Source organism: Phaseolus vulgaris, chromosome 10 (genome assembly GCF_051622355.1).
Source record: "Phaseolus vulgaris cultivar YP4 chromosome 10, ASM5162235v1, whole genome shotgun sequence".
Lineage (NCBI taxonomy): Eukaryota > Viridiplantae > Streptophyta > Magnoliopsida > Fabales > Fabaceae > Phaseolus > Phaseolus vulgaris.
In genome coordinates, this window is record NC_143507.1 from 17,235,174 (window position 1) to 17,306,922 (window position 71,749).

General features: G+C 48.8%; 1 protein-coding gene across 1 annotated transcript; it reads right to left on the reverse strand.

Moving 5' to 3' along the window:
* Positions 1-16,908: 16,908 nt before the first annotated feature.
* LOC150024668 (uncharacterized) lies at positions 16,909-51,469 on the reverse strand. The gene is made up of 7 exons (XM_090296082.1): positions 51,394-51,469; positions 43,387-44,309; positions 42,798-43,327; positions 18,659-18,755; positions 17,867-18,521; positions 17,423-17,619; positions 16,909-17,304 (listed from the first exon to the last, which is right to left on the reverse strand). The coding sequence occupies exons 1-7, from the start codon at positions 51,467-51,469 to the stop codon at positions 16,909-16,911; spliced, it is 2,874 nt and encodes a 957-aa protein (XP_090152208.1).
* Positions 51,470-71,749: the final 20,280 nt, after the last annotated feature.

A 71,749-nucleotide genomic window follows, 5' to 3' on the forward strand; every position in this document is an offset into this window, starting at 1 on the left:
TCTTGCACCAATCTCATCTTGAGGCCTTGGAATCCTCAAATGAAAGATGTCAAAGCAAGCACACCAATCTCAAAAGCAACCACCACAAAACCAATGAAACAATAAAGACAAACAAGAAAAGGTATAAGCAAAGAAAGGTAATTGCAAAAGGAAAACTATATGTGAGACAAACTCAAAGAGTAAGAATGAAAGACAATCAAGAAAATAAAGAACTCAATGAGAAAAGTAGGCACACAAAAGAATACTTAAGGAAAAGTTCTAGAGTAGATGAAGAAAACAAAAAAATTAGCTACTGGAAATTTTTTTTTTAAAAGGCAAACTGTGCTTGATATTCACTGATTTAACTGGAATGATGTAGACCGAACTGGATTATGAAATTTAAACCACAGAAACTTCAAGATGTTAACTCAATAATGGCACTGGAATCAATTAAAAACAGTAAGCCAATTGAGAGAAATAAATTTTTCAAAATCGCTGCCAGATTACCGTATTTTTTTCGGCAGAATTGTACACTTTTTTTATTTTATTTATCATTTTTTGTGTACTTCGTATTTTTGAATGATTCTTTTTTATATTCTTTTCTAACACTTTGAATATCTCAAATCCAGAATTTCAGAATTTTCCAGTAAGTAAATCAATTGCAATAAGGAAAAACAGTAAGCACTTCTTTTCAGAAACAGAGGAATCCTAATAGGAATAAAAAAAACAGGATGATGAACTACCAAAGACATAATAGAAAATGATGTATTGGAACTTGTATAGGTCTAGAATACAAGTATGAACTCAATTCTAAAAAGAAAATGCACAAAGGATCAACATCAATTCAGAAAAATTATATGACACCAAAGCAAGAAACAATCAAAACAATAAAAGTACTACTAGAAGTAATGACAATTATGGAATAACATGACTAAGACAAAACTTGACATGATTACAAAATTAAAAGACACATCACAAATTTTAACAACAAGTGAAAGGAAGCTTAAGGTAAACTCTAGGAAGGATAATGCCATTCCAAAAGAGCAACCATACTCATAAGAATTATGAGTGCCATAAACCTTTTCACAAGCACTTGGTGTAAAAGAAAAACAGCAAGAATACTAAAGTAAAATTCTAAAACAGAAACTTAAATTGCAAGAAAAATAAAGAGCTCTTGAAATAAAGTGGACACAACTTCAACAATTAAACAAGAATGAACCTAAGACTCATGATACCACATGATGTGATTCCAATAGCCATATAGAGAAAGGTTCTTGACCTTCTTAGGAATCACCTTGAGCTGGAAAATATAGAGGCACTTTTCTTAGAGTTGGATCATTGTTCTTGCTGGAATGACCGAACAGAATTAAACAACAATTCATATGAACCGAACAGAATTAAGAACAAAACAGAACATAGTGCTGGAAAATAGAAAAACCGAAACTGAAAAACTCAAGAACACAAAGCAACATGAACAATTGAAGAAGAAGAAAGGAAGGAGAAGAGAATGCTCATGAAGATGGAAGGAGGATGGATGATCTCGCCACTAGAAGTGTGGAAAGCTCCTAGATGAGAGTGATGCCGCCACTTGAGGACTCCATTGATCCATCAAGATAAGACTAGAGAAGAAGGCTCCAAAAGCTCTCCAAAGGTCACTCAAAATTTGAGTAGAGTTTTCTTAGATTAATTCCAATCTGAATTTTACAAAGGAAGCACCTCTATTTATAGCCTAAGGTGCTGAAAAATAGGTGGGAAATTTCAAATAAACTCATTTGAAATTCCCACCAAAAACAAGTCACATGGGAGGTGTGACCTTTTTCTACTATGACACCTCCCAAAAACTACACCTACACCTATCTACTAATACACCCCCCCTCCTAAAGCTCCTAACTAAAGCCTAAAAGATGCTAAAACAAAAGAGGTTTCTAATGTTTCCCTCTAAGCACCTTCAACTAAAGAAATTACAAAAAGAGAAAATAAATGTCCTCTAGCTCCCAAAGCTTTGAACATGCTTCTTGTAATCCTTTGAGGTGGACTTTGACCTCCATGGGTGTCCTCCATTTGTGCCTCCACCTCTTCTTGATCTTGTTGATTGGCCTCCATGTCCTCTTGAGCTTGATCTCCATCAGCTTGTGTACCGCCCTAGTAGTCGGGAGTAATGACGTGGCGTCGAGCTATTATATAGGCGTGTCGGATGGGACACCTGACTGGCAGAAGGGGAGGAAGTCGGGGGGTTCGCGTAGTCGCCAGTTATTAAGTTGGCGTGCTCCGATCTCCATCATACCTAAATCGGCGGTCACCGAGTTGAAGATGAAGTCGCCAGATGTGAACCCAGGCGACCAAGTGATTAGAGATCGCCGAAACAAGGACATCGCCGAAGATGAAGGCAGATAGACACTTCCCAGCTGGCCAGAGGATGAGGTCGGGGGACAGCTTACTTGAACATATATGGTGAAACAGGTAGTGCAGATCATGAAGGCGGCCGGCAAGACCACAGGGAAGGTGTGTACGAAGGCACCCGAACTCGCCATCCATAAGAGATCACGCTCCAAGACATCTATGCACTGAGTATATCATGCATAAGTAACTTAGCCAAAGAAGAGTCAGAAGTAGCGCCCAAGTCAAGGATGCTCCAGATGAAGGCACGTGTACAACTGGATGCGAGCCACGTGTCCAGATGTGTAACTGCCAGGAGAGAGAAAGTGCCCAAGTATATAAGAGTTTCCAACGAACTTCTGAGGTACGCACGTTCAGATTGTTTTCTTTACGCTTGCGAGTCTTGAGTACACTGAGAGAGAACTGGTCACGGTTCCTTAGAGTTCTTGAGTTTTACTCTTAAGTAATTGGTGGTTCAGTCGCTGACTTGGGCGTCGGAGCGTGATCGGCCGCAGCGGCGCCGTTTCGTCTTTTGCAGGTTCTTGAGGTGGATCGCGGTGAAGGACGGAGGCAAACACGATGCATACGTCGATTCAAGTTTGACGAGGCAAAGCTCCAGCGTTTTGGTCAACAGGCAGGATCAAAATTCATTACTGTCAGGGTCATCAACAACAGTTTTAGATATGCTATGATCAGTTTCATCAAAAACAACATGCATTGATTCTTCTACAATAAGCAACCTTTTATTGAAGACTCTGTATGCATGACCATTCAAAGCATAACCAATGTGCATACCTTCATCAGATTTAGCATCAAACTTATCAAGATTTTCTTTGCCATTATTCAATACAAAGTGTACCGCCCTGGTAGTCGGAAGTGATGACGTGGCACTCCGCTACAGTATAGGCGTGTTGACGAGACGCCAGGTTGGCAGAAGGGAAGGAAGTCGGGGGGCTCCTGAGGTCGCCAGTTATTATGTTGGCGTGCTCCGACCTCCAGCACACCAGGACCGGCGATCATCAAGTTGAAGATGAAGTCGCCAGACGCAAGCTCAGGCGACCAAGTGATTGGAGATCGCCAGAGCAAGCACATCGCCGAAGATGAAGGAGGTGCAGATTATAAAGGCGGCCGGCGAGACCACAGGGAAGGTGTATGAAGGCACCCTAACTCGCCAATTCCAGTAGAGATCGCACTCCCAAGTTAGCTATGCACTGAGTAACACCATGCATAAGTAACTTAGCCAAATGAGAGATAGAAGCAGCGCCCAAGTAAAGGAGGCTCCAAATGGTGGCACGTGTACAGTTGGATGCGAGCCACGTGTCCAAGTCTGTAACTGCCAGGAGAGAGAAAGTCACCAGGTATATAAGAGTTCTCAACGAACTTTCGAGGTACGCGCGTTCAGATTATACTCTTTACGCTTGCGAGTTTCTAGAGCACACTGTGAGAGAGACATTGCACGGTTCCTTGAGATTTCTTCTTGCTCTTAGTATTTGGTGGTTCGGTCACCTGACTTGGGCGTTGGAGTACGATCGGCCGCAGCGGTGCCGCTCTGTTCTTTTGCAGGTTCTTGAGGTAGATCTTGAGGAAGGACGGAGGTTCGAAGCGGTGCGCACGTCGATCCTTTGACGAGGCAGTTTCCAGCGTTCTGGTCAACAGGCAGGATCATCAGGCGCCCACCGTCATCAGGCAACCAGCACGCCAGGAATACAATCGCCCACCTCAGCACAAGTTTGTCATGGGATTGGCGGATCTGATCGCCATTCCCAACATATCCGCTAGGTTGAAGGCGCCAGAAAAGGTCGGCGACAGGGTGCTGGGACCAAAGCCAGACGCCTGGTGTGAGTTTCACCAGGGCTTTGGCCATACGGTGGACTCGTGCTTAGCATTGGGATACCAGCTCGACGATCTGGTAAAGAGCGGCTTCCTAAATGACTATTTGCTGGACAGAAGGACGGGGGGTGCATCGAGCTCCCAGCCAGCAGGTGCTGAAGCTCAGCAGCACGAGATGCCTACGCACGGAGAAATCCATACCATTGCAGGGGGTTTCTCAGGAGGTGGATGCACCGCATCACAGAGGAAGAGGTACGCGAGGTTTGTGATGACGGTGGATATGTTTGAAGATCACTCGCCGGAGGTGGACATTACGTTCACCAAACAGGATCTTCGGGACGTTGTGCCCCATGACAACGATCCCATAGTGATTTCCTTGATAACAGCAGGAAGGAAGGTCGACAGAGTTCTGGTGGACCAGGGAAGCTCGGCAGACGTGATGTTCTGGCCGACTTTCACGCAGCTGGAGTTGGCCCTCGACCAGCTGAGGCCCTATGGAGGGTGCTTGTATGGGTTTACTGGTGACCAGGTGGAGGTCAGGGGGTACATTGAGTTGAGAACCACGTTTACGGGTGAGGCTGGTTCGAGAACGGAGAAAATCAAATACCTCGTTGTAAACGCTCCTTCAGCATACAACATCCTGTTGGGAAGGCCCACACTCAACAGGATAGGTGCGATACCGTCGACTCGGCACATGAAGGTGAAGTTGCCGTCCATGGAGGGGGTGGTTATCACCATCAGATCCGATCAGAAAGAAGCGAAGAAGTGCTATGAGAATAGCCTGAAAAACAAGAGATCGGTGAGTTACGTAACGACCACCCCGCCTCCTGGTGTGAAGCCTAGATCGAAGGTAACAGAAGAGACCGCCGGAAGGGACGTGGAGATGGTGGACGCTGAGCTGGGGGAGAAGAGCGCTGGTCTGGAGGAGGAAGAGGCAAGGAATCGCCCTGAGGAAGCGAGAGAGCTGGGAATCGCCAGGGCGGTGATCGCCAGTGAGACCAGGCCAAAACCCGTCAAGCAGTGGCTCGAGAGGGAGATCGGGGGGAAGATCTTCAAGCTGGGAAGATCCCTGGAGGTGGAGCTCCAGGACCAGATCGCCAAGGTGATTGAGCGGCATCTGGACGCGTTCGCATGGTCCGCTTCGGACATGCCCGGGATCGATCCCGACTTCTTATGCCATCATCTGGCGATGGATAACTTGGTGAGACCAGTGCGACAAAGAAGAAGAAAGTTCAACGAGGAGAGGAGGCAGGCGATCAGGGACGAAACACAGAAACTCCTCACTGCAGGCCACATCAGGGAAGTCCAGTACCCTGAATGGCTAGCAAATGTCGTACTGGTGAAGAAGAGTAACGGGAAATGGCGCATGTGCGTCGATTTCACCGACCTGAACAAAGCTTGTCCAAAGGATTCGTATCCTTTACCGAGCATAGACGCCCTGGTAAATAGTGCTGCAGGGTGTAAGTTGCTGGGCTTCCTGGATGCTTTCTCGGGGTACAATCAGATTAAGATGCATCCCATGGATGAAGAGAAGACAGCCTTCATGACGGAGAGATCGTGCTACTGCTACAAGGTGATGCCGTTTGGGCTGAAGAACGCGGGGGCCACGTACCAGAGGTTGATGGATCGAGTACTTGCACCGATGTTGGGAAGGAACGTGCAAGCCTACGTCGATGACATGGTCGTGACCTCGCCGGAGAAAAGCAAGCACGTGGCAGACTTGGAGGAATTGTTCACAACGATTGCCAAGTACAAGTTGAAGCTGAATCCAGAGAAATGCATCTTTGGCGTGGAGGCTGGGAAATTCCTGGGTTTTCTCTTAACTGAAAGGGGGATAGAAGCCAACCCAGATAAGTGTGCTGCCATCTTGGCGATGAGGAGCCCAGCTACGGTGAAGGAGGTTCAACAGTTAACAGGTCGGATGGCAGCCCTGTCTCGCTTCGTGTCAGCTAGCGGAGAAAAGGGCCATCCCTACTTTCAGTGCTTGAGGCGCAATAACAAGTTTGGTTGGACGAAGGAGTGCGAGGAAGCCTTCGTCAAGCTGAGAGAGTATCTGGCGAGCCCGCCGGTTTTGTGCAAACCGCTGGTGGGAGCCCCTCTCAGGCTGTATTTTGCTGTAACTGAGAGGGCGGTGAGTGCGGTGCTCGCCCAGGATCAAGGCCAGACTCAGAAGCCTATTTATTTTGTGAGTAAGGTGTTGCAGGGCCCCGAGATGAGATATCAGGCCCTAGAAAAGGCTGCGCGGGCTGTGGTGTTTTCGGCGAGGAGGTTGCACCACTATTTCCATAGCTTCACAATCCTGGTGATGACTGACCTGCCCATCCAGAAGGTCTTGAAGAAGCCTGACGTTGCGGGAAGGATGGTGAAGTGGGCAGTAGAGTTGTCAGAGTTTGATATCAAATACGAACCCCGAGGCCCGATCAAGGGGCAAATCTTTGCAGATTTCGTGGTCGAGCTCTCATCTGAGGCAACACGAGTAGAAGGGGACGATTTCCGTTGGGTACTTTCGGTGGATGGATCGTCGAACCAGCAGGGTAGCGGTGCTGGAATCATTTTGGAAGGACCCAACGGCGTGTTGATCGAACAATCTTTGAGGTTTGCCTTCAAAGCTAGTAATAATCAAGCAGAGTATGAGGCGCTGATCGCCGGGATTTTGCTGGCCAAAGAGATGGGAGCCAGGGTGCTAATGGCTAAGAGTGACTCGCTGCTAGTCACAGGGCAAGTAACAGGCGAGTTCCAGGCTAAGGATCCGCAAGTGGCGGCTTACTTGGAGTATGTGCAGGAATTGAAGAGTTCCTTTGCCTCCTTTGAAGTGGTGCATGTGCCCAGGGAGCAGAATGCCCGAGCTGACTTGCTAGCTAAGCTCGCCAGTTCAGGCAAGGGGGGTAGCCAGAGGACGGTGATTCAAGAAACTCTGAAGACGCCCAGAGCATTTGTGGCAGATCACCTGGTTCTTCAGATAAGCAAATCGACGGAGAAAGCAGCGAGAAGTCATAAGTCCCTGACGCAAGAAACTCTGAGATCGCCGAGAATTAGAGCATGTCGAGGGGAGAAGGTAAACATGGTGCAGGTGTGCGCTATCCATGAGCCAGACACCTGGATAACGCAGTACAAGCGATGCCTGGCAGATGGCCTTCTCCCACTGGATCCGACAGAGGCTAGGAAGGTAAAGAAAAATTCTAGCAAGTACACGTTGATTGATGGCGATCTGTACAGGTTTGGGTTCACTCACCCACTCCTGGAATGCATTCATGGCGATAAGTGCACGAGAATCATGGCAGAGCTCCACGAAGGTATATGCGGAAGCCACGTCGGGGGTCGAGCTCTGGCCGCGAGGACTCTCCGTGCAGGTTACTACTGGCCAACGATGAGAGAAGATTGCAAGAAGTATGCCCAGTGTTGCAAACAGTGCCAACAGCACGCCGATTGGCACAAGGCGCCTCCCGAGGAGTTGAAGTCGATTTACAGCCCTTGGCCGTTTCATACGTGGGGAATCGACATCCTGGGAAATTTTCCCGCTGGCGATCAAGCAGATGAAGTACCTGGTGGTGGCGATTGAGTATTTCACCAAGTGGATCGAAGCGGAGCCAGTGGCCCAGATCACCGCACACAAGATCGAAGGTTTCGTGTGGTAGAACATTGTGTGCCGGTTTGGAGTGCCACCATGCATAAGTAACTTAGCCAAATGAGAGATAGAAGCAGCGCCCAAGTCAAGGAGGCTCTAGATGGTGGCACGTGTACAGTTGGATGCGAGCCACGTGTCCAAGTCTGTAACTGCCAGGAGAGAGAAAGTCACCAGGTATATAAGAGTTCTCAACGAACTTTCGAGGTACGCGCGTTCAGATTATACTCTTTACGCTTGCGAGTTTCTAGAGCACACTGTGAGAGAGACATTGCACGGTTCCTTGAGATTTCTTCTTGCTCTTAGTATTTGGTGGTTCGGTCACTGACTTGGGCGTTGGAGTGCGATCGGCCGCAGCGGCGTCGCTCTGTTCTTTTGCAGGTTCTTGAGGTAGATCTTGAGGAAGGACGGAGGTTCGAAGCGGTGCGCACGTCGATCCTTTGACGAGGCAGTTTCCAGCGTTCTGGTCATCAGGCAGGATCACAAAGCATTTACACCCAAATACTCTAAGGTGGCTCACACTAGGTTTTCTGCCCTTATACAATTCATATGGGGTTTTCTTAAGAATTGGTCTTATTAAGGTCCTATTTAAGACATAACCTGTAGTATAAACAGCATCAGCCCAAAAATACTTAGGAAGCTTAGATTCATTTAACATGGTTCTAGCTAGTTCCTCTAGTGACCTATTTTTCCTTTCAACTACACCATTTTGTTGGGGTGTCCTAGGGGCTGAAAAGGTATGTGCTATCCCATGCTTCTCACAGAACCTCTCAAACTTAGCATTTTGAAACTCTCCCCCATGATCACTTCGAATTGATTTTATGCAGCAACCATTTTCATTTTGCAGAATTTTTGCTTATTTCTTAAAGGCAGTGTAAGCATCATGTTTATGTGCAAGAAATAAAGTCCATGTAAATCTAGAGTAATCATCCACAACAACTAAAGCATACAAATTTCCAGCCAAGCTAGCAACTCTAGATGGACCAAATAAGTCCATATGTAACACATCCAATGGATTTTTTGTAGAGACAATATCCTTTAACTTGAAAAAGGATTTGATTTATGTACCTTTCACACAAGCATCACAAAGCCTGTTGTCCTGAAATTTAATGTTAGGCAAACCAGAAACTAAATCTTTAGATTTCAATTTATTCAAGTGATTTGTGTGTATGTGAGCTAACCTCCTGTGCCACAACCAAGACTCATCACTTCTGGACAGCAAACACTCATTTGAAGAGTTAGTTTCTGATCCTGCCGACAACTTGCGCGTGGAGGAATCGCTTCGTTGCACTCTCTGCCCCGTCTACGCGACTGTGTTATCTACGAAATCACCCTCAGAACCTTCTCTAGGATCTCCAAACGCGACCTGCAAAACACACAGACGGCGCCTCTAGCGGCCGTTTGCACTCCGACGATCAAGTTAGATCACAAAACCACCAAATGAGAAAAACTAGTAGTGTGTGTGAAAAAACTCTTGCTCTTTTTTTTTTGTTTTTGAATCTCACCCTGATTCTCTTTTATGCCTCCCTCTGTATCTGGGCCTAACAGAATTCTGTTATGCCCTTCTGGCATGTGTCAGAACCCTGTTATGCTTTCTGAGACAACGTACCTCCAGAATCAGTAGAGTGTGAGTGTCTGTGCGTGTCCGCGCGTCTCTGCGCTTGGCTGCGCTTGTCTGTACCTTTAGCGGTACGGAGTGCACCTTTATCTGGACCGCGCCCTTCTCAGATGATGACACGTGGAGGCATGCGACTCACATCTGACCATACACGTGTCACTACTTGAAGGGCTCTAGCGCTTCTCTTTGTGCGCTAAGTTATTCCCTTGCGGAGTAACTTAGCATATTTCTTCCATCTGGGTAAATCGCATACTCTCAGGAGAACGCCAGGTGTGGCTGATCTAGGCACACTCACCAAGCGTTGCTCTCTGCGTAGACGGCTTGCCCTTCACGCACGTAATAGGTTGAGGGAGTCACCAATCACTAATCGGTTTACTAGCTCCCTCAGGCCACTCTCGTGCGTGATTCCCTGAGATGTGCTCATGCGAGATCCATGCGTAACGCTCTCGCTGGGAACCTCAGTCCCAGTTTAACTGCGTGTAACACGAAACGCCGATGACTGATCAGTGTTCTATTGCTTCTCGCGTTCTGCCCCCAGGCGTTCATCTGGGAACTGGTCTGTTGGTGACCACTTGGTTACTGACCATCGATCACCGTTCTTGGCGTTCGCCTCCCTGATCTCTCTGTCACCTGGTCCACGTGTCACCCTGCGAGTGGTCCACGTGGTTTTCTGCTGCTGACGTCATCGACTACCGATGACCGATCGGATCAGTTTCCATGATATTCAACAGATAAATGTTATTCACTCTCTTACCAGTAAACAGTACCTTACTAGATGAATTACTTGAGATTGTGCAGCCATTTGACTCAAAATTCACTTTGTATCCTTTGTCACAAAGCTGACTTATGCTGAGAAGACTATGCTTGAGTCCTTCTACATACAGCACGTTCTCAATGGTTGTTGAGTTCCCTGTTCCAACAGTGCCTCTGCCCAAAATCCTCCCTCGGTTATTATCACCATAGGTTACATGTCCTTCTGCTTTGAGCTTCAAGCTGGTAAACTTTGTAAGATCTCCAGTCATATGCTTGGAACAACCACTATCCAAGTACCACTGATTTTTCTTGCTGCCAATCTGCAAAACAGAATAAAAATGATACAAATGGTACCCTTTTCAGTATAGGGTCCAGCACAGATTAAAGCCTTCTCTTTGGTAGCCATTTTGCTAAGTTCTTAGGAACAAGATGCTTTCTAGCAATGCAAGACCTAGATGTATGACCAGATTTCATGCAGTAAAAACAGGTTACATGAGATGCCTTTTTGCCACTGTTAAAAGCTGAAAAAACTGATTTTGCTGGAACAAAAAAACTTGAAAGCTTTTTGACATTGGTTACATTTCCAGGGGTATAACCAAGTCCATTCTTATTGAAAACAGCATTCTGTGATCCAAGGAGAGACTCAAGGTTTTCTCTTCCCTTGGTGAAATTGGAAAGGGTTTTCAGCAAATACTCCACTTGTTTTTCCAATTTTCTGCAGTTTTCACAGGTTTTAATAGAGGCATGCAAGCAAGTTAGTTCAAGGCTTACCAAATCTGTTTTGGCCTTATGCAATTCTTCCTCAAGTGTTTTTACTTTAGGTGCCAACACATTATTTACCTTTTGCAGCTTATTGCATATTACAGCTAGCCTATTTGCTTCATCATGTGTTTCCTTGAAGGCAACAAGCAAATCATCATAGTTATCAGAATCAGCAGAAAAATTACTTACTGAATCAGAACTTGACTCCTCATCCTTCATGATGAAGCACATATTGCTTTCCTCATTCTCAGTTGAAGAGCTGCTGGTTGAAGACACTTCATTTTCCTCCCATGAGATATAAGCTCTTCTTCCCTTGTTCCTTTCAAATTTCTTGCTGGCAGATTTGTCCTTTGTTTGATTGCCTGGACAATCTGTTTTGATATGCCCTGTTTTGCCACAGCCAAAGCAAGTATATTTAGAGGAATTTGAATCATTGGGTTTGGGATACCTTCTTTTCTGCTGGTTCCTATTTTTGTTTTTCTTCCTCAGGAATTTGCTGAATCTTTTTGTAAGAAGGCTGATTGTATCATCATCTTCAGCATCTTCTTTTTCTTCCTTGATCTCATCCAGTTCAGTAGCTTTCAGTGCAAGACCTTTGGGTTTTCTCTCTGTTGTTTCCTGCTCTTTGAGTCTTTTGACAGATGAGGCAGTTCCCAATTTTGACAGATGACGGCTTTCAGATATGGCAGTCACCTTTGGTTGCCAGCTTCTGTCGAGGCACTTCAATATCTTTATGTTGAGTTCCTCTCTGTCAAATTCTTTTCCCAAGCCAGTGAGGTGATTCACAATATGGGTGAATCTTTTCTGCACATCAGCAATGCTCTCCTCGGGTTGCATTCTGAACAGTTCATATTCTTGGATGAGAGCATGTTTCCTTGACCTTTTCACATCTTTAGTACCCTCATGAGTCACTTCTAGGACTTCCCACATCTCCTTAGCTGACTTACATTGAGATATCCTGAAGAACTCATCCATTGTCAATGCAGAGGTTATGATGTTCTTGGCCACAAGATCATGTTGAGCCTTCCTCCTTTCGGTCTCATTCCATTCTGATCTTGGCTTTACCTTTTCTTCATCCTTGAAAACCTGCATTGGCACATAAGGTCCATTGACCACAGCTTCCCAAATTAATGCATCAATGGATTCCATGAAAATTCTCATTCTAACTTTCCAAAATGCATAATTCATTCCATTGAACATAGGTGGTCTATTAACAGCAGATCCTTCAGCAAAAAGCACATTAAACTCAGACATTATTACAAACAAACTTGATTAAAATACAAGTCCTAGCTCTTGATACCAATTGTTGGGTTTAATAGTGCCAAAGTTCAAGAGGGGGGGTGAATTGACCTTTTAAAACTTTCTCACAGAAACAGTGTTTAACACAGTTTAAAGAAAATAAATCGATTTATGTGAAAATGAACAGATTTATTTCAGCACTGTTTTTGATTGAAAAGCGTTTATACAGCAAGGTTAATCACAAGATTATGCAGATAGATTTTCCAGATGCACACACACTGATATTAGAACGAAAACCAGTGAACCACAAAACAGCAAACTTCAATTTCAAGCAAGTGATTAAGGTTCAATTGATAGCATGCCAATTAATTGAGTGACCTTTACAAACCTCCTGTTCTAGTGGCTTTTAACAAACTATGAGTGTTCTTCTTGATGTCAAGCAATTTTCCAGAAATTAAGAACAATGAATCACAAAACAGCAAGCTTCAACTTTAAGCAATTGTTTAAGGTTCAATTAATGGCTTTGACAATTTCTTGAGCAACCTATCACAGTCAATCTGTTCCAGTGGCTTTTAGCAGATTATATATGTTCTTATCAGATTCAAACAACTTTTTCAGAAATTAAGAACAGTATGCACAGTGCCCAGAAAGAATAGATTTATTTTCAATTGAACAGATTTATTTCTTTGTTGTTTTATCAATTATGCAGAAACGAAATTGCAGAGAGTGAGAGAGAATGAACACAAGCAGTTATACTGGTTCACTCAACTGAGCTACATCCAGTCTTCACCAAAACCAGGTGGAAATCACTAAAACACAGTACAACCAAGTACAATTCCCACTGTTCTTGAAACCTACAAGAACTTAGGTACTCTTGCTGAAAAAACCTATTTCAGCTCACACACACTCTCCAAGAAAACCTATCAAGAAGAGTGTTCAACCAAACAATTACAAGAAATGAGAAGTGAAACGATTACACCTGATTGAGGATACAAAGATCTGCCTTAAACCAGTAGGCAAGATTGCTAGAACAGTAGGAGCACCTCACACCAAGCTTTTGGAACCAAACCAAGAACAAGCACTTTGTGATTTTTGAAATCTTTGAAGAACAAATGCTAATCCTTTGTAAACTTTTGATTCTCTGCAGTAAAACTTGTTTTTGAAAATGTATGAACGATTGATAAACTCAGAAACAAGTTTTCATTTTATAGAAAACCAACTTATAACAGTTTTAAAAAAAAACAGTTAAAGCTGTTATAAAATGAACAGATTGAAAATAAAATGAACAGATTTATTTTCAAAAAGCAGTTAGAGAATTTGTTAAGTGAGGAGACTTAGTCAACCATTCTGGTGTAGAGATAAAACTGAAAACGTTTAAGCTTGACATGGCACCAGAGACAAAAAGAATCTATTCATTTACAGATGAACAGATTTATTTTTCAAAACGAAAACAGAGAAAGTTTAACTGTCTAAAACTCAGTCGTTTTGAAAGGTAGAAGACTTAGTCAAAATACCTGATGCACAAAATCTAATTTTCACAAGACTTATCCAAGGCATCAGTTTAAAAATGAATCTGTTTATTTAGAAAAGAACAGATTTATTTTTATACAGTAAACGTGTTTTTTGTAAAACATGTGAAAAACAGTTTAAGAAAACTTGTGCTTGTTCTTATCACATGGTCAGTGGTTATGAGGTGAGTTACTCAGCAAAAAGCCCTCTCTTAGACAACCTCTAAGCACTACCTAAGACATACTTAAAGCACAGCAAAATACACATGAAATGTACATAGAAGTCTTCATCAAACACAATCTTGAAGGAGCAGCAACCATCTTCAACATACTTCTCTCTGAATAGCCGCGAAAGTTGTGCGAAAGACGTGATGTGACCCTCTGGGAGGCTGATGAACCAATCCATGGCCATCCCTGTCAAAGTGCTCATAAAGAGCTTGCATCTTACGGCATAAGAACCGCCTACCAGCATCATCTGGGTGTGGAACGCAGTGAGGTGCGCCTCAGGATCCTCCATCCCTGTGAAGGTTACTTTGGGTCCCGTGAATGTGTTGGGGATTGCAGTCTCTAGGATTGCCTGTGAGAATGGTGTTGAGAATTCTCTGGGTGGGGTGGCAGTCTCAGGGTCATCTACGTCGCGCCATCCACGGCGTAACTCCTCGTTGGCGCGGTGGAGCTCATCGTTTCTCGCCTGAGATGCTGTGAGATCCGCCTGCATGCGCTTTTGCTCCGCTTTCGATGCTGCCATTGCTTCCTGCAGCTCTTGCATCATGCCCATGAGTTGTTGCATGGTCATCTCTTCACTCCTAGCGCGTGCAGGTCTCATGTTCGTGAATTTCTGGAAACCTTCTTAACTTATCTGGGTTTTGAGAACTGGAACATAAAACTTGTGTAGTGGGACTGATGTTTTATATCGGCCCCACGGTGGGTGCCAGATGTTCCCGCCGGTTGACCTGGGTTGTCTTTATGCGTGGCTTGTCCTCGCGAGCTAGGGCACCTTCGTTCTGCTCCGTCTGTGAATACCTGAAAATCAGTGAACAAAGGGGCGCCCTCGCGGTTGTTTGCACTCCGACGATCAAGTCAGCTAGCGAGAAACATCAAAGGTGACGCACCTCCGTATCGGAACACCGTAAAGAATGTTCTGAAGGTGGTCGAAAAATAGCTGAATGACTGAAACTGTGTAGACCTAATCGTCTTGTGCACACAGTGGGTGCGCAGCGAAAACAACTAGGGTTTGTGCTCGGTGTAAGGTTACGAGAATTAGGTCAAAACTCGGATCGCCCTTCAAACGTTCCCAGGTCCCTTTTTATACACCTCTCGTATTTAAAACGCGTTAAAGCGCATTGAAAGCGTATAAAAATATTCCTTGGAACATTCAAATCTTAACTGAATTAACGCGTACCTTAGCAAACTTTTAGGAAAGCCTTGATGTTTTCAGCGCTTATTGCCACGTGTTCTTCTGACTTGATCGCGACTCTTCGTGGAGGGCCCTACAACGCCGTAACCCAACCTAGGGTTAATCCATCGTGCAAACCCTCCTTTCTTGAAGTGCCTTTGGCGCAAAGGGGGTGACTTTCTGGGTGCCAGATCATGCGCCCCAACTTCTAGTCACTCACCTTTGGAGTGTATCTTCCTTTCTCTCGTTCCATGCACGTGGTTCTCCCCTGGGCGTGGCCCCTCATGGGTCGTATCTGTCCCAGGTTTTCCCAGCGGTGGCGTGGGTACTTCATGAGTTAGGTTACTCCCTACTGGTACTAGGACTGTGGCCTTGAAGCCACCTTTGTCTTCTCTTCATTGCTGTTCTGAGCTATCGGGGCCCGAGACTTCCTCACGGTGTTGCCCCCTCCATGGTCTTTCCTATCCATGGGTATCGGGGGGTAACACCGTCGATGTCTTAATTTGACTATTTCTTAACTTGGTGACGCCTTAACCTGGCGATGCCTTAGCCTGGTGACGCCTTTCTTGGGCGACGCCTCTGCGAGGCGTTGCTTTTGCGAGGCGACGCCCTAACCTGGTAATCCCCCAAGCAGTCAACCTGTTGACTTTCTTTCCCTTCTTTGGGGCCCTCCAGCGGTCCCACCATGTGTTGACTTTGACTTTGACTTTTGGTCAACCCGCGGGACGGTACAATAGTCTCTACTGATCATATGATCCCACTAGAGCAAACAATGCAGAAAGTCCATTTACCATTTCCTTCAAGAGTTGCAGTAGCACAAAAGAATCGAAAAGCTGATAGAGTTGTTGAAAATGTTTCGAAAGGTATAAATTAATATACCATTGCTAGATGTTATAAAATAGATTCCAAAGTATGCAATTTAAAAAAAAAAAACTCTGCATACATAAAAGGAATATGAAAAGGGTAAATGTTCAAACGGTCTCATCTTTATCGGAATCTAGAATACCCCATAAATGTGAAGATCCAGGTACTTTCACTATACCATGCACTATTGGACAATTAACCATTGCAAATGCTTTATTAGATGTTGGAGTGTGTATAATGTAATGCCATCAATAGTTGACAAAGAACTTAAACTAGGAGACTGAAAACACACGAATGTGATAGTGCATCTTGCAAATAAAAGCATTACTCAACCTTTGGGTGTGCTTGAAGATGTCTTAGTGAAGGTTAACTAGTTAATTTTTCCACCCAACTTTTACATTCTAGACATGCAAGAAGAAAGCTCCATACAAAGATCAACATTAATTTTGGAAAAACACTATTGATGACTGCGAAAATGAAGACCGAAGTTTATAAGGGAACATTGTTTCAAGAATTTGGGGATGATTTAATTCATTTTAAAATTTTATGCAATGAAACATCTAGTGAAAGATCTTTCCATGTTTAGAGAACAATCTATTTGTCTTTGTGGTATCTTTTATGCAGAAGTAGAAGTAGAAGATGACATTTTTAATTTTTTTGCTTGAAAACGATGTTAACTGTAACATAGATGGTTGCACCTGTTAATACGATATCCACTTTCAAAAGAGTGGTTGGAGCTGATACAATTACAGTGAAAAGCAAAGGCACAAGCGGTGACGATGTAAGATCCAGAAGCACACACATATGCAGAAGAACAAACTGCTATTATTATTGTGTAATTGTGTATTTACAAGCGTGTGAGAAAAATAGAAAAGGAACATTCAGATAATAGAATTGGGCCTTAGGCAGCGGTACAAAAAGAAAAGCCTAATACCTAACAAAAAACAAAAAGAAGAAAAACCTATATGACAGTAATATTAACACCCCCCTCAAGATGGGAATATATGTTCTTCATTCCCAACTTGAATACAAGAGCTTTGAAAGCAGAAGGATGTAGAGGTTTGGTAAGAATGTCAGCGGTTTGCATGGCAGATGAAATCAGAAGGAGTTTGAGAAGACCACCGTTGAGTTTTTTCCGGACTATGTGACAATCGATTTCAATGTGCTTGGTCCTCTCGTGGAAAACTTGATTAGAGGCAATCTGTATGGAAGATTGATTGTCACAATAAAGAGTTGCAGGAGTGATGAAAGGGACATGCAGATCCTGAAGCAGAAAGGCCAGCCACTGGAGTTCCCAAGTGGTGGCAGCAAGGGCTCTATATTCCGCCTCTGATGAGCTTTTGGAGATGGTTTGTTGCTTTTTGGATTTCCATGATATAAGAGATTCACCCAAAAAAAACAGAGAAACCAGTTATAGATTTTCGTGAATCAGGACAAGTTGCCCAATCTGAATCACTATAAGCTTTTAAGTGTACTGAACTATTGTTGTATAGGAAAATACCAGATCTAGGATTACCTTTAAGATATCTTAAGATACGAAGAGCAGCTTGTTGATGATTGTGGGTGGGTGCAGAGACAAATTGACTCAGATTATGAACATTGAATGCAATGTCAGGTCTTGTGTTGGTAAGGTATATCAAGCGTCCTATAAGACGACGAAAGGCAGAAGCGTCTTCATGATTGAGAGCAGTGCATCATTAGTGGAGAGCCGAGAATAATGGGCCATAGGAGTGGGCATGAGTGCGCAGCCCTGCATGCCCGTTTCATAAAAGAGATCAATGGTATATTTCCTTTGGCTGAGGTGTATACCGGAGCTGTTGCGGGCTACCTCGGGATCTATGAAGTTTGTAGACACTGTTGGAGTATGGAAGATGAAGGCCAGGGGGGTGGTTTCATGTAGACTTATTAAGTTAAGTCACCATGAAGGAAGGCATTGTTGACATCTATGTGGGTAAGAAGACATTTGTTAGTAGCAGCAAGAGCCAGGAGTAACCGAAGGGTGGTTAACTTTGCAACTGGGGCGAAGGCGTTCAGAAAATCAAGGCCTTCGACCTGAGTATAGCCTTTGGCTACTAGACGAGCCTTGTATCTATCTATGGTCCCATTAGATTTGTATTTAATCTTGTAAATCCAACGACAACCAATAGCAGTTTTATCAGGAGGCACGGAGGTGATAGTCCATGTGTTGTTGGTGGCTAAAGCATTTAGTTCATCCTGCATAGCTTGCTGCCAGCAGCTATGTTTGGAAGCCTCATTGTAATGTTGTGGTTCCATGTGAGACGAAATAGATGAAACAATATGCTTGAAAGTGGGTGATAAAGAATTATAGGAAATAAAATTAGATAGAGGATATTTAGTACTTACAGTGCTTGTGATAGGTAGCTCAGTGTGAAAATCATCCAGGTATATAGGGGGTCGTCGTGAACGTGATGAGCGTCTTGGTTGTGTCCGTGTATCCAGGGCAGTGGCAGGAGGTGGTGGAGTGTTCGGAATCTCCATAGAAGCCGGATCAAAGAAAAAATCACAATTCGAATCATAGTTAGGGGGAAGAGGAAGGGATAAATTGTTGGGATGCTATTGAGAATCATGATTCAAATTTTATGGAAAATGATTTTCATGAAAGACAATGTTTCTTGAGACCTCAATGGTATGATTAGTTAAATTTAAGGAAAGGTAACCTTTAGTATTAGGTTGAAAGCCAAGGAAAATACCATGAACAAAACGAGGATCAAGCTTTTTTCTGTGAGCAGTGAGGGTATTGGAGTAGCATAAGCATCCAAAAACACGTAAACCAGAAATGTCACAGAGCTTGCCATTCAGTTTTTCATAAGGTGAAATGTTATGTAAAAAAGGAGTGGGAATGCAGTTAATAAGAAAAGCAATGATCCTGCTGGTTGACTCGAGTGCAAGAGTCTTGCCACGTCAAAGGTATATTCTCTCGATCAGCTTCGCACCACGCTAGCCTTCGATCTCCACGTCTCAAATCCTCTCGAGAACCTGAAGAAAACAAAGACACAGAATGGCGCCGCTGCGGCCGATCGTGCTCTGACGCTCAAGTCAGTGACGGAATCACCAAATACTAAGAGAGAAAAGCTAAACTCAAGGAACCGTGCAAGTATTCTCTCAGCGTACTCAAGTGTTCTCAAAAGCGTAAAGAAGTGTTCTAAACGCGCGTACCTCAGAAGTTCGTTAGAGTTCCTTATATACCTGAGCACTTTCTCTCTCCTGACGGTTACACCTCTGGACACGTGGCTCGCATCCAGCTGTACACGTGTCACCATCTGGAGCCCCCTTCTACTTGAGCGTCACCTTTACTCTTCAAGTTATTCGGCTAAGTTACCCATGCAAGGAGTAACTCGATGCATAGCTTCCTTGGAGTGCGATCTCTTCTAAGTGGCGAGTACGGGGTGTCACCATGCACACCTTCTCTGTGGTCTCGCCTGCCGCTATCACGATCTGCTTCACTTGCACATCGTGCATGTTTTGGGAAACTGTTCCCTTGCCTCGACTTCTGGCTAGGGAATGATCATCTGATAACCTCATCCTTCGTGCTCGTACTTCATGAAAGCTTTAAGCAAGCCTTCTTGATCTTTCGGCGATGTGCCCCTTTCGGCGGTCTCTAACCCCTTGGTCGCCTAAAACTCACATACGGCGACTATGATGCGAGCCTGGTGACCGCCGGTTATACATACCAGAGATCGGAGAACGCCAAGCTAACAATTGGCGACTACACAAACTTCCCGATGTGCTTCCCTTCTGTCAGCCAGGTGTTCCGCTCAACACGTCTACATTATCGCTCGCTGCCACGTCATCACTTCCGACTACCTGATCGGTACACAAGCCCCCCAGTCTTAACCTGAGACTTGACCAGCGAAAACACTAAGAGGTCACGTCATCGTCGATCTACGTGGCACTGGTGCAGATTTCCGTACGTCTGTACCCTCTGCTTTTCTGACGCTCCACCAACCTCTTTTTCCATCACTCGACACGAGGCTTCATCAACGGTCGTCTTCAACTGCTGTTTGCGCTTCCGAAAACGTTCGAAAAACCCTTAAACCCTTCGCACTTCCACTGTTCCATCATCTTTCTTCACTCTCAAGCATTCCAAGCGTTTTCTCTGCGAACCACGAAGCTTCTCGTCTCTCTCAATCTCTAACTTTCTTCAACGCTCATCCGATCACAAAAAGGTAACCCTTTTACTCCTTCTATGGATATTTGCTGCATTTTAATCGGTTTGCATAATCCATTATCTGTTTGAAGCATACGTTGTGGGCTGTTCTTTCCTTTTCTCCTTTTCTTGTAACTTAGGGCTTCATCCTTTATAACGTTTATCCCAGCGAACCCTTATTCGTTCGCTCCGTCTTCTTCGTCCTCAATCGAGTCGTTCTCTGTTATCCTCATTACATCCCTTTCTCTTTCCTTTGCAGTTTATGCGATGGCTCACACGAAGTCCACCGCGAACCCTCCTCCTTCATCGCGAAACCCTCCACCCCAAGCGCGTAGGGTTGCCCCTGGGGCAAATCCTCCACCATCACGAGCCTCTGGTGCTCCTTCTAATCAGGCTGAGAGGCTTGCTTCTTCTCATGCCAATCCTACTCAGGCAACTTCGCCGGTTGCCGGAGGAGCCTCCCTACCTCCACAAGACTACAAGGAACTCTACCCTTGGGCCACCCCAACCTTGCTAAAAGAGACTTCTTCGATAAATACTGAGTTGGGCATGCACCGATTGAGGAAAGGAGACCAATCCGACCTCTCCTTCCACAAAGAGCACGATAGCAAAATGACCGTGTTGCCCTGCCTCCCCGGGGAACCGATCTGCGCGGATAATAAGGGGAACAACGGCGAGTTGTTCTGCTTTATCTACATGACATTCTTCAAGAAAGTGAAGCTTAGGCTTCCTTTTACCGGCTTCGAGAGAGAGCTACTGACCGAGCTCAACGTCGCCCCTGCCCTGCGTTCGTGAGGGCATTCCAAATCATCTGCGCTCACTTGGGGCTGCCAGCTTCAGTGGATGTCTTTCTTTTCCTGTTCGAGGCCAAGAATTCCGGAGATCGCCTCTGGATTAGCTTGAATTGGATTGCTGGGAGGTCAATCCTCTCGATCTTCCAGCAATCTTACAAAGACTGGAAGGGGAAGTTCGTCAAGGTGTGCCAAAACGACCAAGACCCTTCCCTGCTCGACGGCTTCCCCTTGTACTGGGTACACAAGGGGAACAAAGACTCTAAAGAAAGCTTCAGGAGGCCAAGGAGTCCTGACAATATGGGGGAGTTAGACAAAGATCTCTGCCTCTTCTGGAAGAGTGTGGCTGCTACCAACATCACCCTCCCCACCGCCTCAATAATCAGCTTCGAGTTCCTTAAGGACCAACTCGAAGCTCACATAGGTTAGCTCCTGCCCCAGCACCAAGTCTTTCACTTCGAGTTAACATTAACTTAGCGTCTTCACCACTATATTTGGCATTTCATTATTCTGTGTTGACTCCGATCATTCATCCATGTACTGCTTGTGTTATCTTATATGAATGCGCTTGAATGTTTGGCTTCTGCCTTGGTTGCTCATTTGTTCTTTATCTTGCGCAGATAATATGTTGGGCAAAGGGAAACTGGCAGAACTGAGGGCGATCGCCCGGTCTCATAAGCTCGCGGCGCGCTCCCAAACCATGCCCAACTCGGTGGTGGAGATCGCCGCTGCTCAAGGCAAGACTCCTCCCCGAGGTGCAACATCTTCCGGGGTACTACCCGCCCCTCAAAGGAAAAAGCTGATATTGAGGAAACCAAAAAGGAAAGTTCCTCAAGTGGTGCAAGAAGAAGAAGAGGATGAAGAAACCACCGAGGATGGCCTCGTTACCAAGAGCACAAGGGTGGCCCCCTCTTCACCACCTGCAATCCAAACACCAACACCGCCCTCACCTCCAGCTCTACTACCACCAGTCCAAGCGACGCCCTTAGCCGCCGCGGCCCCAGTGGTCGAGAGCAGCGACCCAAACTTCATAGAGAACCCTCCAAGCGCCTCCACGACATTCGTATATGCCGGAGAGGGTCCTCCCTCAACCACTTCTATTGTTGGGGCCGCACCAGGAGGAGATGAGGGCGCTCACAACTGGCCGATACTCATAACAGAATCTCCGACCTCACCACCACGCCAAGAAGCCCCCCTTGCCCTTCAAACTCAAGAGGGTGGTGGTGAAAGTCAGCACCAAACTCCTCCAGCACCTCCACCAGCAACAACCTCAAGCCTCCCAACCTCCCTCGAAGAGATCTTGGGGCCCTTCACAGCTAAACTGAAGATGATGGCGGAGGATCTCCCCTTGATTATATTGAAAGCCGTGAAGGACTCCCTTAAGAAGCTCCAAGGGAGAACTCAGCGCTCAAGGAGTCAAATCTGATTACAAGGGCTGAGGCTGAAAAGCTCTCGTGCAACCTGCTAATGACCGAGTTGGAGAACTTAAGGCTGGAGGACGCCATGGATGCTGAGCTAAGGAGCACGCGCAAAGAAGCCTCTGATCTGCGCAAAAAACTACACCTCCAAGTACAAGAGAAGATCGACTTGGAAAGCAAGTTGGTCCCTTATAGGCTTAAAGTGGCGAACTTGGAGGCTGCAAAGAAGGCGAATGCGACCAAGGTGGAAAACCTTGAGAAATGGTCAGCAGATTGGGAGGTTCTCCTCGGAAAGGTCGAAAAGAAAAGGGACGATGCTCTTGCTAAGCTCGCCAAAGCTCGAGAGGAGGCCCCAAAGATTGCTGCAGAGTTGGCCCAGGCTCGGGACGAAGGCAAAAAGGCTGCTGAAGACCTTGCTCGAGCTCGCGAGGAAACTGAAGAGCTGAAGAAACAAACACAAGAGCTCGAGCAAAGCACCACCCAAGTCCTCACCGCCGGGTTCGACGCCGCTCTGGAGCAGGTTGCATGCCAATACCCCGAGCTCGACCTTTCCATGGTGTCGATTTGCAACGAGGTGGTGGATGGGAAGATCGTACCCTCCGAAGACTAGCTGCCTTCCTCCATCACCTTTCCTTTTGTAAAAACTTTATATGTAATTCTTCTGCTTATGTACTTGATCACATTCGTGTTCAAACTTGAATAGCAACTTTTGTATAACTTTCAATGCTGAAAAGTTGTTTTCTAATACTTCTCTTTAAATGCTTCTTACTTTTACTTGCTTTCACGCACTGCTTCAAACTTGAATAAAATGTTAACTTCATAACAATTTATCAAACGGTTAACTCAAAGTAGAACTTGAGCAACTATTAACTTTCAAGCGATGACATTTAATATAACTTGTGAACTTAAGGCAACAAACTTTAACATAAGTTACTTACTAGGCAACAGGTTTTAACTTAAACTAGTATCACAATACAGTTTACCTGATCTGCCCAGCAAAGTGAGCCCTTATTCTTGTCATCGCCTGGAACTTTTCTGATCGCCGTAGGGTTCTGGTGATGGGAACTTTCTTGCCTTCATAACTTGACCATTGTTCCCTCATCTGGGAGGTAGAGGCGCCTTTCGGATCCTTCTCTACCTCCCTGAGTTTCAGAGCAATGAGCTGGACAGTGAGGTGTTCTCTTTGAACCTACCTTAGCTATCTTTTTAACTTCTTTCACCCTTTACGCCATACTTGAACTCGTTCAAGACGAGAAGGATTTTATCTGTCTTCACACCGCCTACAAGCGTGGAAGCTTTCTCTGGTCTTACTAAGTCAATATTGATGTTTCACTCAAAGGGGGAAAGGCGTTTTCCTTCCTTCCCCACCGTGTAAGGTCACCAACACCCCTGACTTTTCAGTTCGTCTTGCCTGAACTCACTCTGAGGTGAGAAGGACTTTTTCTGGTGCCTCAACTTGCCCAGGCTGTACATCTCCTCCCCCCTGGATGCACTGAGGACTTTTAATCTTGCCTCTATCTGCTTGTGCAGAGAGGTCTTTCAATCTGTTCTCACCTGCACTCGCTCAAAGGCGAGGAGGACTTCTTCTGCTCTCGCCTGCACTCGCTCAAAGGCGAGGAGGACTTCTTCTGTTCTCGCCTGCACTCGCTCAAAGTCGAGGAGGACTTTTTCTTGCCTGCACTCGCTCAAAGTCGAGGAGGACTTTCTCTTGCCTGCACTCGCTCAAAGTCGAGGAGGACTTTCTCTTGCCTGCACTCGCTCAAAGTCGAGGAGGACTTTTTTTGGTGCCTCAACTTGCCCAGGGTGTACATCTCCTCCCCCCTGGATACACTGAGGACTTTTTCTCTTTCTCGCCTTCGCTCGCTCATAGGCGAGGAGGTCTTTTTCTCTTTCTCGCCTGCACTCGCTCATAGGCAAGGAGGTCATTTTCTCTTTCTCGCCTGCACTCGCTCAAAGGCGAGGAGGTCTTTTTCTCTTTCTCGCCTGCACTCGCTCATAGGCGAGGAGGTCTTTTTCTCTTTCTCGCCTGCACTCGCTCAAAGGCGAGGAGGTCTTTTTCTCTTTCTCGCCTTTGCTCGCTCATAGGCGAGGAGGTCTTTTTCTCTTCTTGCCTCAAGATGCACGAGAGCGTTGAGGTCTTTGATCATCACTGGTGCCTCCGATCGCCGAAAGACGATGAGGACTTTAAAACTTTAACTACTGTCGCCGATCGCCGAAAAACGATGGGGACTTTAAAACCTTTAACTGGTGCTGCCAATCGCCGAAAGACGATGGGGACTTTAAAACTTTTAACTGGTGCCGCCAATTGCCGAAACACGATGGGGACTTTAAAACTTTTAACTGGAAAGCATGCAGCATAACTTTGCCTTAGATCACGTTCGAGTGACAAGGTCTTAAAACTTTCGAAATAGCAAGCATGCAATCTTAGAAACTTTAAACTTTTTAAATCTCTTCTTTATTGGGTGGCCTCGTTAAAAACCCTCCTTAGGGAAAAAAAAGTGCCCCCTTCAAACTGTTTTAACAGAAAGCTTGCAAATCTCTTCATGTTCGTTTTTACTTACAAAGCTTTAACTGTAATATAACTTGAGGTGTGTGGCGTTCCAGGTGCGAGGAATCGCCCCTCCTTCTAACGTCTCTAAGCGGTAGGCGCCGTTCCCGAGCACCTCGGTTATTCTGAACGGTCCCGTCCACTTAGGCGATAACTTGTTCTCCATCTCGTACTGATGGGCCTTCCTCATCACCAGGTCGCCCTCTCTAAACTGCCTTGGCATTACCCTGGAGTTGTATCTTCGCTCAATCCTCCTTTTTACTGCCTCGGCTTTTACTATTGCCTCCTCCCTGACCTCATCCAGTAAATCCAGATTCAATCTTCTTTCTTCATTCGAGTCTTCCGCCACAAAGTTCAGGAATCTCGGCGAGCTCTCCTGGATTTCAACTGGAATCATTGCATCACATCCATAAACCAAGCTAAACGGGGTCTCGTGGGTTCCTGACTGTTCAGTGGTATGGTACGCCCAAACTATGCGGGGTACCTCTTCAGCCCACGATCCCTTAGCTTTCTCCAGCCTTCTCTTTAAACCTCTCAGCAACACCCGATTGGCAGACTCTACTTGGCCATTTGTCTGTGGGTGCTCGACGGATGCAAACACCTGTTGTATTCCCACCTCTTCGCATAGCTTCTTCAACAGGTGACTTGCAAACTGAGTTCCGTTGTCCGACACCAGGCGCTTAGGCACACCAAACCGGCACACGAGATTCTTCCACACAAAACCTTCGATCTTATGTGCGGTGATCTGGGCTACTGGCTCCGCTTCGATCCACTTGGTGAAGTATTCAATCGCCACCACCAAGTACTTCATCTGCCTGACCGCCAATTGGAAAGGTCCCAGAATGTCAATTCCCCAAGTATGAAACGGCCACGGGCTGTAAATTGACTTCAGCTCTTCTGGAGGCGCCTTGTGCCAATCGGCGTGCTGCTGACTTTGTTTGCAACACTGTGCATACTTCTTGCAGTCCTCCCTCATCGTTGGCCAGTAATAACCTGCACGGAGAGTTCTTGCAGCCAGAGCTCGACCCCCGACGTGACTCCCACATATACCTTCATGGAGCTTGGCCATAATTCTAGTGCATTTTTCTCCGTGCACACATTCTAGGAGTGGGTGTGTAAACTCAAACCTGTACAGCTCGCCATCGATCATGGTGAACTAGCTGCAGTTCTTCTTTATCTTCCTAGCCTCCGTTGGATCCAGCGGGAGAAGGCCATCTGCCAGGCAGCGCTGGTATTGCGTTATCCATGTGTCTGGCTTATGCGTAGCGCAGACCTGCGCCACGTTCACCCTCTCCCCCCGACATGCTCTTATTCTCGGCGATCTCAAGGTCTCCTGGGTCAAGGACCTGTGACTCCTCGCCGCTTTCTCCGTCGACTTGCTTATCTGAAGAACCAAGTGGTCTGCCACAAACGCTTTAGGCGTGTTTAGAGTTTCTTGGATAACTGTCCTCTGCCTACCCCCCTTGCTCGAACTTGCGAGCTTGGCTAGCAAGTCAGCTCGGGCATTTTGCCCTCTGGGCACATGCACTACTTCAAATGAGACAAAGGAACCCTTCAACTCCTGCACATACTCCAAGTAAGCCGCCATCTGTGGATCCTTGGCCTAGAACTCGCCTGTTACTTGTCCCGTGACCAACAAGGAGTCACTCTTGGCCATCAACACCCTAGCCCCCATCTCCTTAGCTAACAAGATGCCTGCGATCAATGCCTCATATTCTGCTTGATTATTGCTGGCTTTAAAAGCAAATCTCAGGGACTGTTCTATCCCCACACCGTTGGGCCCTTCTAGAATGACTCCAGCACCGCTACCCTGCTGGTTAGACGATCCGTCCACCGAAAGCACCCAACGAAAATCTTCCCCCTCAACTCGTGCTGCTTCCGACGAGAGCTCGACCACGAAATCAGCGAAAATCTGCCCCTTGATCGGTCCTCGGGGCTGGTACTTGATGTCGAACTCCGATAGCTCCACCGCCCACTTCACCATTCTCCCAGCTATTTCGGGCTTCTTCAACACTTTCTGGATAGGCAATTCGGTCATTACCAGCACTGTAAAACTGTGAAAATAGTGGCGCAACCTCCTCGTCGAAAATACGACTGCCAGCGCAGCTTTCTCCAAGGCCTGATACCTGACTTCTGGGCCTTGCAACACCTTGATGACGAAGTAAATAGGCTTCCGGGCCTGATCTTGATCTTGGGCGAGCACCACACTCACCACCCTCTCAGTTACAGCAAAATACAACCTAAGAGGGGTTCCCACCAAAGGTTTGCACAAAACCGGCGGGCTCGCCAGGTATTCTTTAAGCTTCATGAAGGCTTCTTCGCATTCCCTCGACCAGACAAACTTGTTGTTTCGCCTTAAGCATTGGAAGTACGGATGGCCTTTCTCTCCACTAGTTGATACGAAACGAGACAACCTAAGAACTTATCAGGATTTGCCTCTATTCCCCTTTCGGTTAAGAGGAAACCTAAGAACTTCCCCGCCTCCTCGCCAAAAATGCACTTCTCGGGGTTTAGCTTTAATCTGAACTTGGCAATCGTGGTAAACAGCGCCTCCAGATCTGAGACGTGCTTGCTTTTCTCTAACGAGGTCACGACCATATCATCTACGTACGCTTGCACATTCCTTCCCAGCATCGGTGCAAGTACCTTATCCATCAACCTTTGGTACGTGGCCCCCGTGTTCTTCAGCCCGAAGGGCATCACCTTGTAGCAGTAGCACGATCTCTTAGTCATGAAGGCGGTCTTCTCTTCATCCATGGGATGCATCTTTATCTGGTTATACCCCGAGAAGGCGTCCAGAAAACTCATCAACTTGCACCCTGCTGCGTTGTCGACCAGGGCATCTATGCTTGGCAAAGGGTATGAATCCTTTGGACAAGCCTTCTTCAAGTCTGTGAAGTCGACGCACATGCGCCACTTCCCGTTGCTCTTCTTTACCAGCACGACATTAGCTAACCATTCAGGGTACTGGACCTCCCTGATATGGCCTGCGGCGAGGAGCTTCTGCGTTTCATCCCTAATCGCCTGTCTCCTCTCCTCATTAAACTTCCTTCTTCTCTGTCGCACTGGTCTGACCTGTGTGTCCATTGCCAAATGGTGACACAAGAAGTCAGGGTCAATTCCCAGCATGTTTGAAGCAGACCATGCAAAAGCATCCAGATGTCGTTCTATCACCTTGGCGATCTGGTCTTGGAGCTCACCCTCCAAAGATCTTCCCAACTTGAAAACCTTGCCCCCGATCTCCCTCTCGAGCCACTCCTCGACGGGTTTGGGTCTGGTTTCCCTGGCGATCACCGCCTTGGCGATTCCCGACTCCCTCGCTTCCTCTGGGCGGTTTCTCGCTTCTTCTTCCCGTCCGATGCTATTTCCCTCAACCTCAGCGTCTATCATGGTGACATCGCCTCCGGCGGCGACTTCCATCGCCGCATCAACAACTAGCCATTCTGTTGGCATGGGCTTCACACCGGGTTGATCACCACCCCCTCCATTAATGGTAACTTAACCTTCATGTGCCTGGTTGAGGGCACAGCTCCTATTCTGTTGAGGGTTGGCCTTCCCAACAGAATGTTATACGCTGAGGGGGCATTCACGACGAGGTACTTGATTTTCTCCACCCTCGAGGCCACCTCATCCGTGAACGTTGTTCTCAGCTCAATGTACCCCCTGACCTCCACCTGATCGCCAGCGAACCCATTTAAGCATCCTCCATAGGGCCTTAACTGGTCAAGGGTTAGTTGCAACTTGGTGAAAGTCGGCCAGAACATTACATCTGCCGAGCTTCCCTGGTCCACCAGCACCCGATGGACCTTCCTTCCCGCCGTGACTAGCGAGACAACTATGGGATCGTTGTCATGAGGTACGACGTCCCTCAGATCCTCCTTTGTGAACGTAATGTCCACATCTGGCAAGTGGTCTTCGAACACATCTACTGCCATCACAGACCTTGCATACTTCTTCCGCTGTGATGCAGTGCACCCACCACCTGAGAAACCTCCCGCGATGGTGTGGATCTCGCCATGAGTGGGCATCTCATGCTGCTGACCCTCACCACTCGCCGGCTGAGAGCTCGACGCACCCCCCGTCCTCTTGTCCAGCAGGTAATCATTCAAGAAGTCGCTCTTGACCAAGTCGTCGAGCTGGTAACCCAGGGCCTAACACCTTGTCGCCAACTTTCTCAAGCGCTTTAAGCTTGGCAGCTATGTTGGGAATGGCGATCAGGTCCGCCAATCCCATGACAAACTTGTACTTTGGTGGGCGATTAAACTCCCTGGGGCGCCCTGGGCCCCTTCCCTTGTTTTTCTTTGGATCGTAGGGATGGCGAGTCCTTTGATCCTTCTTGGCCACCATCATCTCCAGCACCCTCTGCGGCTGGATCCTATTCTGGGCTCGTGGCCTAGTAGGGGCCACGCTCCCTCTCTTCTCGGCGACCTCATTCTCGTCGGTGATGTGGGCCACAGCAAGTCGCCGAACCTCAACAAACGTGGCGGGGTGGGCCCTAATCAGCGCCTCACAGAAAGGTCCCGGCAGCACGCCCTTTTTGAAGGCGTATACCAACATCTCCTCGTCTTTGGCAGGCGAGCGGACCATCTGTGCTCCAAAACGATTCAAATAGTCCTTGAGGGACTCTCCCTGGTACTGCCTCACATCGAACAGGTCATAAGACACCCTAGCGCCTTGTTCACAATGTACTGGTCGACGAAAAGCTTCGAAAACTGCTGGAAATTGGTTATGTGACCTGTAGGCAAACTAACAAACCATTCCAGCGCTGTTCCCTGGAGCGTGCTCACAAATATCTTGCAATAGACAGCATCTGAGCCTCCTAATAGCATCATCAGCGTGTGGAACGTAGTGAGGTGTGCTTCAGGATCCTCCACGTCGGAGAACGCCAAGCTAACAATTGGCGACTACACAAACTTCCCGATGTGCTTCCCTTCTGTCAGCCAGGTGTTCCGCTGAACACGTCTACATTATCGCTCGCTGCCATGTCATCACTTCCGACTACCTGATCGGTACAAGCAACATGTTGAATAGCAAAATCCCAAAAAAGAGAAGGTAAGTTTGTTTGAAAAAGTAAGGCACGGGTAACATTCAAAAGATGTTGATGTTTTTTTCAACTATGCTGTTTTGTTCAGGAGTTTCAACACAAGTGGTTTGATGGATAATGCCTTTAGAAGAGAAAAAATCTTTCATAGAAAATTCAGCACTGTTATCAGTTCGTACAGTTTGAACAGTAGTGTGAAAATGGTTTTCAACATATGCAATGAATTTAAGAATATGACCGCGAACTTCAGATTTAGTATGTAAAAGGATAACCCAAGTATGGCGCGAGAAATCATCCACAACAGTTAAAAAATATCTATAACCTTGCATTGAAATGACAGGGCATGGACCCTAAATGTCCATATGAAGTAATTCAAAAATCTTAGTAGTAACAGTAGTACTTAAAGCAAATGGAAGTTTCTTTTATTTTTCTCGATCGCAAGTATCACAAACATGCAATTTTCCAGCAATAATGTAAGGATATTTAGTTCTTGTTCCGTCCGGTTGACCTGGAACGTCTTCGTGCGCGACCTCGACCGTCTGCTAGGGACTCCTTCCCACTGATCACCTGTGGATTCCTGCAAAGAAGGACAAAAGGGCGCCCTAGCGGCCGTTTGCACTCCGACGCTCAAGTCAGCCAGCAAGAAACACCAAAAACTATGCACCTCCGTATCGGAGCACCGCGTATGGCACTCTAAAGGTGGTAAAAGGAAACTGTGTCTAGTGTATATTTTCTCGTTCTGGCAAAAATCCTTCCCTAGTCCCTTGTGCAAAACCTCAAGGCTCGAGCAAGCAACTAGAGTGTTTCTGAAAAATTAGCCAAAAGTTCGAACCTCGTTCCCAACATTCTCAGCGCTATTTAAACTACCCAAGCATTTCAAGCGCCTTAAAGCGCTTTTAATCATAAAACGTAACGCACTTAATTAACGCGTCTAATTAGAAAACGTAGCGCATTTAAGACGTTGAAACGCTTGGGAGCCTTTATAGTACCTTAAACGCTCGAAACAGAAACTGTATTAAATGACTTTAATTACCTGGTACCTGACTAAATGGTGTTTCTATTCTGACCTGGCTGTCGTACACATGGAGGGCCTCGCAGTGCCATGACCCCATCTGGGGACGTTTCTACGTGTGAGTCCTCCTGCTTGGGAGTGCTACTGCGTAAGGGGTGACTTTTTGGGTGTCAACTCATGCCTCCAATCATCTAGTCACTCACTTTGAGAGCGTATCTGCCTTCCTCTCGTACCCTGCACCTGGCTACCCTGGGCGTGACCCTCCCCTTGAGTCGTATCTGTCCCAAAGGCGTCTCTGGGCCGGCAGGGGTACTTCACGAGTCAGGTTGCCCTACACTGGTGCTATCACTATGGCCTTGAAGCCACCTTTCTCTTCTCTTTATCACTACCCCGGATTATCGGGACCTGAGGCCTTCCCACGGCGTCGCTCCCACCATGGTCTTTCCTACCCATGGGTATCGGGGAACCGCACTGTGATTGCCTTGCCTTAATGATATTTGATCTTGGCGACGCCCTGGTTGGGCGACGCCTTCACCTAGGCGATGCCTCGCCTTGGCGACGCTAGTACTTGGCGTCTCTTCACCTATGCGACGCCTTGTGTTGACTTTGACTCCTGGCGTTGACTTTGACCTTGACTTTGTCAACGCCCGGATACGGGACGGTACAGTTCTCAAAACATTTAGTCTTTCATTAGATAGATGTCCCATTCTATAGTGCCAGAGATTCATGTCTTTAACAATACAATTGAAAGAAGAAATACAATGAGGCATGGCATTATTTCTAAAACTAGTGGATTCAAAAATGTACAGGCCAACTTTAATATCAACTAAACCAATCCTCTCTTTGGTTTGATTGTCCTGTATAAGGCAATGAGCAGAGGAAAAAATTAAGCTGCAGTTCAGATTAAGACTTAATTTTGAAGCAGATACAAGATTGAAAGCGAATTTAGGGACAGAAAAGACATTTGTAAGATGCAATTTGCTACTAAAGATAACAGTTCCAGAAATAGTAGAAGATACATAACTGCCATTTGGTAGGCTAAGCCTAATAGGTTTAATGGTTTCATAAGAGGTAAATTCAGACAAAGAATTGCAAACATGATCAGTAGCCCCTGTATCTATAAGCCAGTAGTTCTTAGCATTGTGTAATTTATTTAAAGCATAAATGTTACCAGTTGGAGACTGTGCAGCGGCTTTGTGTGAGGGTTCCATGGTGAGGGTTCCCAAATGATTCACTTGTGCTTGGCTGGCCACGGTTCCATTTATGTTTTGCTTGAGAATTTCAAAGAGGGCTTGATATTGCATAGTGAGGCGACGTGTCATTCCCTGATGACTCAACAATTCTCGAATTATTGACGTGACACTCTCTGAACCATAGGGGTGCTCTTAATGGCTGATTGGACATCCTCTGAAGCGGGGAAAATAACACCTTTTGGGGCTACGCTTAATCGTGCGCCACGTGGCTCATCACACGGCCAGCCTCTAGGGTCTCTTGCGCTCCCATTGGGCGCTTAATCCTTTGACACGCGGCACGATCTCACGGCTCCTGATTGGCGCCTCTTGGGTTGCAAATGTAACGTTCAAGTTACCCCAAACCCCGCGCTCACACCACTGTTACATCCATTCTCTCTGCATCTCCGCACTGTTCATCGTCTTCAAACCCTTTCCCTGCAACTCCTGCTCTTTCCTTCGTGCTCTCCTTCCTCCCTTACTTCGACAACAAAGGTATGATTTTTGCACATCCCGACTCTTCTCCTTCATCGCATTGCATAGTTTATTGAACTGCCTAGGACTGTTTACGTTTATGCATTACTGTGTTCTTTCGCTTCTCCTTTCTTCTCTGTTCCCTTCTCCTTCTTTCTGGGTTTTCTCGCGTGGGTGGTATTTCCTGGGGTTTTACCCCCTTTTCTGTCTTGGCATCACTTTGTTAAAAACCTTTTTCCTTTTTCTTTCTCCAGCTATTTATTCACACCATGACGCGCCCGAACTCCCAGTCTGGTTCTCCCCCCAAGAACCCCAAGTCCAATTATAAAGCCTTCTATACATGGGCCCTCGACGAGATTTTGAACAAGTGCACCAGCCTGACATCCTTTCAGGACCTGGAGAATCATCGTGGGGATCCCCACTTGTATAACTTTAATGCTTTCTGCCGCGCACATGACGCGCACATCTCCGTTCGTCCCGGCCGACCGGGGGAACCTGTGTGTGTGGATGACAGACCTAGAAAGGGTATTTCCTTCTTCTTCATGTACCAGACGGTGTTTAAACGCGTCGGGGTGCGCCACCCATTCACGCCCTTTGAGAGGGAACTCCTCACCGAGATTAACACAGTCCCCGCCCAGCTCCATCCCAACAGCTGGGCATTTGTAAGGGGTTTTCAAATTCTCTGCGGGCACCTGGGCATCCTTCCTTCCGTGGATGTTTTCTTGCATTTCTTCGAAGTGAAGACACAGGGGAAAAGCTTTTGGGTAAGCTTCTCCGGGATCGCGGACAGGATCATCCTCTCCCTCTTCCAGAACTCCTATAAAAACTGGAAAGGAAAATTCTTCAGGGTGTGCAGCGCCAAGCACGACCCCACAGCCTTAGACGGCTTTCCCCTGTACTGGACGGAGCACCCTAAGCTGCTCAGGGCCAAAGCCTTGGATGAGCTATCCCCTGCTGACAGGGAGGTATGCAAGGCCTTGGCTGGCCTGGGGATCGTCTTCGATACATTGAAGCTTATCGCGAGCGAATACAACGCTCACGCCTTGACCACATATTTTGGTAGGGAGACCCTCCCCTTACCATCTTTTGTTATCTGTACCTTGCTACCAGATGTTTGTTCCTCTGGCCTCTTTCACCTGTTTTCCATTGTACCATGTGATTCGCGTCTCACGTTTCTAAGCGCTTTGTGATTTTGCATAATTGCTTTGGCTTTGACTTTTGCTGCTTGGTTTATTTGGATGTAGGATCGGTGATGGGCGCCTCCAAAAGGATGATGCTGGCGAAAGCGATAAAGGACGCTCGTGCTGCCAAAGCGGGCGCCTCTTCCGCCCCTGCTGCTGACCCGAACCCCCCATCAACCCTGCCTCTGCCACCACCGACCCCTACTGAAGCTCCACTAGGCTCATCTTCATCGTCCCCACATAGCCCTGAGGCGCTTCAGACTCCCGGCTCTCCTCTGCCCATTGCCGCCGTTCCTCTGGCCGTGGCCTTATCGCCGGCTCCAACCCCCCTCGACAAAGGGAAACAGGTCTTGGAGATCATATCCGACGATGAAGACTCGGATGGCGTGGCACCCTTCAAGAGGAGGAAATCAGCAAGGGTTCCCCTCCTACCGGCGGCGTCGCCCCAGGAAGAGGATTCTTTCAGGGACAACCCTCCCAGCGCTACTTCCCTTCCCCCCACAACCGTCCAAGAGGATATAGGCGAAGGCGCCGAGTCTGCTCCACCTCCGCCACCGACAGAGGTCTTTGCTTCTCCTGCCCCCGTCGCTGCCGCCCCCGATTTTATCGCCATCCCTCCTCCAATTATGCATCTGATGAGGGGCTTCAGTGGTGGAACAATGCCAGAGGGCTCCGACAGGAAGGAGGGCATGCCTTTCTACTTGAGGGCCTTCTTGGCAGTGGCCCTTGAATGGCGCGCCCAGGCCAGAAACGCTGTTCTACAAACTCAAACCCTCCAGGACTTGGAAACAAGGGTAGCTTCCCTGGAGGAGGAAAAGAAGATTCTGGGACGCCAAAACGAAGCTTACCAAACCACCCTGAAGCAGGCGCAAGAGTCCAAAGCAGAGGCTGAGGAACAACTGGCAGAGGCGGTGGAGCTCCAGGCCGACTTCTACGCTCGGGAAGTCGCCCTCAAAGTTCAGGTAACGAGCCTTCAAGACATAGTCGAAGCTTACGAAGAAGTTCAAAAGGACTTGAAGGACCGCTGCTGTGAGCAAGCTGACGAGATGGAGCGGATGGAGGGGGAAATGGCTACCCAGGCCAAAGCCATGGGCCTTCTCCAGGTTGACTACGACAAACTGCAGGTCGAGGTCAGCCGACTCCGCGTGGAGAAGGAGGCTTTGGAGAAGCAGGTAGCTTATGGGGACGCCACCATTGAGGAGCTAGAGAAGGACAAAAAGACCCTAATCGAGGACATGGCGGGCACTTTCGAGGAGGGATTCCAGGAGGCTCTAGCCCAGGCTGTCTGCATGAATCCGGGGATCGACATTTCCAACTGCGATTCCACTCACCACATTGTTGATGGAAGAGTCGTGCCCCTGGAACTGGACGATTGAACCGCCATCCTTGACCATCACTTTATTCCTTTACACTTGTTTTAACCTTCTTTGATAAACTTGTAATTCTTTGAATTGTCTGCACTTTCGTTACAACTTTGGGTTTTTGCATGATTACTTTCGTGCCATTGCGATATGGAATTTCGCCTGTGTGATTTTACTTTTGTCCTTTGCCTTCGCGTGCTTCGGTTGTTTTGCCTGTACTATACCCGTTTCTTTCACTGCATTGGGCGGCCTTGTGTGTCCGGGGAAGATCACGCGTTGATGCCCACGCCCATGGAGAGGCTTGCCTGATGGGGCCGTATCGTCCACGGGGCGTCTCTAACACCAAAGCGATCCGTCCCTTGATTCTTAGCGCCTAGCGCCCACGCCTAAGGAGAGGCCTGCTACAACAACACCGTATCGTCCCAGGGTGTCTAAAACTGCCGAGTGCTCTGGAAGGGGGGGGGGGGTCGTTCCCTCCATGGTCTTTCCTTCCCAAAGGTATCGGGGAACAACCCTGCCAGTGATTCGCTGGCGTTTGGCGATTTCGTCTCCCTCCGCAGTCTTTCCTACCTGTGGGTATCGGGGAGGCGGCACTGCCGATACTTGGGTCGGCGACGCCCGCAACGTCTCATGCTGGTGTTGCCCTTTGCACCATTCCTGGCGACGCCTCGGGCGTCTCATGCTGGCGTCGCCTTGGGCGTTATCTTTACCTTGGCATTGACTTTGACCTTGGCCCTGGTCGACGCCTGAGGATAGCGAAGAGCTCAAGGTTTCGCCTGTGCCATCCACGTGGCGCTTCTTGCATGGCTGATGGGACGTTCAGTCACTCGACTTGGTTCTGACTCCTACTGTGCCCCTGACCCACTCTCGACGACGCATCGTACCCTTGGGCATTCAGTCGATACGACGTTTTCTGAGTTTAACCAGTGGTGCCAGGGCCATCCTTCCATCCTCTGCCACGTGGCTCGATCGTGCGGTGCATCCATTCGCGTCGTTTAGCGCTATAACTGCAATACTTCCATTTGCATCGTTTGGCGCTCTAACCGCAATATTTAATTCTTCAAAACTTTGAAACTGTCCTCATCATTTCTGCGCTTTTCGTAACCTACTTGCACCCTTTCTCTTCTCGCGAAGAGTTCTTCCAGTGTTCGTTCCCACCAGCGTTTTACCCTTGCCAAAACTTCAAACCTCCCTGATTCTGTTCAAGAATGTCTTCTCGTGCTACTCCCCCCAGGGTCAACCCCAAGGACCTGTATACTTGGGCTTCGAGCGAGCTTCTTGACGAATGCTCATGCTTACTCTCCACCAGGGCCATAAGGGAACACTAAGGGGATTCATGCTCCTATAATCACCGTGCCTTCGCGAGGAGGCATGACGACGACATTGCTGTGCTCCCTTGCACTCTAGGGGAGCTGGTATGTGGAGACGAACGGGCCAATGACGGGGTCCCCTTCTTTTACTTCTATCAGGTGGTTTTCAAAACCATCGGCGTGCGCCTGCCCTTCTCTAGGTTTGAGAAGGAACTGCTGACGGAGATCAATGCCGCTCCGGCCCAGTTATATCCCAACAGCTGGGCTTTTGTAAAGGCATTTGACATCCTTTTCGGGTTTCTGGGTTGTGCACCCTCGGTTGACATCTTTCTTCACTTCTTTGAGGTGAAGAGGCAAAGGAACAACCTCTGGGTAACTCTCAATAACGTTCCTGGCAGAGTTCTCCTGACCCCCTTCCAAAACTCATTTACTGGGTGGAAAGGCCGGTTCTTCATGGTCTGCTGCTCTGATCTCGTTCCTTCCGCCCTGGATGGTTTTCCACTGTACTGGGTGAGAGAGACGAGGGCCCTCAAATCCAAACCCTTCAAGAAGCTTGCCCCGAATGACCAGGTGGTTTGCCGGATTCTCGCTGGGGCGGGAGGTTTTGACTCCGCCACCTTGATCAGTTTGGAGTTCAACGCTGGAACCCTCGAGAAGTATATAGGTATGAGTCACTGCCCTAGAAACTTCCGCCTTTTTCGTTCTCTATCTGGGTGTGTTTTGTTTCATGGTGTCTCTGACACGTTCATCTTCCTTGGTGTAGGTTCGAAAATAAATCAAGAGCGGAGGACGCGACTTACCCGAGCTCTGCGGACTGAGAGCGGGGCTCCGTCTTCTTCCCGTGCTGACTCCGATGGCCACTGAAGAGTGGTTATTTTCGTGTTTTTGTATGAGTTGTAATGTTTGCCCTATTCGCATTACTCCCATTTGTATCGAACACTGCTTGTAACATCAACTTTACTATACCATACTTGGTTTTTGTAACGCCGCTTTACTTTGCATACGTCTCATATATTGTGCGTTTTTCCTCCGTCATGTTTCTTAGCGGCGCCTGCACTCAGGCGACACCTTTCTTCTTGGCGACGCCTTTCTTCTTGGCGACGCCTTCTTTCTTGGCGACGCCTTCTTTCTTGGCGACGCCCCTTTTACTAGCGACGCCTCACGCTACTTCAAACGGAGAAAGATAAAGACTGAGAACCAAGGCACGGTTTTTTTTTTCTCGAACTTGTTTTTTTTTTCTTTTATTTGGGTGACCTCATTAAAAAACCCCGGAAAGGGAAAAAGAGCGTCCCCTTTAACAAGACTATTACATAGCTGCTTTACATAAGTCAACTAAATTAAAACTTCAAGTTGGCTGCATTCCAACTGCGCGGGATGGGACCTCCTTCCAAGGTCTCTAGGCTGTATGAACCGTTGCCCTTAGCCTCGGTAACTCTGAAGGGTCCAGTCCACTTGGGAGACAGCTTATTCTCCAGCTCGTATGGGTGGGCTTTCCTCATAACTAGGTCGCCAATCTGAAACTGTCGCGGCTTTACCTTCTCTTCTCTTCACCGCTTCAGCTTTTATTCTGGCTTCTTCCCTGGCTTCGTCTAGTAGATCCAGGTTTACCCGCCTTTCTTCGTTGGATTCCTCCACCACAAAGTTTTGAAAACGTGGTGAGCTTTCATGTATTTCTACCGGGATCATTGCGTCCGACCCGTACACCAAACTGAAAGGCGTCTCCATGGTAGAAGATTGGGGTGTGGTGTGGTATGCCCATACGATCCTTGGAACTTCCTCCGCCCACGCCCCTTTGGCCTTCTCTAACCTTCTCTTTAGCCCCCTCAGCAAAACTCTGTTTGCTGACTCCACTTGCCCGTTGGTCTGGGGGTGTTCGACTGACGCGAACACTTGCTTGATACCTATCTCAACGCACATATTTCTCAACTGCTGACTGGCAAACTGGGTCCCGTTATCAGATATCAAGCGCCTAGGTACGCCAAAGCGGCACACAATGTTCTTCCACACAAAGTGTTGTACCTTGTGCGCAGTAATCTGTGCCACGGGCTCTGCTTCTATCCACTTGGTGAAGTACTCGATGGCAATGATCAAATACTTCATCTGCCTTATCGCCAGTGGAAACGGGCCCAGGATGTCGATTCCCCATGTATGAAAAGGCCACGGGCTATATATGGATCGCAGTTCTTCTGGCGGCGCCTTGTGCCAGTCAGCGTGCTTTTGGCATTGCCTGCAGCGCTGGGCGTGTCGCGCGTAGTCCTCTTTTAATGTTGGCCAGAAGAACCCTGCACGTATCACCTTGGAGGCTAAGGACCTTCCCCCTACGTGGCTCCCGCAAATGCCTTCGTGGAGCTCCGCCATTATCCTGGTACACTCTTCGCCACTTACACACGTTAGGATAGGGTGAGTGGTCCCGTGCCTAAACAACACTCCATCCACCAGAGTATATCTTGCGGCATTTCTTTTGACCATCTTACCCTCTTCCGGCTCCACTGGGAGAGCCCCATCCACCAGGTACCGTTTGTATGGCGTCATCCAGGTGTCTCCCTCGGCTAGGACACATACCTGCATTTGCCTTCCTTCTTCAGGCATATCCGCGTACGTGCTGATGCGGGGCGTCTTCAGCGTATCTTGGGTCAAAGAGCGATGATTCCTTGGACTCTCTCTTGATGTACAGATCTGGAGGACATCCACCTTGTTTTCTTCCACGAATTTACGCGGAGCTTTGAGCGTCTCTTGGATCACTGTCCTCTGCCTACCCCCCTTGCCTGAGCTGGCCAGCTTGGCAAGCAGGTCAGCTCTGGCATTCTGCTCCCTTGGGACATGTATCAGCTCAAAAGCGTTAAATGCTCCCTTCAATAGTTGGACGTATCTTAGATACGCCGCCATCTGTGGGTCCTTCGCCTGGAACTCACCCGACACCTGCCCCGTAATCAGCTGGGAATCGCTTTTCACCAGGAGGTTCTGCGCGCCCATCTCCTTGGCCAGGAGCATTCCTGCTACCAGGGCTTCGTATTTCGCCTGATTATTACTTGCCTTGAAGGCGAAGCGCAGAGTTTGCTCAATCAGTACGCCGTTGGGTCCCTCCAAGACTATTCCCGCACCACTCTCTTGTTGGTTGGAAAAGCCATCAACCGAGAGCAACCACTGCGAGCCCACTTCCACCTCTTGCTCACCTCCGGGTGAGAGTTCCGCTATAAAATCTGCGTACACCTACCCTTTGATGGATCCTCTAGGCTCATACTGAATGTCGAATTCTGACAGCTCCACCGCCCAGCGCACCATTCTTCTCGCCACGTCAGGCTTCTGCAGCACCTTCTGTATAGGGAGGTTTGTCATTACTACCACCGTCAAGCTGTGGAAGTAATGACGGAGCCTCCTGACTGAAAACACCACTGCTAACGCTGCCTTCTCCAGCGCCTGGTATCTCGTCTCAGCGCCTTGTAATGCCTTGCTCACGAAATAGATGGGCTTTTGACTCTGGTCCTGCTCCTGGACTAACACAGAGCTGATAGCCCGCTCCGTTACCGTAAAATATAGCCGGAGGGGCACATCTGTTACCGGTTTGCAGAGGACCGGTGGCGTCGCCAGGTACTCCTTTAACTTAATGAAAGCCGCTTCGCATTCGTCTGTCCATGCAAAGCGACTATTTCTCTTGAGGCACTGGAAATATGGGTGCCCCTTCTCTCCCCCGGCGGAAACAAACCTTGAGAGTGCCGCCATCCGCCCTGTCAGCTATTGCACTTCCTTTACCGTCGTCGGGCTTCGCATGGCGATAATCGCTGCGCATTTGTCGGGGTTCGCTTCTATCCCCCTCTCTGTGAGCATAAAACCCAAGAACTTACCGGCCTCTACCCCGAAGACACACTTCTCAGGGTTTAACCTGAGGCGGTACTTGGATATTGTGACGAACAACTCCTCCAGGTCTGCCGTGTGCTGTGCCCTATCCTGCGACGCCACCACCATGTCATCTACGTAGGCGTACACATTCCTCCCTAGCATGGACGCCAGAACCTTGTCCATTAACCTTTGGTATGTGGCGCCCGCGTTTTTCAGCCCAAAAGGCATCACCTTATAACAGTAACTGCAAGTCTCAGTCATGAATGCAGTTTTACTCTCATCTCTCGGGTGCATCTTGATCTGGTTGTACCCTGAGAATGCGTCCAGGAAGCTCAGCTCCTTGTTGCCGGATGCACTATCCACCAACGCGTCGATGCTGGGCAGTGGGTACGAGTCCTTCGGGCACGCCTTATTCAAGTCCGTGAAGTGCACGCACATCCTCCACTTCCCATTCGCCTTTTTCACCAAGACGACGTTGGCCAGCCACTCGGGGTATTGAATCTCCTTGATGTGGCCAGCACTCAACAGCTTCTGCGTTTCATCCTTTACCACCTGCTGTCTCTCTTCGTTAAACTTTCTCCTTCTTTGGCGCACGGGGCGGACCGTGGCATCCATGCTGAGGTGATGACACAGGAAATCAGGGTCGATACTGGGCATATCCGAGGCGGACCATGCGAAAGCATCCAGGTGGCGCGAAATCACTTCTGCCACCCCTTCCTGTTCTTCTGGGCTCAGCAAACTTCCTAACTTAAACATTTTGCCGCCAATCTCCCTCTCCACGGCGTTAGCCGCCGGTTGTTCCCTGCTATCATCCTCGACGGGCGCCGCCTCATCCACGGGCACCGCGTCGCCAGGGCCTTCCTCCATGGGTGCATCTGTTTCTGGCGTTGCCCTCGCGGGTACGACCTCGTTAGGCGTCGACGCAGCGGGCGTCGCCTCAATCATCGTCGTGTCTGCACACGGCGGACGCTCATACACCATGAACACGCCTCTCTTCGTTTTCAGGTTGTTCTCATAGCATTTCCTTGCCTCCTCCTGATCTGACTTGATGACTATCACCTTGCCACTGAGGTCTGGCAGCTTCATCTTCATATGGCGTGTGGAGGCTACTGCGTTCAACCGGTTCAACGCCGGCCTGCCCAACAAGATGTTGTAAGCGGAGCTGGCGTTCACGACCAAGTACCGGATGCTTTCGGTACGCGAGGCCTCTCCGTCCGTGAACGTAGTCCTCAACTCCAGGTAGCCTCGGACTTCCACCTGGTTGTCCGCAAACCCATACAGGCACCCTGTGTAGGGCCTCAAAAGGTCGGGGGATAACCGCAACTTATTGAATGTCGACCAGAACATGACGTCTGCTGAACTTCCCTGGTCGATAAGAACTCTGTGCACCTTTCTCCCAGCTGTGACAACTGAAATGACCACGGGGTCATTGTCGTGCGGCACCACGTCTCGGAGATCCCCTCTCGTGAATACGAGGTCCGACTCCCACGGCTCACCCGAGATTCTTTCTTCGATCGAGTTGACCCCCCTCGCGTATTTAAAGCTCCTTAAAGCGCTTTTAATCATAAAACGTAACGCACTTAATTAACGCGTCTAATTAGAAAACGTAGCGCATTTAAGACGTTGAAACACTTGGGAGCCTTTATAGTACCTTAAACGCTCGAAACAGAAACTGTATTAAATGACTTTAATTACCTGGTACCTGACTAAATGGTGTTTCTATTCTGACCTGGCTGTCGTACACGTGGAGGGCCTCACAGCGCCATGACCCCATCTGGGACGTTTCTACGTGTGAGTCCTCCTGCTTGGGAGTGCTACTGCTCAAGGGGTGACTTTTTGGGTGTCAACTCATGCCCCCAATCATCTAGTCACTCACTTTGAGAGCGTATTTGCCTTCCTCTCGTACCCTGCACCTGGCTACCCTGGGCGTGACCCTCCCCTTGAGTCGTATCTGTCCCAAAGGCGTCTCTGGGGCGGCAGGGGTACTTCACGAGTCAGGCTGCCCTACACTGGTGCTATCACTATGGCCTTGAAGCCACCTTTCTCTTCTCTTTATCACTACCCCGGATTATCGGGACCTGAGGCCTTCCCACGACGTCGCTCCCTCCATGGTCTTTCCTACCCATAGGTATCGGGGAACCGCACTGTGATTGCCTTGCCTTAATGATATTTGATCTTGGCGACGCCCTGGTTGGGCGACGCCTTCACCTAGGCGATGCCTCGCCTTGGCGACGCTAGTACTTGGCGTCTCTTCACCTATGCGACGCCTTGTGTTGACTTTGACTCCTGGCGTTGACTTTGACCTTGACTTTGTCAACGCCCGGATACGGGACGGTACAGTTCTCAAAACATTTAGTCTTTCATTAGATAGATGTCCCATTCTATAGTGCCAGAGATTCATGTCTTTAACAATACAATTGAAAGAAGAAATACAATGAGGCATGGCATTATTTCTAAAACTAGTGGATTCAAAAATGTACAGGCCAACTTTAATATCAACTAGACCAATCCTCTCTTTGGTTTGATTGTCCTGTATAAGGCAATGAGCAGAGGAAAAAATTAAGCTGCAGTTCAGATTAAGACTTAATTTTGAAGCAGATACAAGATTGAAAGCGAATTTAGGGACAGAAAAGACATTTGTAAGATGCAATTTGCTACTAAAGATAACAGTTCCAGAAATAGTAGAAGATACATAACTGCCATTTGGTAGGCTAAGCCTAATAGGTTTAATGGTTTCATAAGAGGTAAATTCAGACAAAGAATTGCAAACATGATCAGTCGCCCCTGTATCTATAAGCCAGTAGTTCTTAGCATTGTGTAATTTATTTAAAGCATAAATGTTACCAGTTGGAGACTGTGCAGCGGTTTTGTGCGAGGGTTCCATGGTGAGGGTTCCCAAATGATTCACTTGTGCTTGGCTGGCCACGGTTCCATTTGTGTTTTGCTTGAGAATTTCAAAGAGGGCTTGATATTGCATAGTGAGGCGAAATTCACCAATTTCCTGTTCTTTCTTGCCATGCTCAGAGAAAACATCATTAGATAACAGAACATTAGTAACACTAGTTCTACCACTATAAGTTTTGTACCCGGGGGGTAACCATGCTTTTTGTAGCAGATATCTACCGTATGACCAATTTTGTTACAGTGGGTACACACTTTCTTTCCAGATTTGTGGGTCTTGTTTTCTTGATTAGGGAAGCCAATTTTGCGGAAGCAAACATTTTCAGTATGACCATTCTTTCCACAAAAGGAACAAATAACAGGAATGTTGCGACTGGAACTAACATTATTCAAAGTGGGAATTAGAAAATTACTATAGAGGTGACGCTCTTGTTGAGCCACAAGGGAAAAGATTTTGGTTATGTGGGGTATGGGTTCCATAAGCAGAACATGGGACCTTATGTTGTGATATTGATCATTTAGACCGCGAAGGAACTGCATAGCCTGATCCTCATATTTTCTTTGACTAATAGTGGAGGAAACAGAACACGAACACTTAGTCGCACAAACACAAACGGGGTTGGGTCTAAAGTTTTCCAGTTCATCCCAAATAATTTTGAGTTTAGTGAAGAATTCAGTAATAAATAAATCCCCTTGTTTCAAAGATGAAAATTCTAATTGAAGATCAGAAATTCTAGATAGATCCCCTTGTGAAAACCTAATTTTCAAATCATTCCATATATCTAAAGCAATGTCCATCCAGATGATACTCTGTCTAATGGGAGTAGATACAGAATGAACTAACCACGATACCACCATATTGTTGCACCTTTTCCAGGCAAAATGCGTAGGATCATCTTTGTCTGGACAAGGATTTGAATCCATGATGAATTCCACCTTGTTCTTTGCACTTAAGGCTGTCGTCACAGACCTACTCCATGAGTGATAATTGGTGGAGTCCAACACCGGAGAGACTAAAGGCACGACTGGGTTTTCGTTGGGGTGAAGGTAAAGAAAACTAGGTTGTCGCGCTGTAGATTTTTCGGCCTTGACTGGAAAAGGGGAAAAACGAGAAACCAGATTAGTATCAAGAACACAAGAAATCGAAGCGAAACATACCAAGATTCAGAGTGCGCAATAGAGCTCTGATACCATAATACGATATCCACTTTCAAAAGAGTGATCGGAGCTGATACAGTTGCAGTGAAAAGCAAAGGCACAAGCGGTGACGATTTAGGATCCAGAAGCACACACATATGCAGAAGAACAAACTGATATTATTATTGTGTAATTGTGTATTTACAAGCGTGTGAGAAAAATAGAAAAAGGAACATTCAGATAATAGAATTCGGCCCTAGTTAGCAGTACAAAAAAAAAGCCTGAAAAGCCCAATACCCAACAAAAAATAAAAAGAAGAAAAACCTATATGACAGTAATATTAACACCTGTGAGGATTGATCCGATCGGTCATCGGTAGTCGATGACGTCAGCATCAGAGAACCACGTGGACCCCTCGCAGGGTGACACGTGGACCAGGTGGCAGAGAGGTAGGGGGACGATCGCCAAGAGAGGTGATCGATGGTCAGTAACCAAGTTACCACCGACAGATCAGGCGGCAGAGAGGTCGGGGGATAGATCACCCAGAATGGTGATCGGTGGTCAGTAGCCAAGTGACCACCAGCAGACCAGTTCCCAGACTCGCGCCTGGAGGCAGAGCGCGAGTAGCGAATAAACACTGATCAGTCATCGGGTGTATTGTCATCGGGGTCTCGTGTTACACGCAGTTAAACTGGGACTAAGGTTCCCAGCGAGAGCGTTACGCATGGACCTCGCATGAGCACACCTAAAGGAATCATGCACGAGAGTGGCCTGAGGGAACTAGTAAGCCAGTCGGTGATTGGTGATTCCCTCAACCCATTACGTGCGTGTCATCCAGAAGGGTAAGTCGCCTACACAGAGAGTAACGTTCGGTGAGTGTGCCTAGACCAGCCACACCCGACGCCCACTCCTAAGAGTGTGTAATTTACCCAGATAAGGGAAGCATCCTAAGTTACTCCGCAAGGGCGTAGCTTAGGCAGACAAAGAGAGGCGCTAGAGCCCTTCCAGTAAGTGACACGTGTGTGGTTAGATGTGAGTTGCAGGCCTCCCCGTGTCACCATCTGAGAGGGGTGCGGTCCAGACAAAAGAGCACTCCGTACCGCTAAAGGTACAGATAGGCGCAGCCAAGCGCAGACATGCGCAGACTCTCACGCTCCCCATTGCTGATTCTGAAGGTACACTTTCTCTGAAAAGCATGACAGGGTTCTGACACATGCCAGAAAAGCATAACAGAATTCTGTTATGCCCAGAAGCAGGGAAAGAGAGATAAAAGGCAGAATCAGAGGGAGAGTGAGGGGGGATAGAGGAAAAACAGAGTGCAAGTTTTTCTCACACACACATTTTTACTAAGTTTCCAGTTTCTGGTGGTTCTGTTGAACTAACTTGATCGTCGGAGTTCAAACGGCCGCTAGAGGCGCCGTCTGTGTATTTTGCAGGTCACATCTTGAAGCCATCTGAGAGAGAGAGTTCAGAAGGTGATTCTTCAGGAGACGCAGTCGCGAAGACAGGGCAGAAAGTGTTACGAAGCGATTCACCCACGTTCAAGTTGCCGGCAGGATCATTTGGCGCCCACCGTGGGGCCCGAGTGAATCGTTGTCCCATATATACCACAGTTTTAAAGCTCACCAGAGTTTTGTCAGTTTCTCTGATAGAGAAGATGCCTAGAAACAGACAACCATCACCTGCGCCATCTGCTGATGAAGGAGCTGTGACAATGACGCAGGTCCTGGAAATGGTGCGCACGCTGCAGGATAACGCTGCAGCGTCGAAAGTCGAACAAGAAAGGATGCAGACGGAGTTGGCTGCGTCGCAAAGCAGGAACGACGAACTGAATCGTGTCAACGAAGAGTTGAGAAGAACGCTGCAGGCGCAGAGGGAGCACGTTGTTGACGAAAGGGTGTCTAGGCAGCCTTCACCTCCAAGGGCATTTCCCATGCCATTCTCCCCTGAGATTATGGGAACCATGGTGCCTTCCAACCTGGTGGGGGTAAAAGCGTCGTTCAAAGGGGTAGAAGACCCGGAGGCGCATCTGACGGCATTCCACACCCAGATGATGTTGTCTGGGGGCTCAGACGCTGTTATGAGAACAGTTTGAAGCAAAAAAGAAGTGTGTGCCATGTCACCACAAAACCACCACCAGGCGTGCGCGAAGAGCGATTGGCGGTCAGGGAGACACAAGGCGCTCAGAGGACGGAGAACGCTGCGGTGGGGGGCTCCCAGGTGGCCCAAGTCGAGGAAGAGGAGGAAGGCACGATCACTCCTCGCGAGTCAGGGATCGCGAGAGCGGTCATTGCCAGTGAGAGGAGGCCCCACCCAGCTGAAGGATGGGTCGAGGTGGACATCAGGGGAAGAAAATTCAAGTTGGGGGGATCCCTCATTGAAGAAAAGCGAAGGCTGATCATGGGTGTGATTGAGAAGCACATGAATGCCTTTGCATGGTCATCATCCGACATGCCAGGAATCGACCCCGACTTCCTCTGCCATCGCCTATCAATGGACCCCATGGTTCGACCGGTGCGGCAGAGAAGAAGGAAATTCAACGAGGAGAAGAGGAAGGTGATCCACGACGAAGCGCAGAAGCTCCTTGTCGCAGGGCATATCAGAGAAATCCAGTACCCCGAGTGGCTAGCGAATGTGGTACTGGTGCGGAAGGCAAGCGGCAAGTGGAGAATGTGCGTGGACTTCACTGACCTCAATAAGGCGTGCCCCAAGGATTCTTACCCCTTACCCAATATAGATGCTTTAGTCGATAGCGCCTCGGGGGGAAAGCTACTCAGCTTCTTGGACGCTTTCTTAGGGTATAATCAGATCAGGATGCACCCAATGGACGAATGCAAGATCGCATTTATGACGGAACGGTCTTGCTACTGCTACAAGGTCATGCCATTTGGGTTGAAGAATGCGGGGGCTACCTACCAGCGGCTCATGGATAGGGTGCTCTCGCCCATGCTGGGAAGGAACGTACACGCCTATGTAGATGACATGGTGGTTACGTCCCAAGAGAAGAAGCATCATGCAGCTGATCTGGAAGAGCTATTCACCACCATTGCCAAGTATAGGCTGAAGCTCAACCCTGAGAAATGCATATTCGGTGTAGAGGCTGGGAGGTTCTTGGGTTTCCTCTTGACAGAGCGAGGAATCGAAGCTAACCCGGAGAAGTGTGCGGCGATCGTGGCGATGAGGAGCCCAACGACGGTGAAGGAGGTGCAGCAGCTCACCGGTCGCTTGGCAGCACTGTCCCGGTTTATGTCTGCTGGTGGGGAGAAAGGTCACCCATACTTCCAGTGTCTCAAGCGCAACAGCAGATTTCTCTGGACGCAGGAGTGCGAGGAGGCCTTCATTAAGTTGAAGGGATATCTGGCAAGCCCACCAGTCTTGCGAAAGCCCCAGGTAGGCATCCCTCTCCGTCTATACATTGTTGTTACGGAGAGGGCAGTCAGTTCAGTCCTGGTGCAAGAGCAGGACCAGGCCCAGAGGCCTGTTTACTTCGTAAGTAAGGTGCTGCAAGGCCCTGAAACCAGGTACCAGGCCCTCGAGAAGGCTGCTCTAGCGGTGGTATTCTCGGTCAGAAGACTCAGGCATTATTTCCACAGCTTCACAGTGGTGGTGATGACTGATCTGCCTATCCAGAACGTATTGAAGAAACCTGATGTGGCAGGAAGGATGGTCAAGTGGGCAGTAGAATTGTCGGAATTCGATATTCAGTACGAGCCCCGAGGACCGATCAAGGGGCAGGTGTTCGCGGACTTCGTAGTCGAGCTATCATCCATCGCGACACCTGCAGAAAGGCTAGATTTCCGATGGGTGTTATCGGTGGATGGCTCCTCTAATCAGCAGGGAAGCGGCGCTGGGGTCATCCTGGAAGGGCCAAACGGAGTACTGATCGAGCAGTCCCTCCGTTTCGCCTTCAAAGCTAGCAACAATCAGGCGGAGTACGAGGCCCTGATCGCGGGAATGTTGCTAGCAAGGGAAATGGGAGCAAGAAATCTGCTGGCCAAGAGCGATTCGTTACTGGTCACCGGGCAGGTTACCGGGGAGTTCCAAGCAAAGGACCCCCAGATGGCAGCCTACCTGGAGTATGTGCAGCTCCTGAAGACGTCTTTCGCCGAGTTTGAGTTAGTGCATGTACCAAGAGAGCAGAACGCCCGAGCAGACCTGCTTGCCAAGCTGGCCAGCTCAGGCAAAGGGGGGAAGCAGAGGACTGTCATTCAGGAGACCCTGAAGGTGCCGCGCGCGTTTGTATCAGACAACCAGGTGCTTCATGTATACAAGTCAATGGAGCGTCTAACGATCGGTCATCGGTCGTTGGCTCAAGACACGCTGAGAGCGCCGAGGGTGAGATCGCGACCCTCAAAGATCGGTGAGTCGATGGAGGTCCACGCGGAGAAGGAACCCCACACCTGGATGACGCCATACCGGCTATACTTAGAAGATGGTGTACTCCCGCTCGATCTGGCAGAGGCAAAAAGAATAAAAAGGGGTTCAAGTAAGTTTACTCTCATAGATGGAAGCCTGTTTAGATTTGGATTTTCTCACCCTGTGCAGATCTGTGTACACGGCGAGCAATGCACCAGACTCATGTCTGAGCTGCACGAGGGGGTGTGCGGAAGCCATGTAGGTGGTCGCGCTTTGGCAAGTAGAGTACTCCGCGCGGGGTACTACTGGCCAAAGCTGAAGGAAGATTGCATAAGGTTTGCTCAGCGATGCAAACAATGTCAGCTGCATGCAGATTGGCACAAGGCACCCCCTGAGGAGTTGAGGTCCATCCATAGCCCGTGGCCATTCCATACATGGGGGATTGACATCCTAGGACCTTTTCCCCTGGCGACAAGGCAGATGAAGTTCCTCGTTGTGGCCATCGAATATTTCACTAAGTGGGTGGAGGCAGAGCCAGTTGCACACATCACCGCACAGAAAGTCGAACACTTCGTCTGGAAGAACATTGTCTGCCGCTTCGGAATACCCAAGAGGCTGGTTTCCGACAATGGCACCCAGTTCACCAGTCATCAGTTGAGGAAGATGTGTGAAGAGCTAAAGATACAACAGGTTTTCGCATCAGTGGAGCACCCACAAACAAATGGGCAGGTGGAGTCAGCAAATCGAGTGCTGCTCAGGGGGCTGAAGCGAAGGCTAGACAAGGCCAAAGGAGGCTGGGCAGAGGAGGTCCCCAGAATTGTGTGGTCTTACCACACCACCCCACAGTCCAGCACCCATGAGACACCCTTCAGCCTTGTCTATGGGACAGACGCCATGATTCCTGTAGAGATACAGGAAAGCTCCCCCAGATTCTTGAACTTCGTTGCTGAAGAGTCCAATGAAGAGCGTAAGGTGAATCTAGATCTGCTAGACGAAGTGCGAGAGGAGGCCAGAGTCAGTGCTGAAGCCGTGAAGAGAAGGGTAGAGCGGAGGCACAACTCTAAAGTGAGGCCCAGGCGCTTCCAGGAAGGTGATCTGGTGATGAGAAAGGCGCATCAGAATGACATGCAGAATAAGTTATCCCCGAAGTGGACAGGCCCGTACAGAGTGGTGGAGACATTAGAGAACGGAGCCTATCGCCTAGAGACTTTGGAAGGAGGAGCAATCCCCAGAACGTGGAACGCCACCCATTTAAAATTTTATTTCAGTTAAAATTGTACAGTAATGGCATTCCCACGCTAAAAGATACATGCTTTGTACGTGGTGGAAACGGTTGAACAGACAAGGGGGCACTCTTTTCCCTAAGGAGGGTTTTTAACGAGGCCACCCAATTAAAGAAAAATTCCAGCATATAAAGCGTGCTCAAGTATTAAAGTTAAAATCCTCCTTGCCCCAGGTGCAAGTGCAGGTGATTGGTTAGGCCCTACTTGCCCTAGGCGCAAGTACTGGCACCGATCTAAGTCTTCCTCACCCCAGGTGTGAGCGCAAGCAGTTAAAGGTTTGAAAAGCCAGGGGTGCTAGTAAGACCAAGGGAGGGAAAGGAAAGGTTTTGACAAAACGTCCTTACCCACTTGGCATACACCAATATTGGCCCAGTAAGATTCTTAGTCCGAAACCCTTCTCACCCCAGGAGTGAGGCAGGGAATGAGCGACTCAACTCGCCAAAGGGTGATGACCTCGGGGAAAGGGAAAGGGGTTAGCGAGAAACACTTCCTTTTCCCAAGACGAGGCCTCACTTTGAGCGATCGATGTCAAGGTCCTTTATGCACTTAGCGCTAGAGCGACAGAGAAAGCTAAGTAAGGACTAAAGAGCGATCACTGATGAGTTGTCGGTAACTGGCTAGTAGTACAAAGCAGCGCACGAGGACTGTTAAACACCAAGCTGAGGGAATAGCCAGTCGAGAGAAGCAGATCGCGCTAAGCCTGAGTTGGTTAACACTTAGTCGTGCGCAAAGAGTAAGAGAAGCAGATCGCGCTAAGCCCAAGCTGGTTAACACTTAGTCGTGTGCGAAAGGAAAGGTAAAGCCCAAGATCGCGCTGAACCTAAACTAGCTAACAGTTAGTCGCGCACATAAAGATAAGTGAAGTCCAAAGAAAATACAAAGAGAAATTGAGCAATTGAAACCAAGGTATATCACCAGAGATGTTCATACAATTGTCAGTTACAAAGAGTTGAATAGTGCAGAAACATAAGGTTACAAGATGAAACTTTGTACAGAAGAAGTCAAAATTACAAAAAGGAAGAGATTCAGGGAGTAGGAGGCCTAAGTTTTCCATCTACCACCGAGTGATGAATGCTGAATTGCGCAAGGTCCAGTTCTGGGAGGACGCAGCGGACTTGCTCGAGCGCCAGCTCGAATCCATCAATGAGGGAATCGGCGCCCACGTTCATCAAGTCCTCTTTCTCCGCCTCCAGACTTCGCCTCGAAGCCTCTGCAGCATCCCTCTGCGTGGTAAGGGTAGCAAGGGAGGAGGCAGCCTCAGACAGCTTGCCCACTGCCTCCTCAAGCATCTTTTCGGCAGCAGCAGTTGCATCCTTGGCGGCCTTGAGCATGTCCACCCGCTGAGAATCCTGTTGGCGTAGGGAGGCGTTCTCAGCCTGTAACTCCTCCACCATCTGACTCCGTTCGAGCAAAGAAGAATTCTCAGCCTGTAGCTCTGCCACCTTGCAGTCCAGAGGACCAACAGTCTGCCCCATCAAGATCTCCATCTTGATGGTCTCCTGGACCTGCAGCAAGTACTCTCTCCTGGCCTTCTCCACCATGCCTCGCATCAGCTCAACAGACCCCTGAGCGGCTTCAAGGTCACTGTGCAGCGACTCATTGTCGTGCTCAAGTTCCTTCACCCTTTTTTCCAGGGCTTTCTGCTTGCGATGCCGGGTGGAGAACTCCAGCGAGAGCACCACCTGCTTGGCAAGGTGTGCGTCTATCTCCTCCTCGCTCCAGTCGACGAGCTCCCCATTGCTGATGTGCTGTCGCACCATGGAGATAACTCTGCTGAAGTTCTCATGGTTGGCTCCAGTGTTGCTTGGGCGCGAGCCAGACCCACCATGTTCAGCATTGGCGGTGGAGATTGTTATTGGAGGCGGGGCACACTCGTTTTGAGCAGAAACACCCCCAGCAGGGTGAGCGGATGGACCAGGTGATTGGCCTGCTGGGGGGGAAGTTGGCGGTTGAGAGATTGGGGGCGATTTTTGGCCAGGAGAAGGTGGGCATGCGGGCTCTGGGGCAGGTCGAGTAGAGGGAGAGGGAGGTGGTGAACCTTCCTCTACCTCTACCACCTCTATCCCTCCAGGCTGGAGAGATGAGACCCCCTCAACCACTGCTTTCTTCCTCTGGCGGTGAATGAGGGGGGAGCCTGAGCTTTCCTCTTCCACTGAGGCAGCAGCAGCAGCAGGTACCAGCGAAGAAGCCTTCACCAGTCTTTTCCTTTTCTTCCCTTGCTCGGGGCCTTCGGCTGGCGCGACCGAGAGCGGAGGGGCTTCGATTGGCTCAGTGGTGGAAGAGGAAGAGCCAGTCCCTTTGGCCGCTCGGCGTTTAGCGAGCTCCAACACCGCCAACCTCCTATCTTTCCCTGACATTGAATCTGCATAGGCAAGAAAGAGGAAAATTAGACAGCTAAGAGACGCAAGCAAGGTGAAAAGTATAAGAGCATGCATGAGGAGGTATAAATGTCCTAAGGGGCGGCAGAGAAAGAACTACCTATATATTTCTTCAGGGAAACCACATCAAACTCATCCTTGATGAGGCGAGCGGAGTCATACTTAGCCCCCAGGAGCAGCCCACACAGCTCGCGCTCGTAGGGGGCCATGGTCTCGAGGTCCTTGGGTTTTTTAAATTGAACCTGGGGAACCCAGTAGAGGGGGTACCCCTCGAGCAGATGAGGGCTTTGTGGGGTGGCGGATATCATATAAAATCTGCCCTTCCAGTCTTTGAAGGACTGCTGGTACAGGCCCAGAAGCACTCGTCCAGCAACCCCGTTCAGGCTGACCCAAAACCTATCCCCTGGTTTCTTCGCCTCAAAGAAGTAAAGGAACACCTCCACCGAGGCGTTGTGCCCAAAGTGGTTGCACAGGATCTGAAACGCCCGGATGAAGGCCCAGGCGTTGGGGTGGAGTTGGCAGGGCGCGACGTTCAACTCCATCATCAGCTCTTTCTCGAAGAAGGTGAAGGGGAGTCGCAGCTTCAACCTTTTGAAGATCGCGGAGTAAACAAAAACGAAGGGCACCCCATTGGTGGCCCTGTCGTCAGCGCAAATGGGCATCCCTCGGGGAGGGATGCGGACTCGGATGTGGAAGTCGTTTTCCCTGTCTATGGAACACGAGGGTTCGTCCGGGTCGTGGCTCAGAAGCGAGTTAAGATGGTCCTCAGGTAGCAAGATGGACGTTTCAGATAGCAACGCCAGAGGGGCCCAGTCATAGACCTTGGCGTTGTCATGGAATGAGGTGACAACAGGCGGTGGCGAAGCTGGTGCACTCGCGGAGGGCTGTGCACCAGAAGAAGAGGCAATGACACGAGCGGTCTGCTTCAAGCGAGCCATCGAGAGATAGCTGCAATGGAGGAAAACGAAGGGTCAGAAATAGAAAGGGAGAGAGTAATGGATGGTTCGGTGAAAAACAGAGAGAGGGAATGAGGAAGAAATGCCCAGGTAAAGGGGAAAGAAGGGGAGGCAGAAGTTAAAGCGGAAACACGAGAAAAACCCTAGCGCGGGTTGAGAAGAAGAAAAACAGGGAAGATGGATGCATGATAACTAGAATGATAAATGCAATCGGTAAAGATGACCAAAAAGGGGCCAGGGAAAAGAAAAACCATACCTTTGAATGATCGTAAGAGTTTAGGATCACAGAGAATTTGAAGAAAGATGGGTGCGCAGAAGAGAAGTTCGCAGAGAGTCTGGGAGTCAAATGAAGAAGATGAAGGAACAGTGGAAGGGCGCGCCAATTTGAACGAAAGAAGCGCTAGCGACGCACAGCGCTGGCCGTTGATGGGGCCACGTGTCGCGAGATTAAGAGAGGGAGTCCAAACGTTAAAGAAGCAGCACGTAAGGTGGCACGTGAGGCGGCCCCACTTGCCACGTGGACTGAAGGCCCGACCACTTAGTCTCTTCGCTGAGAACGAGTTCTCGACTCGAGACTGGGGGGCTTGTGATCCGATCGGTCATCGGTAGTCGATGACGTCAGCATCAGAGAACCACGTGGACCCCTCGCAGGGTGACACGTGGACCAGGTGGCAGAGAGGTAGGGGGACGATCGCCAAGAGAGGTGATCGATGGTCAGTAACCAAGTGACCACCAGCAGACCAGTTCCCAGACTCGCGCCTGGAGGCAGAAAGCGAGTAGCGAATAAACATTGATCAGTCATCGGGTGTATTGTCATCGGGGTCTCGTGTTACACGCAGTTAAACTGGGACTAAGGTTCCCAGCGAGAGCGTTACGCATGGACCTCGCATGAGCACACCTCAAGGAATCATGCACGAGAGTGGCCTGAGGGAACTAGTAAGCCAGTCGGTGATTGGTGATTCCCTCAACCCATTACGTGCGTGTCATCCAGAAGGGTAAGTCGCCTACACAGAGAGTAACGTTCGGTGAGTGTGCCTAGACCAGCCACACCCGACGCCCACTCCTAAGAGTGTGCAATTTACCCAGATAAGGGAAGCATCCTAAGTTACTCCGCAAGGGCGTAGCTTAGGCAGACAAAGAGAGGCGCTAGAGCCCTTCCAGTAAGTGACACGTGTGTGGTTAGATGTGAGTTGCAGGCCTCCCCGTGTCACCATCTGAGAGGGGTGCGGTCCAGACAAAAGAGCACTCCGTACCGGTACAGACAGGCGCAGCCAAGCGCAGACATGCGCAGACTCTCACGCTCCCCATTGCTGATTCTGAAGGTACACTTTCTCTGAAAAGCATGACAGGGTTCTGACACATGCCAGTAAAGCATAACAGAATTCTGTTATGCCCAGAAGCAGGGAAAGAGAGATAAAAGGCAGAATCAGAGGGAGAGTGAGGGGGGATAGAGGAAAAACAGAGTGCAAGTTTTTCTCACACACACATTTTTACTAAGTTTCCAGTTTCTGGTGGTTCTGTTGAACTAACTTGATCGTCGGAGTGCAAACGGCCGCTAGAGGCGCCGTCTGTGTATTTTGCAGGTCACATCTTGAAGCCATCTGAGAGAGAGAGTTCAGAAGGTGATTCTTCAGGAGACGCAGTCGCGAAGACAGGGCAGAAAGTGTTACGAAGCGATTCACCCACGTTCAAGTTGCCGGCAGGATCAAGGATAATTCATGCGATATATACATGGATATCTATTCTATTTTAAATATTAATCCTCCCATGGCAGGTACAAACCAATCATCTGATACCATTCAATTCGAGTACCTGGAAAATTATCAACACCAAATACAATATCTAAAATATAAAGGACACAGAGAGTACACACAAAAATTATACCGGTTCACCTAATCACAGGACTACGTCTAGTCCCCTTAAACAAACCCCTTAAGAGCATTCACCAACACAAGTATTCTACAGCTCTCCAGGTAACTAGTCTTATCTCCCCCTAAGACTAAGACCTCACGTTAAGTGAGAAACACTCTCAATTAGGGAGCAACAATGAAAGCACACAGGGTTATTTTCACACAGTGAAGGATTTATAATGTAAGGTTCACTCCCCAAAGTATAAGTGATCTAAACAACAAATATGAAATATATAGAGTAAGACCATGCACACTAAATATTTTGATTTCATTGCATGTTCGTCGGTTCTTTTGCATTTGTCTTCTTCAAGTTCAAGGTCTTTATATAGCTTTCAGATTATGACCATTGAAGCTTTTGAATTCTTCTCTTGTTCACATAGTCGTTTGATGTCGGATATGAAGTTCTTTAATATGATTAATCTTTTCATGTTTTGGACTTTTAATGTAATTTGAATTGTTTATTTTCTTTGTCCAAACGTGAATGTTCATACTTCAATATTGTAATTTTGGATATGTAATATCATATAATTCATTGTTGTGTATTGTTCATCATCTTCTTCTCTTTGGACATTGTACCGTCCCGTTCCCGGGCGTTGACCAAAGGTCAGAGTCAATGCATGATGGGACCCCTCAAGGGACCCAAGGAAGAGAAGTCAACAGGTTGACCACTCGAGTCATCGCCTCGCTGAGGCGTCGCCTAAGTGAGGCGTCGCCCAAGAGAGGCATCGCCCAGAAGAGGCGTCGCCCGAGAGAGACATCGCCGAGTAAAGACTTCGCCGAGTAAAGACTTCGCCGAGTAAAGACATCGCCAGAGAGGCTTCGAGCCTCGACCATACAGAAAAGTAGTAAGGAGAAGAGAAAGGTGGCTTCAAGGCCATAAGTTCTAGTACCAGTAGGGGGTAACCTGACTCGTGAAGTACCCACGCCACTGCTGGGAGACCCTGGGACAGATACGACCCATGAGAGGGCCATGACCAGGGGAGAACCACGCGCATGGTACGAGAGAAAGGTAGATACGCCCCCCAGGGTGAGTGACTAGTGATTGGGAAGCGTGGGTTGGTACCCAGAAAGTCAGCCCACGTGCCATAGAGTACTTCGAAGGGAAGCTCACACAATAGAATAACCCTAAGTTGGGTTGCGGCGTTAAGGGACCCTCTGCACAGAATAAACGGTCAAGTCAGAAGGCCACGTGGCAATGCACACGTGCCCATTAAAGGTTTCAGTGAAAGTTTGCTAAGGTACGCGCTAATTTAAGATTACGTATCAAATGTTTCAGGGGACATTTTTATACGCTTTCAATGCGCTTCAGCGCACTTTAAATGCTGGATGTGTATAAAAAGGAACCTTGGGGCACTTGAGAGGGATGAGAATTTTAACCTAATACACACAGATACACAGAGAAAACCCTAGTTGTCTTCGCGGCGCACTTACAGTGAGCACAAGGCAATTAGGGCAACACAGTTTCAGTCATTCAGTACAGTTTCTTGGACCACCTCTCAAGGGTGTGTCCCCTTTTGATGTTTCTCGCTAGCTGACTTGATCGTCGGAGTGCAAACGGCCGCGAGGGCGCCCCTTGTTTCACTTCTTTCAGGTACTCACAGACGGAGCAAGACGAAGGTGCCCTAGCTCGCAGGGACAAATCACGCGCAAAGACGATCCCGGTCAACCGGCAGGAACATTTGGCGCCCACCGTGGGGCCAATATAAAGCATCAGTCCCACCACACAAGTTTTCCAGTTCCAGTTCTCAAGACCTAGGCAAGTTAAGAGGGTTTTCAGAAAGCCATGACCACGAGACCTGCACGCGCTAGGAGTGAAGAGATGACCATGCAACGACTTATGGGCATGATGCAAGGGCTGCAGGATGCAGTGGCAGCGTCGAGAGCGGAGCAAGAGTGTATACAGGCGGATCTTGCAGCTTCTCAGGCGAGAAACGATGAGCTCCAACGAGCCAACGAGGAGTTGCGCCGTGGATGGCGCGACGTAGACGAGCCTGAGGCTGCCTCCCCACCTAGAGAATTCACAACGCCGTTCTCACAGGCAATCTTAGAGACAACAATCCCCAACACGTTCACAGGGATCAAGGTAACCTTCACAGGGATGGAGGATACTGAGGCGCACCTCACTGTGTTCCACACACAAATGATGCTGGTTGGCGGTTCTGATGCCGTGAGATGCAAGCTCTTTATGAGCACTTTGACTGGGATGGCCATGGATTGGTTCATCAGCTTCCCAGAAGGTCACATTACGTCTTTCGCACATCTCTCACGACTATTCAGAGAACAGTATTTAGCCAACAGGGCCCCAGCCCCAGTTTCGTATGACCTCTTTGACGTAAAGCAATACCAAGGGGAAACACTGAAGGAGTACATAAGCCGCTTCGGGGCACAGGTTGGAAGGTGGGTACCACAGACAAGCCCATGATCGTGTACGCATTTAGGAAGGGAGTGTGTCCTGGATCTTTTAGCAAGTCGCTCAACCGCAGCCGCCCCAAAACTTTTGCTGAAGTGAGGCGTCGGGCGGTAGAGCACATTGCCTCGGAGGGCGAGGCATACGAGAAGTGCACAATTGCTGCACCTGCGCGACCAAGGGTGCAGATACGCACACAACCTTCTAGGGTCCACGAAGCTGCCACAGAGAAAAAGAACTCAGACAGGAAGCGCACTTACGAGACAAGGAGGGCTCAGCCAAGGGGTCGAGCCGAAGGAAGGAGAGAGGAAAATAGACCACTAAGGCACAAATTTATGGTGGAACTCAAAGACCTCATCGTTGTGCCCAACATAGCTGACAGGTTGAGGCCACCGGTGAAGTCTGACAAAATACTGGGGCCTCACAAGGAATCATGGTGCGAATTCCACGAGACGTTTGGGCACCATGTTAATAACTGCTTGGCGCTGGGCTATCAGTTGGACGAGCTTGTGAAGAATGGTTTCTTGAAAGATTATCTCGCTGGGTCCACCACGACCACAGTCCCGACGACGCCAGAGGAAGGTCAAGCGCATGAAGTCCCAACTCACGGAGAAGTGCATACCATCTCTGGCGGCTTTTCTGAAGGAGGGCCCACTGCCTCTCAACGGAAGAAATATGTGAGGTCAGTAAGTACGGTTGCAGAGGAATTTCCAGACAACCCATGGGAGTCAGATCTCGTTTTCACAAGGGCTGACCTGCGGGATGTGGTCCCACACGACAATGACCCAGTGGTCATTTCAGTAGTCACGGCAGGAAGGAAGGTGCATAGGGTTCTCGTCGACCAGGGGAGTTCCACAGATGTCATGTTTTGGTAAACTTTCAACAAGCTACAGTTGTCCCCCGATCTTTTGAGACCCTATACTGGATGCTTGTATGGGTTTGCAGATAATCCAGTAGAGGTACGAGGCTACTTGGAGCTGAGGACAACGTTCACTGATGGACCAGCATCACGCACCGAGAACATCCGGTACTTGGTGGTCAACGCCAACTCCGCCTACAACATTTTGTTAGGCAGACCTGCTCTGAACAGATTGAGGGCGGTGTCCTCCACACGCCACATGAAGATGAAGCTACCAGATCTTAGTGGTAAGGTAATTGTGATCAAGTCGGATCAAGAAGAAGCCCGTAAGTGCTATGAAAATAGCCTAAAGACAAAGAGAGGCGTGGTCATGGTGATTGACAACCATTCATTTCAAATTCGCAAATGGAGTTAGAACCGTTGGAAGAGGCGACGCCCGCGAAGCCCACGCCGGTCGGAGCCACCTCAGGGGCGACGCCTATAGAAGAGGCATATACAGAAGGAAGAAACGACAATGCCTCGCCGATGGAAGGAGCACATAGAGAGGCCTCGACCACAGAAGGTGAGCCGGAAGAGGCGATGCCCGATGCATCCGTTGGGGCCTCGCCTATGGAAGAGGACACCACGAACGAGTCTCTAGCAGAGAATGTACAGAATGAGCCACCCCGACCAGAAGATAACATAGTAGAAAGACAAATAGGGGGTAAGGTGTTCAAATTAGGACGCTTGCTGAGCCAAGGAGAACAAGAAGTAGCTGCAGTAATCTCACGCCACCTAGATGCTTTCGTGTGGACTGCGGCAGATATGCCAAGTATTGACCCAGATTTTTTGTGCCACCATCTCACCATGGACGCAAAGGTTCGCCCTGTGAGACAAAGAAGGAGGAAGTTCAGAAGAGCGATGCCTCGTTGTGAAGGAGGAAACACGGAAGCTGCTCAGCGCCTGACACATCAGGGAGATACAATATCCCAAGTGGTTAGCCAATGTAGTTCTAGTGAAGAAGGCGAATGGGAAGTGGAGGATGTGCGTTGACTTCACAGATCTGAACAAGGCATGCCCCAAGGACTCGTACCCATTACCCAACATCGATGCGTTAGTGGATAGCGCCTCGAGTTGCAAGATGCTAAGTTTCTTGGATGCATTCTCAGATTACAATCAGATCAAGATGCATCCCAAAGACGAGAGCAAGACAACATTCATGACAGAGACATGTAGTTACTGTTATAAGGTGATGCCGTTTGGGTTGAAAAATGCAGGCGCCACCTACCAGAGGCTGATGGACAAGTTCCTTGCACCCATGCTGGGAAGGAACGTGCAGGCTTACGTAGATGACATGGTGGTAACTTCCCACGAGAGAGGGCAACATGCAGCTGATCTGGAAGAGCTGTTTACTACCATATCGAAGTATCACCTCAAGGTAAACCCGGAGAAGTGCGTTTTTGGCGTAGAGGCGGGAAAGTTTTTAGGTTTCATGCTCACAGAGAGGGGGATAGAAGCTGTACCGACCAGGTCTGGCACGTGTGGGGCGTACTCAGCAGAACATGTGGACAAGGGAGAGATGAATGGTTCAGGAGTGAGTATAGTCGCCGACTCATGGAAGCGGCGTGCTGCAATGAACATAGCCGGTTGTCACCGGGTTTGTATGACATCGACATGTTAGACAATGGGAGATCGGCTGGTCAGACGTGAGGCGACCTAGTTAAAACCTAGTTAACTGTTGGAGGCTCAGAAGAGTAGTTTCCAGCGAGTGATTCCAGTAAGATGGTTGTTGCACCAGCGAGGGGAACGAAGGCCGAGTAGGCTGGGGGGAACACCTTGCTCATCGGCGACGGGACTCCCAGAGTGGACATTCGTTGGTGGCAAGGCTTCCCCAGCTAGAACGTGTATGGCGTAGCAAGAGGGAGGGTGACACTCACGACAAGCGATACCTCAGAGGTGATGCACTTTGTTGCATCTGGTACTCGCCTTGTCATGTGGTGTTTCACAGCGTAGTACGTGCTAGATGACTCTTTGAATAAGAGACTTAGCCGCGTGGCTGGTTACTACACAGAAATAACGCACACGTTACCCCAACCTAGATGACGACACGTGTAGGGTTGGATGCTACCTGTTACCCCAACCCAGGTGATGTCACGTGTAGGGTTGGATGTAATATAGAAATGACGCTCGAGTTGCCCTAGCTCAGATGATGACACGTGTAGGGCTGGGTACTACCTGCTACCCCAGCCCAGATGGTAACACGTGCAGGGTTGGATGCGAGCCACGCGTCCAAAGCGTAACTGCCTAGAGAGAGAAAAAACCTAGCTATAAAGGTAAACTTAACAGAATTTGCAGAGGTACGTTTTTCATTACGGCTCATTTGCTAGGGTTGTGTGCACTTTAGTACGGTTCTGCAGAGTATATTTTTCTCTCAGTTTTTGGGTGTTCTTGTCACTTACTTGAGCGTCAGAGCGCCACCGGCCGCAGAGGCGCCACCTTGTGTTTTTCAGGTTCTCAGAGAGGCTATCTGTGATGTGGACTTGAAGGGCACGTGGTGCCAAGCTGGTGAGGGAGAACGTGACGAGGCAACGCCTTTGCGCTAGGTCAACCGGCAGGAACAGAAGCAAATCCTGAAAAGTGTGCAGCCATTATCGCCATGAGGAGCCCAACCTCAGTGAAAGAAGTTCAACAACTAACGGGGCGAATAACAGCATTATCGAGATTCGTATCAGTCGGAGGAGAGAAGGGCCACCCTTACTTCCAGTGCCTCAAAAGGAATATCCGTTTCGCATGGACAGACGAGTGTGAGGCAGCGTTTCTCAAGTTAAAGGAGTAGGCGTCCCCCTCCGCTTGTACTTTGCGGTGACCAAGTGGGCCATCAGTTCTGTACTTGTCCAGAAACAAGACCAGGTGCAGAAGCCCATCTACTTCGTGAGCAAGGCCTTACAAGGCCCGGAATTGAGGTACCAGTCACTAGAGAAAGCGGCGCTAGCAGTAGTATTCTTAGCACGGAGGCTCCGCCACTATTTCCACAGCTTCACAGTGGTGGTAATGACAAACCTCCCTATCCAAAAGGTACTTCAGAAGCCAGATGTGGCAGGGAGGATGGTTCGATGGGCGGTCGAGTTGTCAGAGTTCGATATCCAATTTGAGCCCTGGGGGTCCATCAAAGGGCAAGTCTATGCCGACTTCGTGGCAGAACTTTCACCAGGAGGATACCCTGAAGAGGTGGAGTTAGGAGCACAGTGGATGCTCTCAGTGGATGGGTCTTCCAACCAGCAAGGGAGCGGTGCTGGAATTATCTTGGAAGGGCCTAATGGAGTATTGATCGAGCAGGCTTTACGCTTCGCCTTCAAGGCAAGCAACAACCAGGCGGAGTACGAAGCGTTGATCGCTGGGATGCTCTTGGCTAAAGAAATGGGCGCTCAGAGCCTCTTGGCAAAGAGTGACTCACAATTGGTCACGGGGCAAGTAACGGGAGAATATCAAGCGAAGGATCCACAGATGGCCGCGTACTTAAGGTATGTCGAGATGTTAAAGAGAGCCTTCGCTGCGTTTGAGCTAGTGCACGTCCCCAGGGAGCAAAATGCCAGAGCTGACCTGCTCGCCAAGCTGTCCAGCTTAGGCAAGGGGGGAAGGCAGAGGACTGTAATCCAAGAGACCCTCAAAACGCCGCGAAAGTTTGTTGCAGACAACAGGGTAGATGTTCTTCACGTTAGCACGGCAAGAGGAAATCCACGTAACCATCGCTCCCTGAGTCAAGATACGGCGAGGGCACCCTGCATTAGTACTTACGCAACCTCGCCAGATGAAGAAAGGGGTGTACATGTATGCACTTTGGAGGAAGGTGACACTTGGATGACCCCTTACAGGCGATACCTAGCGGATGGAATCCTCCCAGCAGAGCCAGAAGAGGGCAAGAAGATCAAGAGGAACGCCGCCAGGTACACCTTAGTGGATGGGATATTGTTCAGGCATGGGTTTACGCACCCTATCTTGACGTGCGTAAGCGGCGACGAGTGCACCAGGATAATGGCCGAACTAGAGAAGGCAAACAGAGTTTTGTTGAGGGGTTTGAAACACAGACTAGAGAAGGCTAAAGGGGCGTGGGCAGATGAAGTACCAGGTATCGTATGGGCTTACCACACCACACCTCAATCCTCCACCACGGAGACACCCTTCAGCTTAGTGTATGGATCGGACGCCATGATCCCAGTAGAGATCCACGAAATTTCGCCCCGTTTCCTGGGTTTTGTGGCGGAAGAATCCAACGAAGAAAGGAGGGTGAACCTGGACCTGATAAACGAGGCTAGGGAAGAAGCGAAAATTAAGGCCGAGGCCGTGAAGAGAAGAGTGGAGCGTCAGTACAGCTCCAAAGTGAAGCTGCGACAATTCCAGATTGGTGATCTGGTCATGAGGAAGGACCACTCTTACAAATTAGAAAACAAGTTGTCTCCCAAGTGGACTGGACCGTTCAGAATAACCAAAGCCAAAGGGAATGGTTCGTATAAGCTAGAGACTTTAGAAGGGAGCCCCATCCCACGTAGCTGGAATGCGGCAAATTTAAAGTTTTATTTCAGTTGATGTTATTCCAGTTGAACTTTGTAAAGGGGACACTCTTTTTCCCTCCCGGGGTTTTTTTTAACAAGGTCACCCAAATAAAGAAAATAAAAGTTAAAATAGTTTTGCTCTAGTTTTTCTCTCATTCGAATGTAAGACCAAAGGTTAAAGAAACAAAGACGAAAACTTGAGGCACCACCAAGATAAGGCGTCGCCAAGATGAGTCGCCGCCAAGACAAGGCGTCGCCAAGATGAGGCGTCGCCAAGATAGCAATGCCAAGATAAGGTGTTACTAGAACAGGGCGTCGCCAGCATAAGGCGTCGCCACCAGATAATCAAGCAGAAGTCAAGTTCAGAGCAAGATAACAGGTATGTCTAGTATAAGTTAAAATCCGGGAGCCTAGTCCTTGATCAGGGGTTAAGGGATTCCTTCGTGACACCCCCTCCTCAAGTATGAACAAATAGCCCCGGTGCCAGATGTCAGTATAAGTTAAAATCCGGGAGCCTAGTCCTTGATCAGGGGTTCAGGGATTCCTTCGGGACACCCCCTCCTCAAGTATGAACAACTAGCCCCATTACCAGATATCAGTATGAAGTAAAATCCGGAAGCCTAGTCCTTGAGCAGGGGCCAAGGGATTCCTTCGGGACGCCCCCTCCTCAGGTATGAACAGCTGGCCCCGGTGTCAAATGTTAGACATAAGTTAAAAACCCGGGCGCTTAGTCCTTGAGTAGGGGTTAAGGGATTCCTTCGGGACGCCCCTTCCTCAGGTATGAATAGCTAGCCCCGGTATCAGGCGATAGATGCAAGCTAAAATCTGGGTGCCTAGTCCTTGATCAGGGGTTAAGGGATTCCTTCGGGACGCCCCCTCCTCAAGTATGAACAACTAGCCCCAGCGTCTAATGTTTAGAACGTTACACCTTGGTGTTTTTAGACACTCCATGGACGATATGGTACTATTGTTTAGACCTCCCCATGGGCGTGGGCACCAGAGCGCGACTTTTGTCCCAAAGTATTTAGACATGCTGAGGACACCCAGAGCAGGTCTCCCCTCGAGCGTAGACACCCAACACAGGTAGGATAAGTCCTCCGCGCCTACGAGCGATGTCGAGGCCACAGAAGAACAGATAAATCCTCCTCGCCCTTGAGCGATGTCGAGGCCAAAGAAGAAGAGACTCCCCTTTTCATCCTAAATCGATGAGAAAGTTAGTACTGCCTTCGGCTACGAGTGCCTTGGGCCCCAGAAAGGTAAGTAGGAAGCAGGTTGAAGATTTCACAAGTTCAAAGGGAAAAAGGAATTCGAAGATTAAGAAGAAGAAGCATAGGAGCGTGAATCATCATAGGGTGTGCCTCACGCCTTAAGAAGAAAGAATAAGAGGGAGAGACACGTGCTACCTAAAGAGTAAAGGCGAAGCAACCAAGAAATATGTTGAAGGCAAGTACCAGTTGGGCCTTTGATATAGAAAAGAAAGCAGAAACAGATAAAAGTGTAAGAGAAGTTAGAAGCGAACAAGAAAGTAAAGATAAAGTCTAAATAGGCATTAAAGTAAATCAAAGGTTATAATTACAAGTCAAAGTTCATAACGATTACAAGTTAAACAAAAGGTAACTATGTATACATCATATGCTTTTGTTGAAACAAGGAGAAGGTTATTCCTCGGAGGCCTCCAAAGGCACAAGCTTACCGTCGACCACTTCATTGAAGGGGCTGCACCCAGAGACATCGATGTCGAGGTTTGCACAGGCAGCTTGAACAAGGGCCTCTGCGAACCCATCGGCGAAACCGGTGGCAGCCTCCCCTATCAGCTTCTCCTCCGCAACTTTGAAGTTGGCAGCTTAAGCGGTCATCTCTTGGTCCTTGGAGGCCAGGGCAGAGGTCAACTCTTGGACTTTGGCTTGGAGGGAGGCATTCTCGGTGGTTAACTGGGAACACTCATCAGTTTTGTTCGCAAGAGCGACCTCCATCTTCCCCAGCTTCTGCTCCCGGTCCACGCACTGGTCCTTAAGTTTCTTCTGATATGCCTTAGAGGTTTCTGCAGCCGCCTCAAGATCAGCGATCTTTGTGCGAAGGGGGACCACTTCATTGAGAAGCCCTGCCTGGGCTTGAGCCACCTCGTGCAGCCATTTGTTGGCCTCCTTCCTCGTCTTCTGCGCCACCCTCAGTGACTCTTTGTATGCACCCTCTTGACGCCCCCAATGGGCAGCCAACCTCTCCTTCTCCTCTTTCAGAGAAGCAACTTCCTTCTCCAGAGCTTGGAAGGCAGAAGCCTGGGCGGCTTTGGCCCAGGATTGTTTGTGCCAGGTGTAGGCGCAAGACATGAAGAGGTCCATATAATAGTACATGCTCTCCCTCTCGGGCTCTTCAGTTTGGCTACCAGGAGATCTCATGCTCAGAAATCCCCTTAAGGACTCTTGCATGGGAAGAGGAAGTTCTGGGGCAGGTGGAAGAACGCCTACGGGTTCAGCTTCAAACCCTCTCTCCTGATGCACTGATTGAGGAGGGGAAGTGGCGCTCGGTGGATCCTCCCTTAAGGACTCAGCCCCATGAGAGGAGGAAGTAGCGGAGGTAACCATCTGAGGGGCATGCTGGGTTCTCTGTCGCTTGAAGACTTGCCCCTCAGCAGAGTCCTCATCATCAGAAACAACCTCCACCACCCTCTTACCCTTGTCAAGGGGGGCTGAGGAAACACCCGCTTCGACCAGCGCGAGAGGCACGACTGTGATAGGAGGTGGTGAACTTGGAAGTGGATGGGGAGAAGCTTGGGTTGTTGGAGTTGTTGGTGTTGTTGCCGGTTGAGGGCGGAGACGCTAAAGCCCCATCTTTGGACTTCAGCACTTAGACCAGTCGCAACCGTCGTTGCCTATCCATCTTAGAATCTACACCAAGAAGACAAATATAGAAGAAGTTAGGCACAGGCTAAAGTTAAAGCACAAAGGAGCAGACCAATCATGCATCAAGCAAGAATCCAACAAAAACAAAGGCCAGAAAGTTATAAGGAAGGAAATTCATACTTATATATTTTGCTATAGCGTCGGCATTGAACTCTAGATTTATCAGAGTGGCGGTTTCGAAGCCCCCCACACTGGTCAAGATCTGACAAGCCTCTCGATCGTTCGAGGGCAGTTCGTCCAGCGATTTAGACTTCATGGTCTTAACCTCCTTCACCCAATATAGGGGAAAGCCGTCGAGAGCAGAGGGGTCGTAGTCAGAGTAGCAAACCTTAAAGAATTTGCCCTTCCACCCCTTGAAGGATTGTTGGAAGAGAGATAGGAGAACCCCTCCAGGGATATTGCTGAGGCTCACCCAGAGACTCTTCCCCTGCTTCTTCACCTCAAAGAAGTGCAGGAAGACATCAACAGAGGGCGTGCATCCAAAGAACCCGCACAAGACACCGAAAGCCTTGACGAAGGCCCAGCCATTGGGGTGCAATTGGGCTGGGGCGATATTAATCTCCGTCAACAACTCCCTCTCAAATTGGGAGAAAGGTAAGAGCATTCCAATACGCTTGAAGACGACTTGGTAGAAGTAGAAGAAGGGGACCCCGTTGTTGGCCCGCTCGTCCCCGCATACGGGCTCCCCTAGGGTGCAAGGGAGCACTGCAATGTCGTCATCGTGCCTTTTCCCGAAGGCACGATGGTCGTAAGTAATTGGCTCCCCTATGTGGTCCCTCAAAGCTTTGGTGGACACTAGGCTCGAGCATTCGTCGAGCAGTTCGATCGGAGCCCATGGGTATAGGTCTCTATAGTTAATGTTGAGGGGAGGGGGATTGGCCGACATTTTGGTGCGTGCCATTGACGAGAACTGAAGAACGGAGAAGAAAAAAGGGTTCAGCAAACAAGGAGAAAAGGGGAGAGAAACCCTACGAAAACCCCTACCCACACGAGAAGTCCAAAAAAGGGGGGGGGGGAACAGAGAAATGAGAAACAAAATATAAGAAATGCAAGGAAATAAGCAGTCCCAGGCAGTTATACCAGTACGAGAGTTAAAGGGCGAGCCATTGAAGGAGAAAGATCGTACCTTTTCTTTAGTATCTGGGAATTCGAAGATTGTAAGTGCGAGAGAGAAAGCAAGGGTTGCAGAGAGAGCTTGGGAAGATGAACAGTGGAGAGAATGCGAAGAGTGAATGGAACAGTGGCTTGGAGCGCGCGTTTTTGAAAGATGCAACGTTAACTTGAGGAGCGCGAGAAGCGCTAAGTGATAGCCGTGCGAACAAGCCACGTGTCAAGAGATTAGAGCATAACTTAAAACGTCACATCCGCAAGCGCAGAGAACGTCGCGTCAAATGTTCAGAGAGTGTCAAGTCAAGCTGAACAAAGGAATGTCATGTCAGCAAGAATGCCACGTGGATAATGGGGCAAGGCCTTAGTCTTTTCGCTGAAACAAGTATCAGCTCAAGACTGGGGGGCTTGTGTACCGTCCCGTCCCCGGGCATTGACCAAAGGTCAGAGTCAACGCATGGTGGGACCCCCCAAGGGACCCAAGGAAGAGAAGTCAACAGGTTGACTGCTCGAGTCATCGCCTCGCTGAGGCGTCGCCCAAGAGAGCCATCGCCCAGAAGAGGCGTTGCCCGAGAGAGACATCGCCGAGTAAAGACATCACCAGAGAGGCTTCGAGCCTCGACCATACAGAACAGTAGTGAGGAGAAGAGAAAGGTGGCTTCAAGGCCATGAGTTCTAGTACCAGTAGGGGGTAACCTGACTCGTGAAGTACCCACGCCACTGCTGGGAGACCCTGGGACAGATACGACCCATGAGAGGGCCATGACCAGGGGAGAACCACGCGCATGGTACGAGAGCAAGGTAGATACGCCCCCCAGGGTGAGTGACTAGTGATGGGAAGCGTGGGTTGGTACCCAGAAAGTCAGCCCACGTGCCAGAGAGTACTTCGAAGGGAAGCTCACACAATAGAATAACCCTAAGTTGGGTTGCGGCGTTAAGGGACCCTCTGCACAGTATAAACGGTCAAGTCAGAAGGCCACGTGGCAATGCACACGTGCCCATTAAAGGTTTCAGTGAAAGTTTGCTAAGGTACGCGCTAATTTAAGATTACGTATCAAATGTTTCAGGGGACATTTTTATACGCTTTCAATGCGCTTCAGCGCACTTTAAATGCTGGATGTGTATAAAAAGGAACCTTGGGGCACTTGAGAGGGATGAGAATATTAACCTAATACATACACAGAGAAAACCCTAGTTGTCTTAGCGGCGCACTTACAGTGAGCACAAGGCAATTAGGGCAACACAGTTCTAGTTACACAGTTTCAGTCATTCAGTACAGTTTCTTCGACCACCTCTCAAGGGTGTGTCCCCTTTTGATGTTTCTCGCTAGTTGACTTGATCGTCGGAGTGCAAACGGCCGCGAGGGCACGCCTTTGTTCACTTCTTTCAAGTACTCACAGACGGAGCAAGACGAAGGTGCCCTAGCTCGCAGGGACAAGCCACGCGCAAAGACGATCCCGGTCAACCGGCGGGAACAGACATTGAATATGACAACTTCTGCTTCGATTGAATTTTGTCTGTCTTTGGGTGTGTGAAACAATTTGAATTGTTTCCTTTTTAATCTTCTAATGTCAACGTTAACCTTTTAATGCTTTGTGACTAATTCTTCTATGATCTTTGTCACCTTATATCTTCATAAATGCAATGAATGCTTGATAAGGAAATGTTTCCTTTGAAGTAATATTTTTCTCCTCTTCCTTTGATATTTGCATCAATGCACTCCTTCAATTCTTTTTGTTCCGTCCGGTTGACCTGGGACGTCTTCGTGCACGGCCTCAACCGTCAGCTAGGGACTCCTTCCCACTGGTTACGTGTGGATTCCTGCAAAGAAGGACAAAAAGGGCGGCCTAGCGGCCGTTTGCGCTCCGACGCTCAAGTCAGCCAGCAAGAAACACCAAAAACTAAGCACCTCCGTATCGGAGCACCGCGTATGGCACTCTGAAGGTGATCAAAGGAAACTGTGTCTATGTATATTTTTTCCTTCTGGCCAAAACCCTTCCCTAGTCCCTTGTGCAAACCTCAAGGCTCGAGCAAGCAACTAGAGTGTTTCTGGAAAATTAGCCAAAAGTTCCAACCCCGTTACCAACATTCTCGGCGCTATTTAAACTACCCTAGCATTTAAAGCGCCTTAAAGCGCTTTTAATCATAAAACGTAACGCACTTAATTAACGCGTCTAATTAGAAAACGTAGCGCATTTAAGACGTTGAAACGCTTGGGAGCCTTTATAGTACCTTAAACGCTCGAAACAGAAACTGTATTAAATGACTTTAATTACCTGGTACCTGACTAAATGGTGTTTCTATTCTGACCTGGCTGTCGTACACGTGGAGGGCCTCACAGCGCCATGACCCCATCTGGGGACGTTTCTTCGTGTGAGTCCTCCTGCTTAGGAGTCCTACTGCGCAAGGGGTGACTTTTTAGGTGCCCACTCATGCCCCCAATCATCTAGTCACTCACTTTAAGAGCGTATCTGCCTTCCTCTCGTACCCTGCACCTGGCTACCCTGGGCGTGACCCTCCTCTTGAGTCGTATCTGTCCCAAAGGCGTCTCTAGGGTGGCAGGGGTACTTCACGAGTCAGGCTGCCCTACACTGGTGCTATCACTATGGCCTTGAAGCCACCTTTCTCTTCTCTTTATCACTACCCCGGATTATCGGGACCTGAGGCCTTCCTACGGTGTCGCTCCCTCCATGGACTTTCCTACCCATGGGTATCGGGGAACCACACTGTTACATCCATTCTCTCTGCATCTCCGCACTGTTCATCGCCTTCAAGCCTTTTCTCTACAACTTTTGCTCCTTCCTTCGTGCTCTCCTTCCTCCCTCACTTTGACAGCAAAGGTATGATTTTTGCGTATCCACGACTCTTCTCCTTCGTCGCATTGCATAGTTTATTGAACTGCCTAGGACTGTTTACGTTTATGCATTACTGTGTTCTTCCGCTTCTCCTTTCTTCTCCGTTCCCTTCTCCTTCTTTCTGGGTTTTCTCGTGTGGGTGGCATTTCCTGGGGTTTTACCCCCTTTTCTGTCTTGGCATCACTTGCTAAAAACCTTTTTCCTTTCTTCTTTCTCCAGCTATTTATTCACACCATGACGCGCCCGAACTCCAAGTCTGGTTCTCCCCCCAAGACCCCCAAGTCCAACTATAAAGCCTTCTATTCATGGGCCCCCGACGAGCTCTTGAACGAGTGTACCAGCCTGACATCCTTCCAGGACCTGGAGAATCATCGTGGGGATCCTCACTTGTACAACTTTAATGCTTTCTGCCGTACCCACGACGCGCACATCTCCGTTCGTCCTGACAGACCTGGGGAACCTGTCTACGTGGATGACAGACCTAGAAAGGGGAATCCTTTCTTCTTCATGTACCAGACAGTGTTTAAACGCGTCGGGGTGCGTCTCCCATTTACGCCCTTCGAGAGGGAACTTCTCACCGAGATTAACACAGCCCCCGCCCAGCTCCACCCCAACAGCTGGGCATTCGTAAGGGGCTTTCAAATTCTCTGCGGGCACCTGGGCATCCTTCCTTCGGTGGATGTTTTCTTGCATTTCTTCGAGGTGAAGAAACAGGGGAAAAGCTTTTGGGTAAGCTTCTCCGGGATTGCGGGTAGGATCCTCCTTTCCCTCTTCCAGAACTCCTACAAAAACTGGAAAGGGAAATTCTTTTGGGTGTGCAGCGCCAAGCACGACCCCATAGTCTTAGACGGCTTTCCCCTATACTGGACGGAGCACCCTAAGCTGCTCAGGGCCAAAGCCCTGGATGAGCTATCCCCTGTTGATAGGGAGGTATGCAAGGCCTTGGCTGACCTGGGGATTGTCTTCGATACATTGAAGCTTATCGCGAGCGAATACAACGCCCACGCCCTGACCACATACTTTGGTAGGGAGACTCTCCCCTTACCATCTTTTGTTATCTGTACCTTACTACCGAATGTTTGTTCCTCTGGCCTCTTCCACCTGTTTTCCATTGTACCATGTGACTTACATCTCACGCATCTGCGCGTTTTGTGGTTTTGTATAATTGCTTTGGCTTTGACTTCTGCTGCTTGGTTTATCTGAATGTAGGATCGGTGATGGATGCCTCCAAAAGGATGATGCTGGCGAAAGCGGTGAAGGCCGCTCGTGCTGCCAAAGCGGGCGCCTCCTTCGCCCCTGCTGCTGAACCAAACCCCCCATCAACCCTGCCTCCGCCACCACCGACCCCTACCGAAGCCCCACTAGGCTCATCTTTACCGTCCCCACATAGCCCCGAGGCGCTGCAGACTCCCGGCTCTCCTCTGCCCATCACCGCCGTTCCTCTGGCCGTGGCTTCATCACCGGCTCCAACCCCCCTTGACAAAGGAAACGGGTCTTGGAGATTATATCCGACGATGAGGACTCGGATGGCGTGGCACCCTTCAAGGGGAGGAAATCTGCAAGGGTTCCCCTCCTTCCAGCGGCGTCGCCCCAGGGAGAGGATTCCTTCAGGGACAACCCTCCAAGCGCTACTTCCCTTCCCCCCACAATTGTCCAAGAGGAAATAGGTGAAGGTGCCGAATCTGCTCCACCTCCGCCACCGGCAGAGGTCTCTGCTTCTCCCGCCTCCGTCGCTGCCGCCCCCGATCTCATCGCCATCCCTCCTCCAATTATGCATCTGATGAGGGGCTTCAGTGGTGGATCAATGCCAGAAGGCTCCGACAGGAAGGAGGGCATGCCCTTCTACTTGGGGGC

Excerpts from the sequence above, each read along its gene's own strand:
- LOC150024668 (XM_090296082.1), bottom strand. The coding sequence starts at position 51,469 with ATGGGGCAGACTGTTGGTCCTCTGGACTGCAAGGTGGCAGAGCTACAG. Across the intron at positions 44,310-51,393 it reads TTCTTCTTTGCTCGAACGGA|TCAAGGCCGAAAAATCTACA; the intron begins GTCAGATGGTGG and ends CCCCTTTTCCAG. Across the intron at positions 18,522-18,658 it reads TGATCCTCGTTTTGTTCATG|CATCCCAACAATTTATCCCT; the intron begins GTATTTTCCTTG and ends GATTCTCAATAG.